At 52.0% G+C, this 60948-nt stretch overlaps 1 protein-coding gene across 1 annotated transcript; it reads right to left on the bottom strand.

The window, feature by feature from the left end:
- Positions 1-12316: 12316 nt before the first annotated feature.
- On the bottom strand, positions 12317-42064 carry COPS6 (COP9 signalosome subunit 6). Its single transcript, XM_073551649.1, has 10 exons — positions 41923-42064; positions 18872-18997; positions 18671-18802; positions 18439-18527; positions 13844-13906; positions 13726-13773; positions 13532-13646; positions 13347-13439; positions 13164-13264; positions 12317-12529 (listed from the first exon to the last, which is right to left on the bottom strand). Exons 1-10 carry the CDS (start codon positions 41972-41974, stop codon positions 12389-12391), a joined length of 960 nt encoding a protein of 319 aa, XP_073407750.1. The 5' UTR covers positions 41975-42064; the 3' UTR covers positions 12317-12388.
- Positions 42065-60948: the final 18884 nt, after the last annotated feature.

Here is a 60948-nt window from a genome sequence, read left to right as displayed (position 1 = left end):
AACTTTGGCCTGGTCATTATGCGGTTACATAAAGATAAAACACCACAAAATGCAGTTTTTAAATTAAGGTCTTTATTATTAAGGGAAAAAGAAATCCAAACCGACAGGGCCCTGTGTGAAGAAGTGATTGCCCCCTAAACCTAATAACTGGTTGGGTCACCCTTAGCAGCAACAACTGCAATCAAGCGCTTGCGATTACTGACAATGAGTGTTTGTTTTGCAACGCACTGGAGGAATTTTGGCCACTCACCTTGAACTGCCTTTTTAAGGTCATGCCACAGTATCTCAAAACGGATTAAAGGTCAGGACTTTAACTAGGCCACGCCAAAGTCTAAATTTTGTTTTTCTTAAGCCTTTCAGAGGTGGATTTGCTGGTGATTTTTGGATCATTCTCCTGTTGCATAACCCAAGTGCGCTTCAGCTTGAGGTCACAAACAGTTGGCCGGACATTATCCTTCAGGATTTTTTGATAGCAGAATTCATGGTTCCGTTTACCGCAGCAAATCAGCCCTGGGCCATCACACTACTACCACCATATTTTACTGTTGATATGATGTTCCATTTTCTAAAATGCTGTGGTACTTTTACACCAGATGTAATGGGATATACACCTTGCAAAAAAGTTCAGCTTTTGTCTCATCAGTCCACATAGTATTCTTCCAAATGTCTTGGGAATCATCAAATGTTTTCTGGCAAAACTGAGACAAGACTTTGTTTTTATTGCTCAGCAGTGACTTTCGTCTTGGAACTTTTTTGCAGTCTCTTTCTTATGCTGGAGTCATGAACACTGACCTTTGCTGAGGCAATTGAGGCCTGTAATTCTTTCCATGTTGTTGTAGTGTCTTTTGTGACCTTTTGGATGAGTAATCGCTGTGCTCTTGGTAATTTTGGTCAGCTTGGGAGGTTCACCACTGTTCCATGTCTTTGCCATTTGTGAATAATGGCTCTGTGATTTGCTGGAGTCCCAAAGCTCTAGAAATGGCTTTATAACCTTTTCCAGACTGATCTCATTCACTGTTTCGCATTTGATCCAGAATTTCTTTGGATCGTGACATGATGTCTAGCTTTTGAGGATCCTTTGGTCTACTTCACTTTGTCAGGCAGATTCTATTTAAGTGATTTCTTGATTGAGAACAGATGTGCCAGTAATCAGGCATGCATGTGGCTAAGGAATTTTAACTTTCCCAACAATGTGATACACTTTCACAGTTTTTCACACAGAGCATGTAGGTTTGGATTTCTTTTTCCCTTACTAATAAAGATCTTCATTTTTAAACTGCATTTTGTGATTACTTGTGTTATCTTTGTCTAATATTTAAATCTGATTGGAAACATTTTAGCCATGCAAAAGAACAGGAGATCAGGAAAGGGGCAAACACTTTCACACAACTGTAGATAGCTTACTATAACTTTATTAACCTAATAAATTAAAAAAAAAAAAAAAAAAAATGGGATCCTCCCACTTTTGATAGCCATCAAAGGTAAAGCAGACAGCTAATATTTTCCTAACACTCATGACAGCACCCAACGAGAGGGGATCTGTCCCACAAGGACAGGGAGCCTTTGACATAAAAAGGGCGGCTCCTTTCTCCGCATCAGTGGTTTCCTGTCCTTGTAGGGCAGAGCCTTTTACCAGGATGGTGGCAGCAACTGCACGCTGCAGAAGATAATTTCACCCAGGCCTGGGCCAGTCAGCAGTGGCAGGGCACTGCTACGGCCGGTGCCCTGGAAGCGCCGTGGAGGGGCCCAATTGGGTTCCGGACGCGAGCGGCGGCTGACTGCAGTCCCAGCACCACCTGGAGTCCAGCGTCCCAGCACGTGGTAAACCACAGCCGGAAACTGGAAATCTCTGTAGTGACGTGCCCGGACATCGGAAGTCACGCATGATGCCGGGGCGCCCCTCTGCACCCGGAAGTGAAATGGGTGTGGTACTGGAAGTGCAGGGGACGCCGGCCGGTGGACCCCTGTGTATAGCACATATTTAAACGGGAATTGCCAGATCGAGCAGGGGCAATAAGCATGGAAGCGCAGGAGCCCACAATGAAGTCTGCATCAGCACCATGGAGGTTCTTCAAGGGTGTAAGCACAGCGTCTCGGAGAAATCCAGCAGTACGCAGAAGTCCAAAGACTCCAAGCGGAGCAGCTCCTTAAACAAAAAGTTCCAGACCTAATGGAGAGCTTTTGGACAGCATCCAGACTCCTGTTCCGATACCATTGAATGGGGGAGAGTTGTGAGCGAGCTTTATTAATGCAGGCCTCTCTCTTTCTCCCCCTCTTCCTCTGTTTTTGTATGGCCTTAGTATAGCGGTCTCCTAGAAAACACAGGGAAGACAGCATAGGGAGTGTGCTTTATGTGGGCAAAGTCTAGACAATACATTGTCTAAAGGCCCTGTCACACTAAACGATGTCCCAACGATCCGACATGATGGGATCGCTGGGACATCGTTAGGCTGATCGCTGGTGAGCTGTCATGTAAACAGCCCCAGCGATCAGGAGCAGTGACGCTGGTTTCTAATGTAAACGTCGGGTATCCAGGAGCCGCGCGACTCCTGGATACCCGATGTTTATCTTGGAAACCGGCGTATACGCTGGATTCCAAGGTAAACATAGGGTATATAGGAGCCGCGCGACTCCCGGATACCCGACGTTTACCTTGGAAACCAGCGTGTATGCTGGTTTCCAAGGTAAACAGCGGGTATCCAGGAGCCGCAGCTCCTGGATACCCGATGTTTACATTAGCAACCAGCGTCGCTGATCACTGGTCTCGCCACACGCAGTGATGCGTGCTGGCCAGCGATAAAAAAACGGCCGAGACCGCTCGAGCACGATCAGCGATAACCGGCAGGGGGGCCGGTCGCTGATCCCCGTCACACAGCGATCTCGCTGGCGAGATCGCTGATGTCACAAAATCAGCGATCTCACTAGTGAGATCGCTTAGTGTGACGGGGTCTTAAGAGGTTGTGTCAGTCATGCATCAATGACACAATAGCTAATGAAACCCCGGAGTTCTCCAACTCCCTGAGGACCCTTATCAGAACCGATGTGCATTCCCTTAGTTCCTGGTCCCGTATGGGGGGCCATTGAGGAGGGATAGGGTCAAAACGTCGCCTTCACTACTTGAATCCTCAGAGGAGGGAATGCTACAGGACACGGTGAGTTCTTCCTTGGAGAGTGAATCGGGTTCAGGGTACTGCTTTCCACTGGAAGAGGTGGATAGGCTAGTAAAAGCTGTAGGGTCCACGATGGGGTTGGTGGACCAGAAGCCTAAAAAAATATTTTCATTACATTATGTTCGGTACTTTAGAAAGGAATAAAACACAGAACCTTTCTCTTAAATTAACAGCTCCAAAGCCTGATTACCAAGGAGTGGGAAAAACCGTACAAAAGATGACCCCTGCCATCCTCCTTTAAGAGGAAATATCCTTTGGAGGAAGAGGCTTCCTCTTTCTGGAGCAAAGCACCAAGATTAGACATCGCCATATCAAAGGCCTCAAAGGATTCTTCTCTTTGAGGACTCGGGCTTATTGAAAGAGCCGCTGGATAGAAAGGTAGACACCTTAAATCCACGTGGGAGTCATCATCAGGAACGTTAAGGCCGGCCATTGCGGCATCTTGCACGGCCAGGACCCTTATGATGTGGCTAAGCACATTGGAGGACCAGCTGGAGGAAGATCCGTATGTGGAGGCTGTTAAAACTGCACTGCCAATGATTAAAGGAGCAGCAGCTTTTTTGGCAGCTGCATTTGCCGATTCAGCTAGGCTGGCTGCAAGATCGGCAGCATTGTCCAACGCGGGCCGCAGAACAGTCTGGTAAAGACCTGCCCTGGGGATGCTCAGGCCAGAGGGAAATTATGTTCTCTTCCCTGTGAGGGACAGTATTTGTTTGGGCCAGCCCTAGACGACTTGTTAGAGAAAGCAGCCGATAAAAAGAAAGGATTCCCTAAACCACCCTGCTCTTCCTTTAATCGGTCCTTTTGGAGGAGAAATTATAACAAGAAAAGGGGATTCATGGAGCAGAGGAAGAAGCAGGATAGTCGGAGGATCCAAAGGGTTCCTGTTTGGCGCTTCCTCCCGAAAAGATTGGAATTCCTCCAAACAACTCAATCTCCCAGGTGGGGGGGCGGGTGGTCTCCTGCTTCCTTCCAGCCTGAGAAAGAATATCATCAAGCCCCTGGATTCTCAATCCAGCTAGGGGCAGGGCTGAAGCTAGATTTCAGAATGTATCCCCTGGACAAGTTCATCGTCACGGCTCCATCCACGAGCATCCAGCGCAGAGCAGAGAGCCCTAGAAATGGAGGTTCTAGGCCTCCTGGAGAAGAAGGTCCTTCAGTATGTACCAGCAGAAGAGCAGGGGAAATGCTTCTATTCTCCTCTGGTTCTTGTACGAGCCATCCGGCTTTTTTTTATATTTTCAACTTGAGAGGCCTGACCAGGTACTTAAAGATCCCAAAATTCAAGATGGAATCAGGAAGGTTGGCCATTCAGTTACTTTTCCCTGGCTGCTATATGGCCGTCCTGGACCTGAAGTACGCGTATTATCACGTGCCAATTCATTCACACTTCATAAAATTCTTCAGGGTGATGGTGCCGGTGAACGGCACAGTCAAACATCTTCAATACAAGGCGCTTCCCTTCGGGTTGGCAGTGGCCCCTTGGGTGTTTACAAAGTTAGTAGCGGAAGTCACTGCTTACTTGAGAGAAAGGGACAGGCTAGTGATTCCGTACCTGGACAATTTTTTAATAGTCGGTCAGTCCTTTACTCACTGCCAACATCAAGTAGAGGCCATCGCAGCCATCTTAAGAGAATTAGGATGGTGTTTAAACCTAGAAAAATCAAGGTTTCTACCGCAGATGACACAGATCTTTCTGGGCCTCGTGCTAGACTCCCGCAAGCAGGAATGTCGTCTCTCGGAGAAGAAAAATTGTTCGCTCTCATCTTCAGGACAATACAAAATCCAGTCTTGACTCTCAGAAGCACAATGCTTCTCCTGGGATCCCTGACCTCATGTATTCCGGTGGTAAAATGGGCCCAGATCCATTCATGGGACATGCAGCAGTTCATCCTGGAGAGTCAGCATCACTTGCAGGGGCAATTAGGCTATACACTAATTCTGCCACAAGTCGTGTATTCTCTCCGTTGGTGGTTGAGGATAAAAACAATTCAGGAAGGAGTACTTTGGTTTCCTCACATCTCCAGAGTAGTCACCACAGATGCCAGCCCCAGGAGATGGGGGGCCTCATCTGGGGAGTCACCTGGTTCAGGGTACATGGTCACGGTTAGAAGAGGGAGCCTCTTTGAATATGTTGGAGCTGCTAGCAGTACAGAATGCGCTAGAGATTCTTACCGTTCCTGCAGGGCCATCACATAAAGGTACTGTCGGACAATCAGGTCACTGTAGCATATCTGAACCATCAAGGCGGTATACAATCCCAAACCCTACTGCAGATAGCCAAATTTTCCAGTTGGCAGAGGCAAACATTCTATCACTATCAGCCCTCCATATCAAAGGGAAGGACAATGTGACAGCAGATTTTTTAAGTTGCAGGCCGCTTCTGCAGGGGGAATGGTCCCTCAAGCTGACAATCTTCAAACAGTTGGTACAGATGTGGGGGGGGAACCAGAGATCAACCTGTTAGCCACCTGACAAAACACCAAGGTGAAAAAATTCTGCTCCCTGAACCCGAGAGAGCCCCTACGTAGTAGACGCCTTTCGGATCAGGTGGAACTTTGCCCTAGCATATACCTTTCCCCCAATGTGCTTGATACCAGTGGTCCTCAGGAAGATAAGGAAAGACGGGGCAAGAGTGATTCTCATAGCCCTCTTCTGGCCAAAGAGGGTTTGGTTTTTATGGCTTGGGAGTATGTCAATTACAGATCTCTGGGTCCCTCCGGAGATCCCAGACCTTCTAGCTCAAGGGCCGGTACTTCATCCTCCGGTGTCTGGGCTGCACTTGACAGCCTGGAACTTGAGAGGTCGGAGCTAGAAGGTAAGGGATTCTCAGATAGTCTAATTTCCACCTTACTGGCCTGTAGGAAACCAGTCACGACGAGGATTTACGGTAGAACGTGGAAGAGATTTCTGTCTTCTCCATGACGTTCTCCAGAAGGGAAGGTGCCCCTGAAGGAGATTCTAGAATTCCTTCAGAGAGGGTGAGATCAGGGCCTAGCATTAAGTACATTAAAAGTTCAAGTGTCAGCACTGGGGGCGCTCTATAACTACAACTTAGCGGGTAACCATTGGGTAGTTAGATTCATCAAGGCTTGCACTAGGGCCAGACCAACCCCGATAACCAGAGTCCCTCCATGGAACTTGAAGCTAGTACTGAATGCTCTGACTAAACCCCCGATCGAACCACTAGGGGAGGCGTCCTTAAAATTGGTAACGTTCAAAACCAAACTCCTGGTGGTCCTTACGTGAGCACGTAGGATTGGAGACAAACAAGCCCTCAGCAGATCCTCCCTTTACAGTCATAATGGATGATAGGATAGTCTTAAAACCTGACCCAGCCTATTTACCCAAAATAGTGTCAAAGTTTCATAGGTCCCAGGACATATCCCTACCCTCCTTCTGCCCTGACCCGAAAAATGATAGGGAAAAGGAATTTCATACACTAGATGTCAAGAGGTGCCTTCATTACTTACAGGCAACAGAATCTGGTAGGAAGGATAGGGATTCATCTCCTTCCAGGGTTCTAGAAAGGGGATGGGAGCCTCGAAAGGTACCCTATCCAGGTGGATAAGGGAGGCGATCAAGTTGGCCTATGTGTATGCGGGAAGACCGATCACGGGTGATTTGACGGTCCACTCTACAAGAGCGATGGCAGCCTCCTGGGCAGAGGTGTCTATCGAACAAATCTGTAAGGCGGCTACATGGTCATCACCTTCCACCTTCTATAGTCACTATAGACAAGATCTGTCTGCCTCTTCTGAATTGACATTTGGGCGAAGGGTTCTACAGGCTGTGGTAATTCTCTCATTGGATGCTGTCATGGGTGCTAGGAAAACACAGGTATTACTTACCAGTAATGTGTTTTTACGAAGCCCATGACAGCACCCGTATATTCCCTCCCGTTGCTAATCTTTTCACCCCTTTGGTTGGTGGGTCATTGTAGATAGTTTCACTTGAGTTAATACCGGCTGATGATTAAGTTGAAATAATTAGTAGAATGTATGTGTGTGTGTGTATGTATATATATATATATATATATATATATGCACTAACCGGAGATGCTCTTAGCTCTGTAAACCACTGATGCGGAGAGGAGCTGCCCTTTTCATCTTAAAGGTTCCCTGTCCTTGTGGGGCGGATCCCCTCTCTCATTGGTCCCTGGTTATTGGGTCCATTGCAGACTAAAAATATCAAACAGCGGCTGCCTCAGAAGTGGTGCACATAAGACACCTGGCGACTGTGAGGAGCGGTGATGTCAGTAACATCACAGTTGCCGGATCTCACTGAGCACAGCATGATTCAGGGAATGTCGCGAGAAGCGCTGGACTACGCCGGAGCTGCGTGGGAACCTTTTTTTAAAATCAGTGAATGAAGGACAGTGCCTTGCATTTCTTTTGTTTATTCAGTTTTTTTTTTGTAAATACCAGGTTAATAATAGGGATGTCTGATAGACCCCTATCCTTTACCAACATCAGGACTTGCTGCCAGCTGTCTTTTTTGACAATTCACAGCTGACATCAACCCCAATACCATTACCCCAATTTCCACCACACCAAGAAGTGCAAAAGCGAAGTGCCAGAATTGGTGCATCTCACATGATGCCTGCTGGCTGGAATTTTTAGGCTGGGAAGGGGGCTAGTATCCATGGACTTTCCCCACCTTATAATATCAGTTCTCAGCTGTCGGCTTTACCTTTGCTGGTTATCAAAAAAATGGGGGGCCCCAGTTTTTTTTTTCATTTGTTATTTCATTTACAGTAAGCTACACCTGCACAGTATAATTATATATCTCATTGGTATCTATCTTTGTATATCTTTAACACCTAAACAGCTGTCAGTTCTATTCTGGTATGTGGCACATCAATGTCACACTATGTCATGCATGTGCAGTACGTATGGTCATCCGTGCTGTCAAAAAAAAAAAAAAGCAATGTCTACATGTAGGACACACGGTCCTTGTGGAAAAATGGACATGTGCACAGCCACATAGATTATAATGGCTGTATGTATGAAGAATGACACCACACATACCGGAAACACAGACGGGTGAAGGAGGCCTAAGACTGTTGAGGGTGTGCGGAAACAAGTCAGGTTACATGCTCAAGTGTCTCTATATCATGTGTAGATTGCCTCTTCAAAGAGGAAGATGACTAAAACTCTATAGCGGCACCTGCTGGAAGCATCGATCCTACAACTCACTATCGTCCCTTTACCGAGCCTTGCAATATGACTTAGGATAAAAGTCAAACCACAATCTCAATTTGCAGACATTGTGTTTCAGGGTATTGCCTCTCATCAGTGCAAAGTTCGAGAACTGATTTGCCTAGGTGAGAGGCTCTGGTCTGGGGTCTAAAGGGCAACATTAGTGTGACATACCGGCTCTGGCATGCCAAGGTAAGAAGGCTTATTTGCTGTGCAGTGCTCCTCTGGGAAATACAGCTCTGGCAAAATTTTCGGTTGGTCTGATTTTTCTCTTTATAGGTATAATTTGAGTAAAATGTAAAATTGCTTTTTTATTTTATAAACTACTGACAACATGTCTTCGAATTTTCAAGCACTAAATTTTGTATTTATTTTCAGAACATGAGAAACGGTCAAAATAAAAAAAATGCAGTGCTTGCAGACCTCAAATAATGCTATGAAAACAAGTTCATAATCATATAGAAACAACAATACTAATGTTTTAACTCGGGAAGAGTTCAGAAATCAATATTTTGTGGAATAACCATGATTGTTAATCACAGCTTTCATGCGTCTTGGCTGCTTTCCACCAGTCTGTCACACTGCTTTTGGGTGACCTTATGCCGTTCCTGGTACAAAAATGTAAGCAGTTCTTCTTTGTTTGATGGCTTGTGACTATCCATCTTCCTCTTGATTACATTCCAGAGGTTTTCAATGGGGTTCAGGTCTGGAGATTGGGCTGGCCATGACAGGGATTGGATGTGGTGCTCCTTCATCCACACATTGACCTAGCTGTGTGGCATGGTGCATTGTCCAGCTGGAAAAACCAGTCCTCAGAGTTGGGGAACATTGCCTGAGCAGAAGGAATCACCTGTTTTTCCAGGATAACCTTGTATGCGGCTTGATTCATACGTCCTTTGCAAAGATTAACTTGCCCAATTCCAGCCTTGCTGAAGCATCATCAGATCATTCTTCCACTAAATTTCACAGTGGGTGCAAGACACTGTGGCTTGTACGCCTCTCCAGGTCTCTGTCTAACCATTAGACGACCAGGTGTTGGGCAAAGCTGAAATTAGACTCATCAGAGATGATTACCTTACTCCAGTCCTCTATGGTCCAATCCTTATGGTCTTTGGCAAACCAGCCTGGCTCCCCTTTGCTTCTCATTGATGAAAGGCTTTTTTCTAGCTTTCCAAGACATGAGCCCTGCCTGTAGGGGCCTGTTACGAACTGTTCTTGCCATGCACTTCACCCCAGCTGCCATTTGCCATTCCTTTTGTAGGTCACTTGATGTCATCCTGCGGTTGCTGAGTGACATTCGAATAAGATGACGGTCATCCCAGTCAGTGAAGAGTCGTTTTTGCCCTGTGCCGGTCTGTATCTTTGTTGTCCCCAATCTCTGCTGCTTGACCTTGTTAGAAATTTTAAGGATTGATGCAACATGATGCTCACTGTATCTCTCTGCTAGTAAAGCCAGCATTGAGCCCTTCTTTTCCTCACTCAAGACTTTTGTTTTCAACTCCTTTGACTTGGTTAAAAGTTCTTTTTTCATTCCTATTACTTTTGGGATATTACTAGCACTTGTTTTGCCATCCAGCTTGTCCTATTGCAAGAGGATTGTGAACACCACAGAAGAGTTTTCTATACTTTCCTTCATTAAATAAGATTTGGTTCAGGTGATCACTTAATCAGAATCACATTAAGTAGAATGAGGTGTACTCTGGTTGGAATTCACCGGACACTGGAATGGAATGGCTGTCAGACATGTAGAGAAGATGATCTTTATAAAACTGTGGTCTCTTAAATTTTTGCCACAGCTGTATATGCAAATTTCCTCTTCAGAGAAGAGGGCTAGAACTCTATAGCGCCACATGTTGGATTTAGCGATCCTACAAAGTTGCTATCAACCCTTTAACGAGTTTTGCAATATGACTTGGGATAAAAGAAAAAATCTCACTTTGCAGACAGTGTTCCAGGGTATTCCCCCCTCATCAGTGCAAGGTATCAACATGAGATACTTCCAATCTACATCCATGACGAAGTGGTTCTTAGGGTCACAGAGACCAAATTCCTTGGTGTTATCTCTCATGATCTTAAATGGGGGAAAAACGTGGATGCTGTTATAAGAAAAGCACAACAGAGGATGTTCTTCCTGCGTCAGCTGAAAAGATATGGTTTGTCTAAGAATCTGCTGATCTTATTCTTTAATGCTGTCATCAGATCTGTGATTTGTTCCTCTCTGATAGTCTGGTATGGGGGAGCCACTGCGCATGACAAACTCCGCTTACAAAGGACTTTCAGAACAGCAGAGAGAATTATAGGCTCCCCCCTGCCTAAAATCCAGGATCTTTATGATAAGAGTATTCGATCCCACGCATTGAAAATTTCATCCGATCCCTCTCACCCGGGACACTCCTCATTCCAACTACTCCCTTCAGGACGTCGCTTCAGAGTCCCCAAATGCAGCACCAGCCGCCATATGAACAGCTTCTATCCACTCTCTGTTCAACAATTAAATCGTCATGTGTAGACTATATACTGTATCTGTCTTGTTAGATGTTACTTGTTGTATCTGTTGTTATATATTATGTTGCCTCTTTGCCACAAAGAATTCCTTGTATATATGTAATATGTACTTGGCGATAATAAATTTGATTGATTGATTGATTGATTGAGGTAAGAGAAAGGATTCCAAGCCCACATTCATGTTTCCACCACGTTCTTCACACCCGACACCTTCATTTACAGAGACCAATTTCTATCTCCTCGTTCTCACATCCGGTCACCGACCCTTGGAGAACATCAGCACCCTTTTAGGCACCGCTTATCCACTAGCAATGGCTGCTCCTTAATAGAATCTAGCTCCACCAAAAAACAAAAGCCCCTGATCATCAGCTTGCATAAACCAGAAGTAAAACTTGGAAATATTTTTTGGGAGAGGTACATCACGATAACTCTGCACTGCTCCATCTCTGGCCCCAAATCATCATCATCTGCTTTTTTTTTTTTAATCTTTTGACTTTTGAGCAAAAAAGTTGCATGATCCACTGTAACCATAATTAATTATATAAAAACAGCACAATCGATGAATCGGGGCCCATGTATTCACTACATGGCCGATGAGAGATTTACTGCCTCACTTTAATGGGTTTACTACACTCAAACTAAAAATACATCACACAAACCCGAATTAAACATTGTTGCTTTTCCTATACCAGGATCTGTATTAACAAAAAAAAAAAAATTCAATCTCGCAAATTTTACATTTTCCTGGGATTTTTTTCTTTCTCAGACTCTTACATTCCATTTTTTTTTTTTTTTTTTTCGGGAAACAACTAAATACCCCAACCCTATCTTTTGTACTGAAATACCTAATGAGTGTGTGCAAAGGAGACTGTGAAGGGAGGGGGAGCAGGTCAGCTGTGACACCTAATACGATTGGTGGATCCCCATCGGATGTTACCAGTCAGTATAATCCTGTCTCTGATGATAATGAGACTCTTGAAAGAATATGAAGTATTTCTCAAGCTTGGATTGGATCGCACTGCTCGGACTGGCCATTGGCTCTCCTGACCTGAGCGTGAAAGCCACTCGCACCATACGTATACTCCTTACCTGTCCATACGATGAGGTCAGTGCAGACTCTGCATGGTGTGGTGCTACTACTGTAGTCCATAACAATCAGCTGTCTGCCCCTGCAGCTACATGTCCCCTGTCACAGCATACAGTCTCACAGACAACTGCAGCTGCATCCCCCTCCCTCCCCACCATCTTTTTACTGCATCACCCCAGCTCTGTCCCAGTGATCAGGACATTACCCCTAGTCCATAAGATAACTGAGGCCAGTAAGGAGGGAATTCTTCCAGATTTACTCTTCTGTATGGTGGGCGGGTGAGAGACCAACATGCAGCCGCTCAGCTGTCATTACTAGGGGTATGACGCGGGACAGCGGCAGCAGGTCACATGACCGTTAGAGAATCTTTATTTCCAATGACGTAACACACAGGGCTCCGCTCAACAGTCCTCATCCCCACAGTCTCAGAAGAAGAGGCCCCTCATCCTCCGGCCGATTCCCTGCCGGTCGTACAGGATGTTGAATTTATTGACGAACTGGTTCATGGTGTTGCAGGTCTTGGTGATGGTGCCCAGGTAAGACATCAAGCCCACGTCGTTACATTGCTGCCAGGAGGAAATAACACCGGGTGAGAACACACCGCAAAGAAGAAAAAAAAAAAAAAGACTTGGGTGCGTCACAATTTTTTAAGACCTCTGATGTCTGTCAATGGCTGGAAACACTCACAGTCTGAACCAGGACTTCGGTCACCTACATAGGATCGCTGCGTGTCCCATTAGTGTGAATGGTAGCTGAGCTGCAGTACCTGCTAATGGCCACTATACGGTGCATGGTGCTGATAACAGCGGGCAGAAGTGGGTGTCACCTGCCTCCGGATCCAATATCCATCGCCTATCCTAAAGGATACTTCATCAGAACCTTAGCCCTGGACAACCTCTTTGGATACATCTTACAGCTGAAGTGTCGTTACAATAGAATCCAGTGCTGATGAACTCCTAACTGGTACACTGCACCAAACGATCAGGACCGGAGAAGAGGATCATGGCGCTGATGGATCTGGATACAACTGTAACAGAACCTCAGCTGTGAGAGGCGAGTGTATATGTACTGTATGTGGGTCTGTACACGTTTTCTGGCTGGATCAGGGCAGGATGGAAAGTGTTAGGCGTTGTAGTTCCATACCACATGACCTCAGCAGTTCACCAGCAGGGGGCGCACGAGCGTTGCTGCCGTACTTACATCATAGAAATCTGTCTTGAACTTGTCGGTGCTGAGGACGGGGAGGCAGTGGCAGAGCGCGGAGGCTTCCCGCAGGATCTCATGGTTAAAGGGGACCTCCCCTACAGAATAAGACGAGCGCAGAGATCAGGGGTGGATATGTCAGGATGGGGAGGACGAGCGGCGCCGGGTCGGCGTATCTACCTGCCTCCGCCGCTTTCACATACTCCAGGATGAGCCGCACTCTGCTGTGCAGCATCTTGATGGCGCTGTGCTGGGCGATGAGATGTTCGGCCACTGCAACGACAGATTCAGAAGGGATGTAGCAGAGCCAGGTTTGTCTTAATGACTATATGGCAAACCCAGCTCTGCAACCGCCGGTTATGTACCTGTGGAGTTTTCTCCACTGCCGGTAGCCGTCATACGTGCGACATGATCCACGCCGATTCTTTCCGCTTCTTCGGTGGCGAGTGTGTACGGGAGCTCCGCCAACAACATGGTGGCCTGGGGAGGACAGAAGTACCAGGTGAACGGCGGCCAAACAGCGACATCACGAGGGCCGGCCCGATCGGCGTCTGCTCACCTCTCCATTCACGATGTCAATCACCGACTCGTACACGCTGACCGGGAGCTGCGGAGGACACGAGAGCATCAGCGGACAGGACAGGACCGCGGAGAGGGGGAGGGGAAGCCATACTCACATCTGTATGCTTCGTCATAGGGTTCAGCTTCAGGAAGAGCGGAGACTCGATGATCTCACACACCTGGAGGAAGAATCATAAGGGAGGGGCTTAGAGGCTGCGAATATTAATGAGGGAGATGAGCGAGCAGCTGATCAAGAGATCGACAGCACCACATCACTCCTAACTGCGCCGGCTCCTCTTCAGGACATGCACTCACAATTCTGAGGATAAACCTCAGTCGTCGGCCCCTGCTGCTTCACGGTCTGCACAAGGCAAATGCTACATTATGGGAGACGCGATTCTATCAAGCAGTGCACAAACATCAGGAGGAAAAAAAAAGCTCCGCGCTGTAAGTGACTGAAGAATTGTAAATGCAGCTCAGAATTACAGTAGCAGTGTGAATGCAGCTCTGGATGTGACCGAATTTTAAGATATTATGTAATAGCAGGATTGTGCTTACAGCTCTGGATGTGGCTGGAATATAAAAGGTGATAATAATAATAATCTTTATTTATATAGCGCCAACATATTCCGCAGCGCTTTACAGTTTAACAGTTTCAAAACACAAGTCATAAGTAACAACGTTTACAATACAATTGAAGCAAAATAAGACGAAATGAGACGACCCTGCTACAATGAGGTGGGGGAGATACAGAGTACAGGTGTGTATTTACAATTGTATATTTACAATAAAGGTCCAGCCATCTTGAGGGAGTGAAGGATGGATGGAGATAGCGAATGGGCTACACAAGCACACTTACACATAGAATGACTGATTAGTGAACGTGATAGGCCGCTCTGAACAGATGTGTTTTGAGGGAGCGCCTAAAACTATGCAAATTGTGGATAGTCCTGATTTCTTGGGGTAGAGCATTCCAGAGGATAGGAGCAGCACGGGAGAAGTCTTGGAGTCGGAGGTACGGATTAGTGCAGAGGTTAGTCGAAAGTTGTTTGCAGAGCGCAGCGATCGGCTAGGCCGATAGACAGAAATGAGGGAAGAAATGTAAGGGGGTGCCGCACTTTGGAGAGCTTTGTGGGTGAGAACAAGTACTTTGAATTGGATCCTATAATGAATGGGCAGCCAGTGTAAGGACTGGCGAAGAGCGGACGCGTCCGAGTACCGATTAGCCAGATGGACGATCCTGGCCGCTGCATTAAGTATGGACTGGAGGGGGGATAGTCGAGTGACGGGGAGGCCAATTAATAGAGCGTTGCAGTAATCCAGGCTGTAGTGGATCAATGCGACAGTGAGGGTTGTTGTTGTTTCCATGGTGAGAAAAGGGCGGATTCTAGAGATGTACTTTAGGTGTAAGCGGCAGGAGCGGGCAAGAGATTGTATATGAGATGTGAAGGAGAGATTGGTGTCAAACATAACACCCAGACAGTGCGCCTGCTGCTGGGGTGTTATTAGGGTGCCACCCACGGAGAGGGAAATTTCAGATTTAGGGAGGTTAGTAGACGGCGGGAGCAGAAGAAATTCAGTTTTAGAGAGGTTGAGTTTCAGATAGAGAGTGGACATGATATTGGAGACTGCGGACAGACAGTCACTAGCGTTCTGTAGTACAGCGGGGGTGAGGTCGGGGGAAGATATGTATAGTTGTGTGTCATCAGCATAAAGATGGTACTGAAAGCCAAATCTGCTGATGGTCTGTCCAATTGGGGCCGTGTAGAGAGAGAAAAGAAGGGGGCCAAGGACTGAGCCCTGAGGTACCCCAACAGCGAGAGGAAGAGGAGATGACGTGGAGCCAGAGAACAAAACACTGAAGGAGCAGTCAGAGAGATCGGAAGAGAACCCGCAGAGAGCAGTGTCCTTAATGCCTAGAGATTGGAGCCTAGAGAGTAGGAGATGGTGGTCAACAGTATCGAAAGCTGCAGATAGGTCAAGAAGAATGAGCAGAGAGTGGTCACTGTTACATTTTGCTGTCAGAAGGTCATTGGTCACTTTCATGAGTGCAGTTTCAGTCGAATGTAAGGGGCGGAAGCCAGACTGTGAAGGGTCTAGAAGGGAGTGAGTGGAGAGGTAACGGGTAAGGCGGGAGTAAACTAGGCGTTCCAAAAGTTTAGAGATGAAGGGGAGATTGGAGACTGGTCTGTAGTTGTTTGTGTAGGATGGGTCGAGAGCAGGTTTCTTTACTAATGGAGTAACAATGGCGTGTTTGAAGGAGGATGGGAAAATGCCCAAGGAGAGGGGGAGATTAAAGATTGTAGTTAGGTGGGTTGTGACAACTGGAGAGACTGGAGGAGATGTGAGGGCATGGGGTCGGTAGTGCATGTAGTCGGACGAGAAGAAGAAAGGAGTCTGGAGACTTCTTCTTCTGTGATGGGATCAAATGTGGAAAGTGAGCCAGGGGAGATGCAGGAAGGGATGGGAGTCACAGCACTTGGTGGTTGGGAGCAGATTTCTTGACAGATATTATCTATTTTTTCTGTAAAGTGGGAGGCCAGGTCATCAGCACAAATGTCTGTGATAGGGGCTTGTGCTTTTGGCCTGAGGAGGGAGTGAAAAGTGTCAAAAAGTTTCTTGGGGTTGTTGGCTAGTGAGGAGATCAGGGTGGTGAAGTAGGTCTGTTTGGCGAGGTGAAGGGCAGCGTTATAGGTTCTTAACATAAATTTGTAGTGGATGAAGTCTTCTGGTGTGCGGGTTTTTCTCCATAGGCGTTCAGCACTCCTACAGCATCGCTGGAGGTCGAGTTTGCGATGTGAGCCAGGGCTGTTTTACTCTGTGTTTGGAGGTTCTGAGGGTGAGGGGAGCTACTTGGTCAAGGGTGCTTCTAAGAGTGTCATTGTAGTGATGAACAGCCAGATTAGGACAAGAAAGAGAGGAGATTGGGGACAGTGATGAGTGTAGGGAATCTGAAAGTGTCTGAGGGTTAATGGCTTGTAGATTTCTGAATGTGTGATAGGTAGGAGTGTGCTGGGGTGGGCAAGGATTTGTGAGTGTGAAGGAGAGAATGTTGTGGTCAGAGAGTGGAAGCGGTGAGGTATTTAGGTGGGAGATTGAACAGAGACGGCAGAAGCCCAGATCAAGGGTGTTACCGTCCTTATGTGTCTCAGAGATTGAAAGCTGTGAGAGGCCTAGAGAGGTGGTTAGTGATAGAAGCTGGGATGCAGATGTGGAAGTAGGGCTGTTAATGGGGATGTTGAAGTCTCCCAGGATGAGGGTTGGTAGTTCTGAGGACATGAAGTGCGGCAGCCAGGCTGAAAAGTGGTCAAGGAAGTGGGTGGGTGAGCCTGGGGGCCAGTATATGACCGCTACTCTGAGGGAGAGGGGATGGAAGAGCCTGATGGTGTGGACCTCAAAAGAAGGGAATAAGAGTGATGGAACTGGGGGGATGACATGGAAGGTGCATTGTGGGGACAGGAGTATGATGCCAACAGCAGAACTATGAATGCAGCTCTGCCTAGGGTAACAGACGTGTGAGTGTAAATCTGGATATGACAGGGTGTAGTAATAAAATTAGAAACACAGCTGTGAGCATGGCCATCCTAATAAGGTATAAAGCAACAGCAGAATTGTAAGTGTGGCTCCAAGTTTAGCCACAATACATGATGTAACAGGAGAAGTACAAATGCAGCTCTGGATGGGACTGGATTTTAGGACACAATGTAATAACAGAATTCTAACTGCGACTGTGGCAGTATATAGAGCTCTGGATGTGACTGGATTAGGAGACATGATGCGACAGAAGAACTTTGACTGCAGCTCTGGATGTGACTGGATTAGGAGACATGATGCGACAGCAGAACTGTGACTGCAGCTCTGGATGTGACTGGATTAGGAGACATGATGTGACAGCAGAACTGTGAATGCAGCTCTGGATGTGACTGGATTAGGAGACATGATGCGACAGCAGAACTGTGAATGCAGCGCTAGATGTGACTGGATTAGGAGACATGATGCGACAGCAGAACTGTGAATTCAGTTCTGGATGTGACAGTATATAAAGCTCTGGATGTGACTGGATTAAAAGACATGATGCGACAGCAGAAGTGTGAATGCAGCTCTGGATGTGCCTGAAATATAACAAAAGGCATAACTGCAGAAATCTGACTTGAGGAGAAGACAATGTAAGAGCAGAACGGCCACATTCCATCCAAACTGAACTTCACCACTATATTTTCAAATTACTAATTTTATAAAATTTTAACCCCACTGAAGAAGAGGTAAACGTACAGATGTTTGAGACGGACTGCTGCTGTTTCGCACACAATGCTGTGTCAATGGGTTCAAACACCGGTTGAAGCTCCACTGTGTGCGAAACAGCAGCAGACCGTCTCTGGCATCTGCATTCATTTTTTAACGATTCTGCAATAAAATACGTTTTTTTTTGTGGGACAGAGAGGCCGCCTTTCCGCTTTTTGGAGAGAATGACGTGAAAGTGATGTTTTTAAAATCTGGAGGAAAAAAAAAAAAAAAGCAAAAGACTGCTGGTGAACTGGATGAAAACGATGTCTTGTTTTGTGAAGTTTGAACAACTACTTTCCACGGTCGTTACTCCGATGTTACAACAGCAACGAGGACGGATTTATTATAGAAGGTCGAGGCTGAAGAAAAAAAAAAAAAAGGGAGTGCAGCTCTGAGTGTGATTGGAGCTATAGACGTTTCTGGGTACCTGCTTGTGTACGTGAATATCGGAGGGGTCGGGGGGACCTCCCGTCGTGTACCACCCCAGGAACTCCATGTCCTTAAACACCTGTTTAACTGCAGAAATAAAAAAACAAACGGTATAAAGGGTTAACAGATACTGCACCAATGCCCCAGAATGTGAAGTCTGGCACCCCCTAGAGTCTCTAATAGGGGTGTACACCGGCCCCCTGGCAGGCCCCCTACTGCTCACTACGCACACTGCTCCTCCTTGGTGTAGTAGTACTCCTTGTTGATGGTGATCTTCTCGTCGTTGATCTGGGACAGAAGCTCGAACGAGTTCATCACCTCGATGTTCCGTCCTTCCTGCTTCCCGATGAGCGCCCCGATCACTGCAGGGAGAGGAGCGAAAGCTGAGCGGGAGCGGCAGGAGACACCAGCGTGGGGGGAGCGACACTTACCCTGCACGGGGCGGCCCTCCTGGGACCTCATCCGGATCCAGTGGTCAGAGATATTCAGGATCACCAAGGGGTGAAGAGCCACAGCCACACTGCCGGTGACCCCCTGAGCCATCACCGCGGGTGCCACTACAGGGGGACAGGAGAGAAGCACGGCAAGTGTCAGCGTCATCACAGGGAGTACAGGTACACAGGAAAGCACCAGCAGAATAGTGAGCGCAGCTCTGGGGTACAACAAACGTGTATGTACATTACTTATCATCAGCAGAACAGTGAGTGCAGCTCTGGAGTATAATACAGGATGTAACTCAGGATCAGTAATGTATGTACACAGTGACTGCACCAGCAGAATAGTGAGTGCAGCTCTGGAGTATAATACAGGAGGTAACTCAGGATCAGTAATGTAATGTATGTACACAGTGACTGCACCAGCAGAATAGTGAGTGCAGCTCTGGGATATAATACAGGATGTAACTCAGGACCAGTAATGTAATGTATGTACACAGTGACTGCACCAGCAGAATAGTGAGTGCAGCTCTGGACACGCCCAGGAAGAGGAGGAGCGTCGCAGCTGAGCGTCTGCAGGCTGGAGTTTTGCTAAGCTCCTGGGAAAGGAGGTTTTTTTTCCTGCAAGGACTTTCCATCTGCCCCCTTCCCAGGAAAGAGGACTCTACCTGGGACTGAGCGCCGGGGCTTTGCCCCTGGCTCCCACCCTCCGGCAAGCCAGCTGGGGGTGGGGGGCCTCATCCAACACCAGGAGGCCCAAGGCACAGCCAGCCAGTCCCAGGGATGGGGAAAAAGCGGACCCCAGGGGGCCGCAAGGCTCCAGGGTCCAGGACCCCCGAAGTGAAGGCTGTGGCGGGCCCTTCCCCCGGAGGTGCAGCAGCCGGCAGAGGTGAGGCGGGGCCCCCCCTTGACATCTGGGGCTCCAAGGTTGCGGGAGAGCCAGCTACCACCTACGCCTCCCGCATTCATGCCCACCTCTCCGAGTACGAGGAGGCCGGCAAGCAGCTCAGGAGACTCCGGGGGGAGTTGGAGGGAGCCCGGGTCATCAGTAAAAACAGGCTCCCTGCCTCAAAGAGCGGAGGTCACCGCCACGGTCAAGCGGCTGAAAGGGGAGATTCGGGCCCTGGAGGACCGGCGAAGTACCATCATGGCCGGCAGCGGCCCCTTCCAGGAGAAGCTGCAGAACGAGGACCGGTTCAGGGCCATGGCCGGTGGGTCAGGAGTCCCCATCCAGGTGGAGGAAAGCGAGGAGGAGGAAGAGCAAGATGGCGCCCACACCACACCCGGGCCACCTCCACCTGAAGACCTGGCGGACACCAGCGTGAGCCAGGTAACATGCAGCGGGATAGCCCCCCGAGCAGGTGGCCCTCCCGCTGGACTCCAGTAACGCGGAGGAAAGCGGGAGCGAGGGGGAGGATGGAGGGAGCGGGAGTAGTTCTGAGGGGGGCTGCCTCATCCTTAAACAAGTACGGCAGACGGAATCCCCAGCACGGTTTGGCACGCTGTTGTTTGGGTATGAGGTCTGCCCGGAGGATGAGGCAACCGGGAAGAGGAGAAACAGGAGGCGCAGGCGTAAGGCCTCTGAAGGCATGGAGGAACAACTGGTTTTTGCTCCTCTTCCCGGGGCCCCTCTGTCCCGCTGTGTGGAACCCGCTACCCACCCCGGCTCAGGCCCTGTGGTGGGTCCGCAGCGAGGGAGCGGTGAGAGAGATGACTGTTGTGACCTGACTGTCGCATCTGGTGACAGTTCAGACCAGGGCAGTGACATGGAGGTCGGTGCTGGTTGTGGTGTTGGTGTCCAGGCTCAGCCCTCAGTGGCAGGGGGGGCTGGCCTGGCACCAGGTAAAGTTGGTACAGCCAGGGCCGCACCTCCGGCGGCGAGTGCTGGGGCTTCTGGACCCCCCACGTACGGATCCGCTAAGTCTGGATCACTAGTGGGGGTCCAGAAGCCTAGGAAGGGCGAACAGAACATCAAGCAGCAGCTGAGGCGGTGCAAAGTGCTGGTCGCTCCCATGTCGGCGCCTGTGGTGAGAGCGGGGTCTCCGGCACGTCGACCCAAAAAGGGGTCCGTGCAGGGGGCTCCGCCGCCGCTGGGCGACGAGGGGGAGTGGCCGGCCTTGCCTGTCTCAAGTGGTGGGCATAGGGTGGCGGCGGTGGTCCGTGAGGGGGGCGTGGCCTCCCCGAGTGTTGCCCGGCCTGCAAAGGCTGTGGCGTGCGGGGGGGGCATGTCCTCCTCGGCCGTCGTCCCACCCGCTGCGTCTGCGTCGTCCGGGGGGGCGTGGCCTCGCAAGGGGTCACTGCTCTGCCCGTGGTGGCTGTGATTGGCGGGGGGGCGTGGCCTCAGCGGTCGCGGCTCCGCCCGCTGTGCTCGCGTCACCCGGGGGGGGCCGTGGCCTCGCAGGGGGCCGCGGCTCTGCCTGGGGTGGCTGCGACCGGCAGGGGGGCGTGGCTACTGCGGGCCCGCTGCCCTCTGTCCCACCCACCCTTCCAAGTAATGCTGTGCTGCCCCCAAAAGCTGGCGGGGAGTTGTCGGGGTCCCCGGCCCACCTACCTTCATCTGAGGGTACGGGGACTCTGGCGCTCCCTGGCAAGCCGGCGGCGGGGGTGAAGAAAAGTGCAGGGCAGGGAGCGGTGCCAGTGGCCGTCCCTGCCCAGAGCAAGGAAAACTCAGAAAAAGAAAAAAAAATGGAGCTGAAACCAGGAGCTGCTGTTGCTCCTAGGCCCAGCCAGGGCAGAGTGCATGATGTCATCTGCACTGAGGCATTTAAAGGGGCAGCAGCGCTCCTGGACAGGAGCTGGAGTAGCTCCCAGCAAGAGAGCTCAGGGCCCCCAGCAGGCAAAGAGAGGAACTACACTGGTTCGGGAAATGTAAAAAATGTAAATAATGTTGCTATGTTCACCAATTGTGCGAGTGAGAGTGAGTACGAAAGTGGAGTGGACATATTTGAGGAGATGTTTGCTGAAGTGAATGGTGATATGAGTGACATGGATGAGGGAGTGAGTGCTACTGTGAATGTGGGTGAGTGTGCTGGAGTGAATGCAAATAATAAAAGAGTGAATGGGAGAGTGAGTGGGAGGATGAATGAGGGTGCTGGCACAAGTGGTGGTAGTGGTGGGAGGGCTGGCCCGTCTGCCCCCCTGGCTGCAAGACCCCAACATAGTTATGCGGGGGCCGCGGCTGGGGGTCGGGGTGGTCCTGGGGGGGGTCTCCTCGCCTCCGGGCTCCAGGGACGGCGCTTTGCACCACCGTTTCCTGGAGGCCCTCAAAAAAGGAGAAAGGTCGATAGTGGTAGAGGGGAGGACAGTGGACTTGTCTTTCTGGATAGAGAGACACGGCCTTGCTGCCTTCCAAAACCAAAGGGAGGGAGGGACTGTTTGGTCTCTCCCCACAGCCGGGCAGGGGCCGCAAAGGAGGAATGTGGTCCGTCTTAGGTGGGGGGGCAGTGAAGCTTGTCCACCTAGGAGCAAGGTGGTGGAGCTCCTTCTTAAGATGGGCTTCGGGGCGAATGACGTCTTTGCCCTGATACATCCTTCGGCGTCCCGCTTCTTCGACGTCAGCTTTGTGCGGCCAGAGGGGCTTGAGCTCTTCTGGTCTAACTATGAGCTGGTGCGGGAAGAGCCCGGATGGCGAGACTTCGTTGCGCAAGCGGTGTCTCGCCAAAATTCCGTCAAGCGAGTGACCGTGGTCACTTGTAACGAGTCACTTGCCGGCGTGGACATTATGACGTGGCTTTCCCGTTACGGGGAAGTCACCGAGGTCCCCAAAAAGAACAGGGACGAATTCGGCATCTGGTCGGGGGGCTGGACCTTCATGGTTAAACTGAAGGTTTCCGGCGGCACGGTCACCCACATCCCTTCCTCGGCGTTCCTGGGAAGGGACAGGATCATGGTCTTCTACCAGGGGCAACCGAAGGTCTGCCACAAGTGCGGCGACCCACTCACTTCAGCGCTAGCTGCAAGGTACAGAAATGTGCCTTGTGTGGTGGGGTAGGTCATCTGGCCGCCTCGTGTAAAGACATTCGGTGTCACTTGTGTGGTGACCTAGGTCACCCTCTCAGCCGCTGCCCTCGCTCCTTTTCTAATGCCGCTGCAGGCCCGGCGGGAGGAGTCCGTGAGGGAGAAACCTCTGGCGGCGCTCCTGCAGCTGTGGCAGGTGGTGGCGGAGGGGAAGGGGCTGAGGGACCGGTGAGGAAGGGCAATGCCAAGGTGAGGGGCCCCGCGTATGTGCAGAGGCAAGAAAAACGCCATGGGGGTGGGGGGCAGGTGAAGTCTCGGGCAACGGGTCGATGCCTGCTCCTCCCTCCAGGCCCGTGGCAAAAGCCTCTGAGGTCCTGAGGGAGAGTGTGGTGAGAGAGGAGATCAGGAGGATGGAGAGGGAGGATAAAGCGGCTGACTCGGACGGGTCCTCACAGTATGAAAGTGTTGATGAGGAGGTCCAGGAGCAGCCTACAGCAGTGGGTGGCAAAAGTAAACGTGCCAATCGTAACAAATCGGGGGGGGGGGGGGGGGGAAGAAGGCTGGCAAGCCTTCAAAATCTCCCCCGCCCCCGACCACCAGGGTGCGCACGGAAGGGCCCGCTGACCCCCCTCTGATTGATCTCTCCAACCGGTTCAGCGTCCTCGGAGGCTCGGATGATGGGCCGCAAGACGAGGATGCTGGGCCGGGGGTACCACCGGAGGGTCCTTCGGGGGATGGTGGGGTCCGTCCCTCAGGGGGCAGTGCTCCTCCTGGGGGGGGGGGATGGACACAACGGGAGCTTCCCTGAAAAGGAAGGTGTCCGACCCCTCCCCAGGTGGAGGTGATAGCAGTGGTAAGAAGTTGGCCATCCAACTTGATCACCCATGATGGCGGAACTCGCCCCGTTGACGCTGGCATCTATTAATGTTGCCAGCATAAAGTCAGATGCGGCTCGCTTCACGGCCTTTGATTTTTTCTCCCGGATTGAGGCAGAAATTTTATTCTTGCAAGAGACCAGACTAACAGACATGGGGGCCATCTATAAAGCACGGAGGGAGTGGAGGTGCGGGCCCTCATACTGGTCTCTTGCGGCCGAGCCTTATAGCGGGGTGGCAGTCCTTTTTAAGACTGCAGCTGTTGAATGCCGACGGGTTACTGAGTTGGAAATGGGGAGGTGCCTGATCCTAGATGTCTTCATGAGGGGACAAGAGCTCCGGCTCATCAACATCTACGGCCCGCAGTCCAAGTGGGACTGCAAATGTCTCTTCCTGAGGATCAAGCTCTTTCTTTTTACGAGCCGGCAGGTGGTCTTCAGTGGGGACTTCAACACCATTACGAGGTCCCGTGACCGGGGGGTCCCGGAGATCGCCTGGCTTATGATAGCGTCGCGTTGAATAGCATAGCCAGTGAAGCTCGCCTGGTGGATGTCCACATCCGGCACACCCCAGGTCACGGAGGTTTCACCTACCATAGGGGTAGCTGTAGGTCTAGAATAGACAGGTTTTTTTTGAAGGAGGACGCCATCTTTTCTGCTGTGTCCGCCGTTGAGGTGGAGTTCTCCGATCACTGTCTAATTTTCTTTTCTCTGAATGTTGCAGAGACTCATCGGATGGGAAGAGGGCTGTGGAAGCTCAATTCGTCCCTGCTGGAATAAGCGGAGGTGAGACAATCCTTCGAGGATTTTCTTCAGAGCCAGGTACCGCTGTTGGATCTCTGTAGTAGTAAGTCAGAGTGGTGGGAGATCTTCAAAAAGCGGGTGGCGGGGTTCTTCCGTCAGCTCTCGAGCCTCAGGAGTCTGAACAGGCACCGCTTGTACCAGGCCCTGGGGAGGAAACTCGAGCAGCTTGTCTCGACTGGAGGTGACCGTGAGGAAATCTCCAGAGTGAAATCTTTGCTCAAGAGGTGTCAGTATGATAGACACACATCTTTAGTTTTTGAGAGGGACTTCGGGAAGTACCGCTCGCCCGACCCTTACAGAAACTGTAAGATGTCAGTGAATTGTAAGATGGTGACAGGACTGATCGACAGTACGGGGTCCCTGAACAGATCCAAATCAGGGATCCTGGAGGTGGTCAGATCCTTCTACTCACACCTCTTGGAAAAGAAGGATCTGGATCGGGACAGGATGTCGGCTTTCCTGGCTGAAACCGTCCCTGAGCCAGGGGGTGATCCCTCTCTTGGTGTTTTGGCAGAGGAAATCAGGGAAGAGGAAGTGAGACTGGCCATTGATGGGCTTCGGCCCAAGAAATCGCCAGGTCCGGATGGCTTAACATCCCAGTTCTATAAGACTTTTAGGGACTCCTTGGTCCCCCTCTTGACAGGGGTATTTAATGAGTGTCTCTCCTCGGGCACTCTTCCCGACTCAATGAGGAAGTCAGCCCTCATTATTCTGTCAAAGGGTAAGGATCCGTCCCGTATCGAGAATTGGCGTCCCATAGCGCTTCTCGATACGGACCGGAAGGTTCTGGCCAAGGTGCTGTTTAATCGGCTGGTGAAGTTTGCACCCCGGCTCCTTTCAGGGGCCCAGCATTGCTCTGTTCCAGGCCGCAGTACTTTTAGTGCTGTGCTCGGTGTCCGAGAGGCAGTGGAGCAGGGTAGGGCAGGTCACTGGAAGGGGTACCTGCTGTCATTAGATCAAGCGAAAGCCTTTGACCGGGTCAACCACGAGTACCTCTGGTCCGTCCTTTTGAGGTATGGTCTGCCTGGGAGGTTTGTAAAATGGTTAGAGGTCTTGTACCAAGGGGCTGAGACTTTTCCGCTGGTGAACGGTTGGTCAGGTCGCCCTTTTGAGGTGGGTTCTGGGGTCCGTCAGGGCTGTCCGCTGAGCCCGCTTTTATACGTGTTTGCGATCGATCCCTTCCTAAGGAGGGTAGATCGTGGACCGTTGGCTGGAGTCGGGATGGACCAGGCGGGCTCTGGGTCCTCTCTCAGGGTGGTGGCGTATGCCGATGATGTTTCCCTTTTCGTGTCCTCGAGAGGGGAGGCGGATTGGGTCATGTCGGAGGTAGTGCGCTACTCGGAGGCATCCGGGTCCATGATCAACCGGGATAAGTGTGAAAGTCTCTGGCTGGGAGGGGGAGATCCCAGGTTTGGTCTCCCGGGCACCCTTCCAGGGCCCCAGGCCACCGCCAAAATTCTAGGCATCGAATTTGGCCCCGGGGATTACCCCCAGCAAAATTGGGAGGGCAGACTTAAAGGGAAGGTGCCGCAATTTTATATAATTTGCAAAAAAATAGTAAGTTACAAAACATGTTGTTTCAGCAAATGTTGTACTAACTAGGATTTATGGTTTGTTTGTAATAATGTTTTCATGTAGCCACTGGGCGCTGCCATCTTGATTTGCAGATCTGTGGAGGACTCATACAGTCTGCAAATATGGCCGTCCCTGCACATAGGAAACTGCGGTCGGATTCCGACCGCACATTGCAGCCTCAGTAGCAGAGAACTGGGCACGCCCCTGTGGGCTGCACCATTCACTGCTGTAGGTGTGGCTGGGCGCCATTTTACTGTAGCCCAGTGCTATCTGCTGAGCTCCACTTACCCTCTATCACAGGACCACTTGTGGCATAACAGGTCCTGTGTTGTGAGGAGAGGCTGAAGAAAAGGAGAAGGTGGTCAGCAGAGGAGAGAAGCGCTCACTGGAGCCGGAGGATGGAGAGTGGTGAGTGCGGGTGACTTTCCTCTATGCTCCTCTGTCCTGCTTACTCCAGGCTCAGCCCTGTGCTTCCTGCTCCAGCGTCCTCCTGCTCTGTCTCCGCCTCCTCACTCACAGCCCCAGCGATCTCCGGTAATCTGACACCTTTGATTTTATGGCTGTCTGAGGAGGACAGTGACTTATACAGCCCATAGTCTTGTGTATAATTGGGGGGCTGGAAGTTTCACCAGTGTGGGCATATCTGTAATACTGTCTGCTGAGCCGTGTATCTAATCCTCTTCTGTGTGATACTGCCTGCTGAGCCGTGCATCTAATCCTCTCCTGTGTGATACTGCCTGCTGAGCCGTGTATCTAACCCTATCCTGTGTGATACTGCCTGCTGAGCCGTGTATCTAATCCTCTCCTGTGTGATACTGACTGCTGAGCCGTGTATCTAATCCTCTCCTGTGTGATACTGTATTCTGAGCCGTGTATCTAATCCTCTCCTGTGTGTTACTGTCTGCTGAGCCGTGTATCTAATCCTCTCCTGTGTGATACTGTCTGCTGAGCCGTGTATCTAATCCTCTCCTGTGTGATACTGTCTGCTGAGCCGTGTATCTAATCCTCTCCTGTGTGATACTGTCTGCTGAGCCGTGTATCTAATCCTCTCCTGTGTGATACTGTCTGCTGAGCCGTGTATCTAATCCTCTCCTGTGTGATACTGTCTGCTGAGCCATGTATCTAATCCTCTCCTGTGTGATACTGTCTGCTGAGCCGTGTATCTAATCCTCTCCTGTGTGATACTGTCTGCTGAGCCGTGTATCTAATCCTCTCCTGTGTGTTACTGTCTGCTGAGCCGTGTATCTAATCCTCTCCTGTGTGTTACTGTCTGCTGAGCCGTGTATCTAATCCTCTCCTGTGTGATACTGTCTGCTGAGCTGTGTATCTAATCCTATCCTGTGTGATACTGTATTCTGAGCCGGGTATCTAATCCTCTCCTGTGTGATACTTTCTGCTGAGCCGTGTATCTAATCCTCTCCTGTGTGATACTGACTGCTGAGCCGTGTATCTAATCCTCTCCTGTGTGATACTGCCTGCTGAGCCGTGCATCTAATCCTATCCTGTGTGATACTGACTGCTGACCATGTGTCTAATCCTCTCCTGTGTGATACTGACTTCTGAGCTGTGTATCTAATCCTATCCTGTGTGATACTGCCTGCTGAGCCGTGTATCTAATCCTCTCCTGTGTGATGCTGCCTGCTGAGCCGTGTATCTAATCCTATCCCGTGTGATACTGCTCTCCTGAAATACTCTGTGCTGCTGTCACTCTGCTCCCAGAATCCTTGCTGCCTGCCATCCTCGGTGACCGAAGACCCCATTCCTCTCCTCAGATCCTGTCCTGGCGATGTGTGAAACCGAGGGGACAGGGGCCTGATATATGGGGGAGGGAGCAGGGTGACAGCAGCACAGAGTATTTCAGGAGAGCAGTGTGCTGGTCTGTGGGGGGCGCCCTGTTCGGTGCCAGGGATTGTACAAAGAGCGCTGTGTTTTATTCACATGGATGGACCGTCTGCTTGTCTGCTCCACAGAAATCCAGGAAACATGCCTGCTGATTGATGGCCTGTTCTGATCCAGACTTTACATGCAAAGACAGTCAGTAACTTTGCAAGCCCCATCAAAATGGCTGCTCACTGTGTCTATAGATGTCATAGGTTTTTGTGCCAGATTTCAGTAGCTGCTCCCCCTAGTGTTAACAAGTGGAAATGCCAAACTTTTTAAAATTATTTTTCATATTTTGCAAAATTAAAAACAAACGATAATATTTTTTAAGAAAATGTAAACATTAATTCTTTACATTTTTTCAATTGCTGAAAAAAATTTTTTTGGATGGCACCTTCCATTTAAAATCGCCGCCCAAAAGGTGGACCAATGGAAGGGTTGGTCTTTAACCCTGAGGGAAAGGGTTGCCCTGGCTAAAGGCTTTCTGCTACCTTTATTAATATACCTGGGCAGTGTGTGCATCTTGCCGGAACCTCTCTGGACACGGGTCTATAGCCTGTTCTTCCAATTGTTATGGGGGAATAGGCTTAACCTAATCAAGAGGGAGGTTACATACCGTACGAGGAGACTAGGCGGGTTGGGTATGGTCAACCCGGTGGTGTTTCTAGTAAACACCTTTCTTAAGACTAACATCTCCAACCTCTGGCTAGAGAGGGCTCCTCCATGGGTAGTCTCCTGCAAGGGTTGGCTTTGGCCTTTCTTCCAGGAATGGGAGACAGGAGGGCAGGTGAAGGACCTACGCACACCTCATGGGCATCTCCCGGCTTACGCTACCCCGGTTCTGAAGGTGATCCGCTGGTGGGGTCTGGGAATGTGGGAAATCAGGACCATGTCGAGGCAATGCCTTGACAGGAGGGTCCTGTTGACCCATTTCCAGAAGCCCCTGGCCCTTAAGGACTGCCCAGGCCGGGATCTGGAGGTCGGGCTGGGGCTTTTAAATTCTAAGCGGATCCCCATGAAGTTTTGGGACTTGACCTGGCGTTGCTTCCACGGGAGGCTGTATGTAAAGGATAACTTGAAGTGCAGGAAATCCGATGATCGGGGTTGTCCCCGTGAGGAGTGTGGCGACGTGCTGGAAAGCATGGAGCACTTCCTGCTTCAGTGTCCCTTTAATGCAGAGGTGTACAACAGGGTGGGTGCTTCCATACGCTGGCCGCGGCTGGCGTCCCATGGAGCGTTCAGATCCCTGGGTGGCCGGGACCCGTGCACTTTATTCCTAGTCAGTGTAGTGGTTAGGTTCTACACTTGGAATGCACGGTGCCTAGTTTCGATGTGGAAAAAAACCCTCCCAAGGGATGAGGTGGTAGGAAACATCTTGGGTGACCTGGTGAAGGTCCGTTCTTTGGAGTTCGAAAGGTGGGTGTGAGGAAGGCCTCTTGGCTTTGGAGAGGCCTCTCCTTTTAAAAACGCACTCAAGGGAGAGCTAGCTCCGTGTGAATGAGGGTAGGGATAGCATAAGTTTCACTGGGTGTGTTAGGGACAGAAGTAGGGGCAGATAGGGACAGGGAGGGACAGGCACTGAGGGACAGATAGAGAGTTAGTTATGATAAGTTAGGTAGAGTAGGGACAGAAGCAGGGACAGTCTTAGTTGTTGAGGGACAGGGTGAATGAGTTAGTGAGGGACGGGGCCTCGAGAACTCCTTTTCCTGGTGGTGGGCTAAAGCATGCCACTCTAGTCTTTTGTTTTGGAAACATAGAGCATTGATGGATATTGGGCTTGCAGGCACTGAACTTGGGCCTGTAAGGAAAGTTTTGAAGGGTATGGTGTATTTAGTAATGATGAATAAGGATGTTATGACATTATATTTAATTGGTGTATTATGTGTTATATTGTATTGTATGTTATTATGTGTATGTGTTATTATTTTCTTTTAGTTAGAGGGCATGGGAGGGTATAGTGAGGTTGGGAGGGGGGTGAATGGGGAAGGTGAGAGTGGAAAAAAATCAAAGGACCCCAAGTCAAAGGGAAGTGGCAAGTGGAGATGGACCATGGAGGAAAAAGGCATACTGGAGCACATCGGAGGCAAATGGTGGAGGGTTTTTTTTCTTGAGGGGCATACAACTTTCGTGCTCCTCAAGTAGATGTGATAAGGCCACGATCTTTTATGGACCTTGTGGAGTGATAGGCCATGGATGTATATGGACCTGTGGTGGGGGAAAAAAAATAAATGGAAAAAATATAAAAAATATATATATAAAAAAAAAAATTTGTGGAAAAAAAAAAAAGATATGGGTGTTAAGCTCGGTGGGGGTTTTTCTTGCCAAGTTAATGGCTAAAGTTATTTTTGAGGCAGTATGGGCCGGAAGTATTTCTTTAGTTATTTGTATATAGGTATGGGTGGGAAACGTGAATGGGGTGTGAACGGGTATGCATGAGGATGAATGGATTATATCTGGGGTTTTTTATTTTTAAATTGTATAGTGTTGGTGGAGAGTTCCTGCTGGGGGCCTTCCAAGCTGGAAAGCTTGAGGACCACAAAGGACATTGCAAGTTTTGCACAGGCGTTGTATGTTTCTGTATGGTTTTGTCTTGTTTTTTAGTTCTGGAATGTTGTTTTTGTCTGTCTTATGTATTATGTATTGTGTTTTTGATATTTTTATAATAAAAGAGATACAGGATGTAACTCAGGATCAGTAATGTAATGTATGTACACAGTGACTGCACCAGCAGAATAGTGAGTGCAGCTCTGGAGTATAATACAGGATGTAACTCAGGATCAGTAATGTAATGTATGTACACAGTGACTGCACCAGCAGAATAGTGAGTGCAGCTCTGGAGTATAATACAGGATGTAACTCAGGATCAGTAATGTAATGTATGTACACAGTGACTACACCAGCAGAATAGTGAGTGCAGCTCTGGGCACGCCCAGGAAGAGGAGGAGTGTCTGGGCTGAGCTCTGCAGGCTGGGGTTTTGCTAAGCTCCTGGGAAGGGAGGTTTTTTTTCCTGCAAGGACTTTCCATCTGCCCCCTTCCCAGGAAAGAGGACTCTACCTGGGACTGAGCGCCGGGGCTGTGCCCCTGGCTCCCACCCTCCGGCAAGCCAGCTGGGGGTGGGGGGCCTCATCCACCACCAGGAGGCCCAAAGCACAGTCAGCCAGTCCCAGGGATGGGGAAAAAGCGGACCCCAGGGGGCCGCAAGGCTCCAGGGTCCGGGACCCCCAAAGTGAAGGCTGTGGCGGGCCCTTCCCCCGGAGGTGAAGCAGCCGGCAGAGGTGAGGCAGGGCCCCCCCTTAACATCTGGGGCTCCAAGGTTGCGGGAGAGCCAGCTACCACCTACGCCTCCCGCATTCATGCCCACCTCTCCGAGTACGAGGAGGCCGGCAAGCAGCTCAGGAGACTCCGGGGGGAGTTGGAGGGAGCCCGGGTCATCAGTAAAAACAGGCTCCCTGCCTCAAAGAGAGCGGAGGTCACCGCCACGGTCAAGCGGCTGAAAGGGGAGATTTGGGCCCTGGAGGACCGGCGAAGTACCATCATGGCCGGCAGCGGCCCCTTCCAGGAAAAGCTTCAAAACGAGGACCGGTTCAGGGCCATGGCCGGTGGGTCTCCTGGGGGGTCAGGAGTCCCCATCCAGGTGGAGGAAAGCGAGGAGGAGGAAGAACAAGATGGCGCCCACACCACATCCGGGCCACCTCCACCTGAAGACCTGGCGGACACCAGCGTGAGTCAGGTAACATGCAGCGGGATAGCCCCCGAGCAGGTGGCCCTCCCGCTGGACTCCAGTAACGCGGAGGAAAGCGGGAGCGAGGGGGAGGATGGAGGGAGCGGGAGTAGTTCTGAGGGGGGCTGCCTCATCCTTAAACAAGTACGGCAGACTGAATCCCCAGCACGGTTTGGCACGCTGTTGTTTGGGTATGAAGTCTGCCCGGAGGATGAGGCAACCGGGAAGAGGAGAAACAGGAGGCGCAGGCGTAAGGCCTCTGAAGGCGTGGAGGAACAACTGGTTTTTGCTCCTCTTCTCGGGGCCCCTCTGTCCCGCTGTGTGGAACCCGCTACCCACCCCGGCTCGGGCCCTGTGGTGGGTCCGCAGCGAGAGAGATGACTGTTGTGACCTGACTGTCGCATCTGGTGACAGTTCAGACCAGGGCAGCGACATGGAGGTCGGTGCTGGTTGTGGTGTTGGTGGTGGTGTCCAGGCTCAGCCCTCGGTGGCAGGGGAAGCTGGCCTGGCACCAGGTAAAGTTGGTACAGCCAGGGCCGCACCTCCGGCGGCGAGTGCTGGGGCTTCTGGACCCCCCCACGTACGGATCCGCTAAGTCTGGATCGCTAGTGGGGGTCCAGAAGCCTAGGAAGGGCGAACAGAACATCAAGCAGCAGCTGAGGCGGTGCAAAGTGCTGGTCGCTCCCATGTCGGCGCCTGTGGTGAGAGCGGGGTCTCCGGCACGTCGACCCAAAAAGGGGTCCGTGCAGGGGGCTCCGCCGCCGCTGGGCGACGAGGGGGAGTGGCCGGCCTTGCCTGTCTCAAGTGGTGGGCATGGGGTGGCAGCGGTGGTCCGTGAGGGGGGCGTGGTCTCCCCGAGTGTTGCCCGGCCTGCAAAGGCTGTGGCGTGCGGGGGGGGCATGTCCTCCTCGGCCGTCATCCCACCCGCTGCGTCTGCGTCGCCCGGGGGGGGCATGGCCTCGCAAGGGGTCGCCGCTCTGCCCGTGGTGGCTGTGACTGGCGGGGGGGCGTGGCCTCAGCGGTCGCGACTCCGCCCGCTGTGCTCGCGTCACCCGGGGGGGCCGTGGCCTCGCAGGGGGCCGCGGCTCTGCCTGGGGTGGCTGCGACCGGCGGGGGGGCGTGGCCGCTGCGGGCCCGCTGCCCTCTGTCCCACCCACCCTTCCAAGTAATGCTGTGCTGCCCCCAAAAGCTGGCGGGGAGTTGTCGGGGTCCCCGGCCCACCTACCTTCATCTGAGGGTGCGGGGACTCTGGCGCTCCCTGGCAAGCCGGCGGCGGGGGTGAAGAAAAGTGCAGGGCAGGGAGCGGTGCCAGTGGCCGTCCCTGCCCAGAGTAAACAAAACTCAGCAAAAGAAAAAAAAATGGAGCTGAAACCAGGAGCTGCTGTTGCTCCTAGGCCCAGCCAGGGCAGAGTGCATGATGTCATCTGCACTGAGGCATTTAAAGGGGCAGCGGCGCTCCTGGACAGGAGCTGGAGTAGCTCCCAGCAAGAGAGCTCAGGGCCCCCAGCAGGCAAAGAGAGGAACTACACTGGTTTTGGAAATGTTAAAAATGTAAAAAATGTAAATAATGTTGCTATGTTCACCAATTGTGCGAGTGAGAGTGAGTATGAAAGCAGAGTGGACATATTTGAGGAGATGTTTGCTGAAGTGAATGGTGATATGAGTGACATGGATGAGGGAGTGAGTGCTACTGTGAATGTGGGTGAGTGTGCTGGAGTGAATGCAAATAATAAAAGAGTGAATGGGAGAGTGAGTGGGAGGACGAATGAGGGTGCTGGCACAAGTGGTGGTAGTGGTGGGAGGGCTGGCCCGTCTGCCCCCCTGGCCGCAAGACCCCAACATAGTTATGCGGGGGCCGCGGCTGGGGGTCGGGGTGGTCCTCGGGGTGGTCCTGGGGGGGTCTCCTCGCCTCCGGGCTCCAGGGACGGCGCTTTGCACCACCGTTTCCTGGAGGCCCTCAAAAAAGGAGAAAGGTCGATAGTGGTAGAGGGGAGGACAGTGGACTTGTCTTTCTGGATAGAGAGACATGGCCTTGCTGCCTTCCAAAACCAAAGGGAGGGAGGGACTGTTTGGTCTCTCCCCACAGCCGGGCAGGGGCCGCAAAGGAGGAATGTGGTCCGTCTTAGGTGGGGGGGCAGTGAAGCTTGTCCACCTAGGAGCAAGGTGGTGGAGCTCCTCCTTAAGATGGGCTTCGGGGCGAATGACATCTTTGCCCTGATACATCCTTCGGCGTCCCGCTTCTTCGACGTCAGCTTTGTGCGGCCAGAGGGGCTTGAGCTCTTCTGGTCTAACTATGAGCTGGTGCGGGAAGAGCCCGGATGGCGAGACTTCGTTGCGCAAGCGGTGTCTCGCCAAAATTCCGTCAAGCGAGTGACCGTGGTCACTTGTAACGAGTCACTTGCCGGCGTGGACATTATGACGTGGCTTTCCCGTTACGGGGAAGTCACCGAGGTCCCCAAAAAGAACAGGGACGAATTCGGCATCTGGTCGGGGGGCTGGACCTTCATGGTTAAACTGAAGGTTTCCGGCGGCACGGTCACCCACATCCCTTCCTCGGCGTTCCTGGGAAGGGACAGGATCCTGGTCTTCTACCAGGGGCAACCGAAGGTCTGCCACAAGTGCGGCGACCCCACTCACTTCAGCGCTAGCTGCAAGGTACAGAAATGTGCCTTGTGTGGTGGGGTAGGTCATCTGGCCGCCTCGTGTAAAGACATTCGGTGTCACTTGTGTGGTGACCTAGGTCACCCTCTCAGCCGCTGCCCTCGCTCCTTTTCTAATGCCGCTGCAGGCCCGGCGGGAGGAGTCCGTGAGGGAGAAACCTCTGGCGGCGCTCCTGCAGCTGTGGCAGGTGGTGGCAGAGGGGAAGGGGCTGAGGGACCAGTGAGGAAGGGCAATGCCAAGGTGAGGGGCCCCGCGTATGTGCGGAGGCAAGAAAAACGCCATGGGGGTGGGGGGCAGGTGAAGTCTCGGGCAACCGGGTCGATGCCTGCTCCTCCCTCCAGGCCCGTGGCAAAAGCCTCTGAGGTCCTGAGGGAGAGTGTGGTGAGAGAGGAGATCAGGAGGATGGAGAGGGAGGATAAAGCGGCTGACTCGGACGGGTCCTCACAGTATGAAAGTGTTGATGAGGAGGTCCAGGAGCAGCCTACAGCAGCGGGTGGCAAAAGTAAACGTGCCAATCGTAACAAATCGGGGGGGAAGAAGGCTGGCAAGCCTTCAAAATCTCCCCCGCCCCCGACCACCAGGGTGCGCACGGAAGGGCCCGCTGACCCCCCTCTGATTGATCTCTCCAACCGGTTCAGCGTCCTCAGAGGCTCGGATGATGGGCCGCAAGACGAGGATGCTGGGCCGGGGGTACCACCGGAGGGTCCTTCGGGGGATGGTGGGGTCCGTCCCTCAGGGGGCAGTGTTCCTCCTGGGGGGGAGGGACAGACCTGGAACCCGGGGGCGAGGACACCGGGGGGGGTGGGATGGACACAACGGGAGCTTCCCTGAAAAGGAAGGTGTCCGACCCCTCCCCAGGTGGAGGTGATAGCAGTGGTAAGAAGTTGGCCATCCAACTTGATCACCCATGATGGCGGAACTCGCCCCGTTGACGCTGGCATCTATTAATGTTGCCAGCATAAAGTCAGATGCGGCTCGCTTCACGGCCTTTGATTTTTTCTCCCGGATTGAGGCAGAAATTTTATTCTTGCAAGAGACCAGACTAACAGACATGGGGGCCATCTATAAAGCACAGAGGGAGTGGAGGTGCGGGCCCTCATACTGGTCTCTTGCGGCCGAGCCGTATAGCGGGGTGGCAGTCCTTTTTAAGACTGCAGCTGTTGAATGCCGACGGGTTACTGAGTTGGAAATGGGGAGGTGCCTGATCCTAGATGTCTTCATGAGGGGACAAGAGCTCCGGCTCATCAACATCTACGGCCCGCAGTCCAAGTGGGACCGCAAATGTCTCTTCCTGAGGATCAAGCCCTTTCTTTTTACGAGCCGGCAGGTGGTCTTCGGTGGGGACTTCAACACCATTACGAGGTCCCGTGACCGGGGGGGTCCCGGAGATCGCCTGGCTTATGATAGCGTCGCGTTGAATAGCATAGCCAGCGAAGCTCGCCTGGTGGATGTCCACATCCAGCACACCCCAGGTCACGGAGGTTTCACCTACCATAGGGGTAGCTGTAGGTCTAGAATAGACAGGTTTTTTTTGAAGGAGGACGCCATCTTTTCTGCTGTGTCCGCCGTTGAGGTGGAGTTCTCCGATCACTGTCTAATTTTCTTTTCTCTGAATGTTGCAGAGACTCATCGGATGGGAAGAGGGCTGTGGAAGCTCAATTCGTCCCTGCTGGAAGAAGCGGAGGTGAGACAATCCTTCGAGGACTTTCTTCAGAGCCAGGTACCGCTGTTGGATCTCTGTAGTAGTAAGTCAGAGTGGTGGGAGATCTTCAAAAAGCGGGTGGCGGGGTTCTTCTGTCAGCTCTCGAGCCTCAGGAGTCTGAACAGGCACCGCTTGTACCAGGCCCTGGGGAGGAAACTCGAGCAGCTTGTCTCGACTGGAGGTGACCGTGAGGAAATCTCCAGAGTGAAATCTTTGCTCAAGAGGTGTCAGTATGATAGACACACATCTTTAGTTTTTGAGAGGGACTTCGGGAAGTACCGCTCACCCGACCCTTACCGAAACTGTAAGATGTCAGTGAATTGTAAGATGGTGACAGGACTGATCGACAGTACGGGGTCCCTGAACAGATCCAAATCAGGGATCCTGGAGGTGGTCAGATCCTTCTACTCACACCTCTTGGAAAAGAAGGATCTGGATCGGGACAGGATGTCGGCTTTCCTGGCTGAAACCGTCCCTGAGCCAGGGGGTGATCCCTCTCTTGGTGTTTTGGCAGAGGAAATCAGGGAAGAGGAAGTGAGACTGGCCATTGATGGGCTTCGGCCCAAGAAATCGCCAGGTCCGGATGGCTTAACATCCGAGTTCTATAAGACTTTTAGGGACTCCTTGGTCCCCCTCTTGACAGGGGTATTTAATGAGTGTCTCTCCTCGGGCACTCTTCCCGACTCAATGAGGAAGTCAGCCCTCATTATTCTGTCAAAGGGTAAGGATCCGTCCCGTATCGAGAATTGGCGTCCCATAGCGCTTCTCGATACGGACCGGAAGGTTCTGGCCAAGGTGCTGTTTAATCGGCTGGTGAAGTTTGCACCCCGGCTCCTTTCAGGGGCCCAGCATTGCTCTGTTCCGGGCCGCAGTACTTTTAGTGCTGTGCTCTGTGTCCGAGAGGCAGTGGAGCAGGGTAGGGCAGGTCACTGGAGGGGGTACTTGCTGTCATTAGATCAAGCGAAAGCCTTTGACCGGGTCAACCACGAGTACCTCTGGTCCGTCCTTTTGAGGTATGGTCTGCCTGGGAGGTTTGTAAAATGGTTAGAGATCTTGTACCAAGGGGCTGAGACTTTTCCGCTGGTGAACGGTTGGTCAGGTCGCCCTTTTGAGGTGGGTTCTGGGGTCCGTCAGGGCTGTCCGCTGAGCCCGCTTTTATACGTGTTCGCGATCGATCCCTTCCTAAGGAGGGTAGATCGTGGACCGTTGGCGGGAGTCGGGATGGACCAGGCGGGCTCTGGGTCCTCTCTGAGGGTGGTGGCGTATGCCGATGATGTTTCCCTTTTCGTGTCCTCGAGAAGGGAGGCGGATTGGGTCATGTCGGAGGTAGTGCGCTACTCGGAGGCATCCGGGTCCATGATCAACCGGGATAAGTGTGAAAGTCTCTGGCTGGGAGGGGGAGATCCCAGGTTTGATCTCCCGGACACCCTTCCAGGGCCCCAGGCCACCGCCAAAATTCTAGGCATCGAATTTGGCCCCGGGGATTACCCCCAGCAAAATTGGGAGGGCAGACTTAAGATCGCCGCCCAAAAGGTGGACCAATGGAAGGGTTGGTCTTTAACCCTGAGGGAAAGGGTTGCCCTGGCTAAAGGCTTTCTGCTACCTTTATTAATATACCTGGGCAGTGTGTGCATCTTGCCGGAACCTCTCTGGACACGGGTCTATAGCCTGTTCTTCCAATTGTTATGGGGGAATAGGCTTAACCTAATCAAGAGGGAGGTTACATACCGTACGAGGAGACTAGGCGGGTTGGGTATGGTCAACCCGGTGGTGTTTCTAGTAAACACCTTTCTTAAGACTAACATCTCCAACCTCTGGCTAGAGAGGGCTCCTCCGTGGGTAGTCTCCTGCAAGGGTTGGCTTTGGCCTTTCTTCCAGGAATGGGAGACAGGAGGGCAGGTGAAGGACCTACGCACACCTCATGGGCATCTCCCGGCTTACGCTACCCCGGTTCTGAAGGTGATCCGCCGGTGGGGTCTGGGAATGTGGGAAATCAGGACCATGTCGAGGCAATGCCTTGACAGGAGGGTCCTGTTGACCCATTTCCAGAAGCCCCTGGCCCTTAAGGATTGCCCAGGCCGGGATCTGGAGGTCAGGCTGGGGCTTTTAAATTCTAAGCGGATCCCCATGAAGTTTTGGGACTTGACCTGGCGTTGCTTCCACGGGAGGCTGTATGTAAAGGATAACTTGAAGTGCAGGAAATCCGATGATCGGGGTTGTCCCCGTGAGGAGTGTGGCGACGTGCTGGAAAGCATGGAGCACTTCCTGCTTCAGTATCCCTTTAATGCAGAGGTGTACAACAGGGTGGGTGCTTCCATACGCTGGCCGCGGCTGGCATCCCTCTCCTACGCTGAGTGGGCCTATGGAGCGTTCAGATCCCTGGGTGGCCGGGACCCGTGCACTTTATTCCTAGTCAGTGTAGTGGTTAGGTTCTACACTTGGAATGCACGGTGCCTAGTTTCGACGCGGAAAAAAACCCTCCCGAGGGATGAGGTGGTAGGAAACATCTTGAGTGACCTGGTGAAGGTCCGTTCTTTGGAGTTTGAAAGGTTGGGTGTGAGGAAGGCCTCTTGGCTTTGGAGAGGCCTCTCCTTTTAAAAACGCACTCAAGGGAGAGCTAGCTCCGTGTGAATGAGGGTAGGGATAGCATAAGTTTCACTGGGTGTGTTAGGGACAGAAGAAGAGGCAGATAGGGACAGGGAGGGACAGGCACTGAGGGACAGATAGAGAGTTAGTTATGATAAGTTAGGTAGAGTAGGGGCAGGTAGGGACAGATAGGGACAGTTTCTTTAGGGACAGAAGTAGGGACAGTCTTAGTTGTTGAGGGACAGGGTGAATGTGTTAGTGAGGGATGGGGCCTCCAGAACTCCTTTCCTGGTGTTGGGCTGGTGCATGTCACTTTAGCTTTTTGTTTTGGAAGCATGAAATTTACTGGATATTGGGCTTGCAGGCACCAAACTTGGGCCTGTGGCAAGGTTTTTGGAAATGTGGTTAATACTTATTGTTTGGGTAATATTATCACTGGTTATAGCAGGTCGTATCTTAGGTGTATAACAAGTGTAGTATGTGCTTTTTGTGTATCTGTACATGTATGCAGTATTGTATGTATGTCGTTAGGATGGTGCTTTTAAAAAAATGTATATATTATAGTTAGGAAAGGGGGGAAGGGGTACAGTCAGGTTGGGTGGGGGTTTCTTGCGGGAGGGAGGGGGAAGTTTGGACCCTGGAATGGACCCTGAGAAATCAAGGGCCGAAGATCAGAAGGAAGATGGCCTGGGAACTACACCAAGGACCATGTGAAATATATAAGGAAATGTAGATACGGGCCATAAACTTTCCTGGACCCTGAGGTGCTGTTTTTTTTTTTTTGAGGCCATAAACTTTCATGGACCTAGGTGTGGAAAAGGCTACAAACTTGTGGACCTGTGGTGTGGGTGGTGGGAAAAATAAATAAATTAAAAAAATAAATAAATAAAAAAATAAAATAAAATAAAAAAAATAAATATATATAAAAAAAAAAAAAAAAAAAAAAGGGAAAAAGGGGGGTGGTTTCTTGCTGTGTTGAGGGGAAGTAGTTGAGGGTCTGCCAAGATGGCTGTTTTTTCTGTTTAAGGCAGTGGGCCAGAAAAAGTGTTTACTTTCCTGTTTTAAATCCAGTATATAGGAATGAATGGGAGCATGAGTGAAGGTGTGAATGGGGTTGAATGTGAAGGAATGGATTTTTGTTTGTTTTCTTTGTTTTTTTTTTTTTGGTTCCTGCTGGGGGTCCCTCAGGCTGCAAAGCCTGGAGACACTGCACTATGTCCTTCAGAGATGGACTGTCGTAAGCTAGCATATTTGCACAAGGTTTTTTTTTGTATGTCGGTGTGGTTTATTTTAGTTCATGTATCGTGGTTTTTGATTTCTGGAATGTTGTTTTTGTCTGTCTTATGTATTATGTATTGTGTTTTTGATATTTTTATAATAAAAGAGATACAGGATGTAACTCAGGATCAGTAATGTATGTACACAGTGACTGCACCAGCAGAATAGTGAGTGCAGCTCTGGGGTATAATACAGGGTGTAACTCAGGATCAGTAATGTAATGTATGTACACAGTGACTGCACCAGCAGAATAGTGAGTGCAGCTCTGGAGTATAATACAGGATGTAACTCAGGATCAGTAATGTAATGTATGTACACAGTGACTGCACCAGCAGAATAGTGAGTGCAGCTCTGGAGTATAATACAGGATGTAACTCAGGATCAGTAATGTAATGTATGTACACAGTGACTGCACCATCAGAATAGTGAGTGCAGCTCTGGAGTATAATACAGGATATAACTCAGGATCAGTAATGTAATGTATGTACACAGTGACTGCACCAGCAGAATAGTGAGTGCAGCTCTGGGGTATAATACAGGATGTAACTCAGGATCAGTAATGTAATGTATGTACACAGTGACTGCACCAGCAGAATAGTGAGTGCAGCTCTGGAGTATAATACAGGATGTAACTCAGGATCAGTAATGTAATGTATGTACACAGTGACTGCACCAGCAGAATAGTGAGTGCAGCTCTGGGGTATAATACAGGATGTAACTCAGGATCAGTAATGTAATGTATGTACACAGTGACTGCACCAGCAGAATAGTGAGTGCAGCTCTGGGGTATAATACAGGATGTAACTCAGGATCAGTAATGTATGTACACAGTGACTGCACCAGCAGAATAGAGTGCAGCTCTGGGGTATAATACATGATGTAACTCAGGATCAGTAATGTAATGTATGTACACAGTGACTGCACCAGCAGAATAGTGAGTGCAGCTCTGGGGTATAATACAGGATGTAACTCAGGATCAGTAATGTAATGTATGTACACAGTGACTGCACCAGCAGAATAGTGAGTGCAGCTCTGGGGTATAATACAGGATGTAACTCAGGATCAGTAATGTAATGTATGTACATAGTGACTGCACCAGCAGAATAGTGAGTGCAGCTCTGGGGTATAATACAGGATGTAACTCAGGATCAGTAATGTAATGTATGTACACAGTGACTGCACCAGCAGAATAGTGAGTGCAGCTCTGGGGTATAATACAGGATGTAACTCAGGATCAGTAATGTAATGTATGTACACAGTGACTGCACCAGCAGAATAGTGAGTGCAGCTCTGGGGTATAATACAGGATGTAACTCAGGATCAGTAATGTAATGTATGTACACAGTGACTGCACCAGCAGAATAGTGAGTGCAGCTCTGGAGTATAATACAGGATGTAACTCAGGATCAGTAATGTAATGTATGTACACAGTGACTGCACCAGCAGAATAGTGAGTGCAGCTCTGGGGTATAATACAGGATGTAACTCAGGATCAGTAATGTAATGTATGTACACAGTGACTGCACCAGCAGAATAGTGAGTGCAGCTCTGGGGTATAATACAGGATGTAACTCAGGATCAGTAATGTAATGTATGTACACAGTGACTGCACCAGCAGAATAGTGAGTGCAGCTCTGGAGTATAATACAGGATGTAACTCAGGATCAGTAATGTATACAGTGACTGCACCAGGACACGGGGGAGGCGCACACCGGCGGTATACAGGGGGAGATGACTCGGCTCCTCAGCTCTGATAGAATAGCCGCCATACAAGCGCTTTACAGGCGCAAACATAACACAGTGACGTCACATCCTCTCCACACCTGACTGACAGGTCAATGAACCAATCACAGATCCCAGTTTAGTTCCCGCCCACCGCCTCCGGCGCATAGCAGGAGGCTCTGTGACGCTCATCTTCCTACTGACCATTGACCAGCTCCGATCTTCTCCCTCACCTAACCGACATACCTTGGGGTCATCCCGCTCTTCTGACCAGGGGATTACTCACCAGCTCCGTCCACTTCCATTCCGTTGCCGTTCGCAGCCGCAGCAGCCGCCATCTTGCTGCACCCCACTAGCTCTGCGTCCCTCACCGCGGTTGTGAGGGAAGAGATCGGCTATATGCGCTTGCGCGTGAGGAAAACATACTGCGCATGCGTGCTGATTTTATGTATTCTACATGCTACCTCTAGGGGCGCTGCAGTACACGTTGTTACAATAGATGAGCCAGAAGTGAAGTGAAACTGCACAGAGCGGCGACCGCCTTGTGGCCACTCTCGGTACTGCAGCTCAGATCACAATTCGTAAGAGCTGTGCTGCTGCAGTACTGAAAATGACCACAATACCATGAGCGGCGCAGCACATGGATCCCCAGCAGCCTGATATTGATGACCTATAGCTCGGTTGACAACCCCTTTAATTGAGATTCCTTTTTTTTAGTAGCCAATCCCATAGATCCGTACTTCAATATTGGCTTTGTGGTTCATATTAGTGCAATAAGGTTCAAAAACTCCTGATTACTAATCCACGGCTTGGTGGAGGGCCAGGTCGGCACGATTCCAGCAGAGATGGCGCCAAGGCTCACGTGCCATTATAATGCCACGTAAGCCCTGCAGGTAGTGAGCCCCTGCGCTCTCGGAGCAGTGTGCACTTCTGCCTGTTAGCAGTCACTGATTGGCTGCGGGCATCACATGGCAAAACAATGTCGCCCGAGCCCGGGGGAGACCTGGCACCGACTGCTGGAATAGCGTCAGCACAGGAGGTGGGTATATTCTTCACGATCCACTTCTTTCCTTACCTCTTCAGTGAACTCCTGCTTGTAAATCATCTGTCTGCTTTTACCCCCAGCTCAGACCTGCTGTTAACCATTCGTCTGCTGTAAGCATAGTGAGCTCTTCTGTGCTAATAATGGAGTTCACATTATTATACTGCTGCTACGTTTTTTTTCCCGCAAGTATCCAGTTTGCCTGTTCATCAGTACTGCCTGCAGTTAGCCATTCGTTTGCTGAGTGCATACACTTCTGCCATAGACCATATGCTGATGGCATGCAACTCTACATTTTTTAATAATTTGATTGCCGCTAGTCCTGGACAACCATACATCTACAGTTTACGTGCTTATCCACACTCATGGCTGTTTGCCTTCAGGTGTTCCTGCTCTTCTTGTTTCCCTGCTGTCCTGGTCCTCTCTGATCAACGTGCTGTTCAGCAAATCCTACCCACTGTGTCTTCACCTTTGTTCAGATTGGCTCACCCTGATATATGGCATGGCGAAATCCACCTCACCAGGTGAGCCCATAACAGTCTCCTTCTTCAATGTTGGCTGAACATGCTGGAGCTTCCTGCTTTGTTCTGAGATGGGGAGTGCTGCTCACCCCTACTTGCTTGCTAGCTTTGATTCGGACACTTCTACTGCTCTTTAATTTTTGTAAGTGGGTTTTGGATTAATTTTACACCTTTTTACATAAATCTGCCTCTTAGTGGCTGTATTGTTAAGTATCATATATACTGCTCAAAAATAAAGGGAACACTTACACAACACAATGTAACTCCAAGTTAATCTGTGAAATCAACCTGTCCAGTCATGAAGCAACACTGATTGTGAATCAGTTTCTCCTGCTGTTGTGCAAATGGAACAGACAACAGAAATGATAGACAATTAGCAAGACAAGCCCTATAAAGAAGTGGCTCTACAGGGGGTGACCACAGACCATTTCTCTGGTCTCATCCTTTTTGTCTGTTGTTTTGATCACTTTTGCATTTTGCCATTGTTCTCACTCCTAGAAGTACTGCACAGTAGCATGACACGGTGTCAACAACCCACAGAAGTTGCTCAGGTAGTGCAGCTCATCCAGGATGGCGCATCAATGTGAGCTGTGGCAAGAAGAGTAGCTGTGTCTGTCAGCACAGTGTCCAGGGCATGGAGCAGATACCAGAAGACAGGCCAGTACACCAGGAGACGTGGATTGGGAATGTATGAGGGCAACAACCCAGCAGCAAGGAGCAACAGGAGGAGCAGTGCCAGAGACCTGCAAAATTACCTCAAGAAGGATACTAACATCCATGTGTCTGCTCAAACTGTCAGAAACAGACTCCATGTGGGTGGTGTGAGGGCCCAATATCCACAAGTGGGTGTTCTGCTTACAGCCCAGCCAACATTGTGCAGGGCGATTGGCATTGGCCAGACATCACCAAGATTGGCAGATTTGACATAGGCACCCTGAGCTCTTCACCGATGAGAGCAGGTTTACACTGAGCACATGTGACAAATGTGACAGAGTCTTGAAACACCGTGGAAAACGTTCTGTTGCCTGCAACACCCTTCGGTTTGGCGGTGGGTCAGTAATAGTGTGCTGAGTCATTTTTTTGGAGGGACCGCACAGCTCTCCATGTGATAGCCAGAGGTACCCTGACTGCCATTAGGTAACGGGATGAGATCCTCAGACCTATTGAGAGACCATATTCAGGTGCTCCTGTCTGTAGGTGCTCCTCTCAGTCTGTGCTCCTCTCAGTCTGTGTGCCTGTCTGTAGGCGCTCCTCTCAGTCTGTGCTCCTGTCTGTAGGCGCTCCTCTCAGTCTGTGTGCCTGTCTGAAGGCACACCTCAGTCTGTGCTCCTGTCTGTAGGCGCTCCTCTCAGTCTGTGCTCCTGTCTGTAGGCGCTCCTCTCAGTCTGTGCGCCTGTCTGTAGGCGCTCCTCTCAGTCTGTGCGCCTGTCTGTAGGCGCTCCTCTCAGTCTGTGCGCCTGTCTGTAGGCGCTCCTCTCAGTCTGTGCGCCTGTCTGTAGGCGCTCCTCTCAGTCTGTGCGCCTGTCTGTAGGCGCTCCTCTCAGTCTGTGCGCCTGTCTGTAGGCGCTCCTCTCAGTCTGTGCGCCTGTCTGTAGGCGCTCCTCTCAGTCTGTGCGCCTGTCTGTAGGCGCTCCTCTCAGTCTGTGCGCCTGTCTGTAGGTGCTCCTCTCAGTCTGTGCGCCTGTCTGTAGGTGCTCCTCTCAGTCTGTGCTCCTGTCTGTAGATGCTCCTCTCAGTCTGTGCGCCTGTCTGTAGGTTCTCTCAGTCTTTGCTCCTGTCTGTAGATGCTCCTCTCAGTCTGTGCTCCTGTCTGTAGGTTCTCTCAGTCTTTGCTCCTGTCTGTAGATGCTCCTCTCAGTCTGTGCGCCTGTCTGTAGGTTCTCTCAGTCTTTGCTCCTGTCTGTAGGTGCTCCTCTCAGTCTGTGCTCCTGTCTGTAGGGGCTGCTCTCAGTCTGTGCTCCTGTCTGTAGGTTCTCTCAGTCTTTGCTCCTGTCTGTAGATGCTCCTCTCAGTCTGTGCTCCTTTCTGTAGGCGCTCCTCTCAGTCTGTGCGCCTGTCTGTAGGCGCTCCTCTCAGTCTGTGCGCCTGTCTGTAGGCGCTCCTCTCAGTCTGTGCGCCTGTCTGTAGGAGCTCCTCTCAGTCTGTGCGCCTGTCTGTAGGCGCTCCTCTCAGTCTGCTCCTGTCTGTAGGTTCTCCTCTCAGTCTGTGCGCCTGTCTGTAGGTGCTTCTCTCACTCTGTGCTCCTGTCTGTAGGTTCTCTCAGTCTTTACTCCTGTCTGTAGATGCTCCTCTCAGTCTGTGCTCCTGTCTGTAGGCGCTCCTCTCAGTCTGTGCTCCTGTCTGTAGGCGCTCCTCTCAGTCTGTGCGCCTGTCTGTAGGCGTTCCTCTCAGTCCTTGCTCCTGTCTGTAGGCGCTCCTCTCAGTCTGTGCTCCTTTCTGTAGGCGCTCCTCTCAGTCTGTGCGCCTGTCTGTAGGCGTTCCTCTCAGTCTGTGCTCCTGTCTGTAGGCGCTCCTCTCAGTCTGTGCTCCTGTCTGTAGGCGCTCCTCTCAGTCTGTGCTCCTGTCTGTAGGCGCTCCTCTCAGTCTGTGCGCCTGTCTGTAGGCGTTCCTCTCAGTCCTTGCTCCTGTCTGTAGGCGCTCCTCTCAGTCTGTGCTCCTTTCTGTAGGCGCTCCTCTCAGTCTGTGCGCCTGTCTGTAGGCGTTCCTCTCAGTCTGTGCTCCTGTCTGTAGGCGCTCCTCTCAGTCTGTGCTCCTGTCTGTAGGCGCTCCTCTCAGTCTGTGCTCCTGTCTGTAGGCGCTCCTCTCAGTCTGTGCTCCTGTCTGTAGGCGCTCCTCTCAGTCTGTGCTCCTGTCTGTAGGCGCTCCTCTCAGTCTGTGCTCCTGTCTGTAGGTTCTCCTCTCAGTCTGTGCTCCTGTCTGTAGGCGCTCCTCTCAGTCTGTGCTCCTGTCTGTAGGCGCTCCTCTCAGTCTGTGCTCCTGTCTGTAGGCGCTCCTCTCAGTCTGTGCTCCTGTCTGTAGGCGCTCCTCTCAGTCTGTGCTCCTGTCTGTAGGCGCTCCTCTCAGTCTGTGCTCCTGTCTGTAGGTTCTCCTCTCAGTCTGTGCTCCTGTCTGTAGGTTCTCCTCTCAGTCTGTGCTCCTGTCTGTAGGTTCTCCTCTCAGTCTGTGCTCCTGTCTGTAGGTTCTCCTTTCAGTCTGTGCTCCTGTCTGTAGGTTCTCCTCTCAGTCTGTGCTTCTGTCTGTAGGTTCTCCTCTCAGTCTGTGCTTCTGTCTGTAGGTTCTCCTCTCAGTCTGTGCTCCTGTCTGTAGGCGCTCCTCTCAGTCTGTGCTCCTGTCTGTAGGTTCTTCTCTCAGTCTGTGATCCTGTCTGTAGGCGCTCCTCTCAGTCTGTGCTCCTGTCTGTAGGCGCTCCTCTCAGTCTGTGCTCCTGTCTGTAGGCGCTCCTCTCAGTCTGTGCTTCTGTCTGTAGGCGCTCCTCTCAGTCTGTGCTCCTGTCTGTAGGCGCTCCTCTCAGTCTGTGCTCCTGTCTGTAGGAACTTCTTTCAGTCTGTGCTCCTGTCTGTAGGTTCTCTCAGTCTTTGCTCCTGTCTGTAGGTTCTCTCAGTCTGTGCTCCTTTCTGTAGGTGCTCCTCTCAGTCTGTGCTTCTCTGCCTGTGCTCCTTTCTGTAGGCGCTTCTCTCAGTCTGTGCTTCTGTCTGTAGCGCTTCTCTGAGTCTGTGCTCCTGTCTGTACGCGCTTCTCTCAGTCTGTGCTCCTGTCTGTAGGAACTTCTTTCAGTCTGTGCTCCTGTCTGTAGGTTCTCTCAGTCTTTGCTCCTTTCTGTAGGCGCTCCTCTCAGTCTGTGCTCCTGTCTGTAGCGCTTCTCTGAGTCTGTGCTCCTGTCTGTACGCGCTTCTCTCAGTCTGTGCTCCTGTCTGTAGGCGCTCCTCTCAGTCTGTGCTCCTGTCTGTAGGTTCTCTCAGTCTGTGCTCCTTTCTGTAGGCGCTCCTCTCAGTCTTTGCTCCTTTCTGTAGGCGCTTCTCTCAGTCTGTGCTCCTGTCTGTAGCGCTTCTCTCAGTCTGTGCTCCTGTCTGTACGCGCTTCTCTCAGTCTGTGCTCCTGTCTGTAGCGCTTCTCTCAGTCTGTGCTCCTGTCTGTACGCGCTTCTCTCAGTCTGTGCTTCTGTCTGTAGGCGCTTCTCTCAGTCTGTGCTCCTGTCTGTAGGCGCTTCTCTCAGTCTGTGCTCCTGTCTGTACGCGCTTCTCTCAGTCTGTGCTCCTTTCTGTAGGCGCTTCTCTCAGTCTGTGCTCCTGTCTGTAGCGCTTCTCTCAGTCTGTGCTCCTGTCTGTACGCGCTTCTCTCAGTCTGTGCTTCTGTCTGTAGGCGCTTCTCTCAGTCTGTGCTCCTGTCTGTAGGCGCTCCTCTCAGTCTGTGCTCCTGTCTGTAGGTTCTCTCAGTCTGTGCTCCTTTCTGTAGGCGCTCCTCTCAGTCTGTGCTCCTGTCTGTAGGCGCTTCTCTCAGTCTGTGCTCCTGTCTGTAGGCGCTCCTCTCAGTCTGTGCTCCTGTCTGTAGGTTCTCTCAGTCTGTGCTTCTGTCTGTAGGCGCTCCTCTCAGTCTGTGCTCCTGTCTGTAGGTTCTCTCAGTCTGTGCTCCTGTCTGTACGCGCTTCTCTCAGTCTGTGCTCCTGTCTGTAGGCGCTTCTCTCAGTCTGTGCTCCTGTCTGTAGGTTCTCCTCTCAGTCTTTGCTCCTTTCTGTACGCGCTTCTCTCAGTCTGTGCTCCTGTCTGTACGCGCTTCTCTCAGTCTGTGCTCCTGTCTGTACGCGCTTCTCTCAGTCTGTGCTCCTGTCTGTAGCGCTTCTCTCAGTCTGTGCTCCTGTCTGTAGGCGCTCCTCTCAGTCTGTGCTCCTGTCTGTAGGTTCTCCTCTCAGTCTTTGCTCCTTTCTGTACGCGCTTCTCTCAGTCTGTGCTCCTGTCTGTACGCGCTTCTCTCAGTCTGTGCTCCTGTCTGTACGCGCTTCTCTCAGTCTGTGCTCCTGTCTGTAGCGCTTCTCTCAGTCTGTGCTCCTTTCTGTAGGCGCTCCTCTCAGTCTGTGCTTCTGTCTGTAGGCGCTTCTCTCAGTCTGTGCTCCTGTCTGTAGGCGCTCCTCTCAGTCTGTGCTCCTGTCTGTAGGTTCTCTCAGTCTGTGCTTCTGTCTGTAGGCGCTCCTCTCAGTCTGTGCTCCTGTCTGTAGGTTCTCTCAGTCTGTGCTCCTGTCTGTACGCGCTTCTCTCAGTCTGTGCTCCTGTCTGTAGGCGCTTCTCTCAGTCTGTGCTCCTGTCTGTAGGTTCTCCTCTCAGTCTTTGCTCCTTTCTGTACGCGCTTCTCTCAGTCTGTGCTCCTGTCTGTACGCGCTTCTCTCAGTCTGTGCTCCTGTCTGTACGCGCTTCTCTCAGTCTGTGCTCCTGTCTGTAGCGCTTCTCTCAGTCTGTGCTCCTGTCTGTAGGCGCTCCTCTCAGTCTGTGCTCCTGTCTGTAGGTTCTCTCAGTCTGTGCTCCTTTCTGTAGGCGCTCCTCTCAGTCTGTGCTCCTGTCTGTAGGTTCTCTCAGTCTGTGCTCCTGTCTGTACGCGCTTCTCTCAGTCTGTGCTCCTGTCTGTAGGCGCTTCTCTCAGTCTGTGCTCCTGTCTGTAGGTTCTCCTCTCAGTCTTTGCTCCTTTCTGTACGCGCTTCTCTCAGTCTGTGCTCCTGTCTGTACGCGCTTCTCTCAGTCTGTGCTCCTGTCTGTACGCGCTTCTCTCAGTCTGTGCTCCTGTCTGTAGCGCTTCTCTCAGTCTGTGCTCCTGTCTGTAGGCGCTCCTCTCAGTCTGTGCTCCTGTCTGTAGGTTCTCTCAGTCTGTGCTCCTTTCTGTAGGCGCTCCTCTCAGTCTGTGCTCCTGTCTGTAGGAACTTCTCTCAGTCTGTGCTCCTGTCTCTAGGCGCTCCTCTCAGTCTTTGCTCCTTTCTGTAGGCGCTTCTCTCAGTCTGTGCTCCTGTCTGTAGCGCTTCTCTCAGTCTGTGCTCCTGTCTGTAGCGCTTCTCTCAGTCTGTGCTCCTGTCTGTACGCGCTTCTCTCAGTCTGTGCTTCTGTCTGTAGGCGCTCCTCTCAGTCTGTGCTCCTGTCTGTACGCGCTTCTCTCAGTCTGTACTCCTGTCTGTAGGCGCTTCTCTCAGTCTGTGCTCCTGTCTGTACGCGCTTCTCTCAGTCTGTGCTCCTGTCTGTACGCGCTTCTCTCAGTCTGTGCTTCTGTCTGTAGGCGCTTCTCTCAGTCTGTGCTCCTGTCTGTAGGCGCTTCTCTCAGTCTGTGCTCCTGTCTGTAGGTTCTCCTCTCAGTCTTTGCTCCTTTCTGTACGCGCTTCTCTCAGTCTGTGCTCCTGTCTGTACGCGCTTCTCTCAGTCTGTGCTCCTGTCTGTACGCGCTTCTCTCAGTCTGTGCTCCTGTCTGTAGCGCTTCTCTCAGTCTGTGCTCCTGTCTGTAGCGCTTCTCTCAGTCTGTGCTCCTGTCTGTAGGCGCTCCTCTCAGTCTGTGCTCCTGTCTGTAGGAACTTCTCTCAGTCTGTGCTCCTGTCTCTAGGCGCTCCTCTCAGTCTTTGCTCCTTTCTGTAGGCGCTTCTCTCAGTCTGTGCTCCTGTCTGTAGCGCTTCTCTCAGTCTGTGCTCCTGTCTGTACGCGCTTCTCTCAGTCTGTGCTCCTGTCTGTAGGTTCTCTCAGTCTGTGCTCCTTTCTGTAGGCGCTCCTCTCAGTCTGTGCTCCTGTCTGTAGGAACTTCTCTCAGTCTGTGCTCCTGTCTCTAGGCGCTCCTCTCAGTCTTTGCTCCTTTCTGTAGGCGCTTCTCTCAGTCTGTGCTCCTGTCTGTAGCGCTTCTCTCAGTCTGTGCTCCTGTCTGTAGCGCTTCTCTCAGTCTGTGCTCCTGTCTGTACGCGCTTCTCTCAGTCTGTGCTTCTGTCTGTAGGCGCTTCTCTCAGTCTGTGCTCCTGTCTGTACGCGCTTCTCTCAGTCTGTGCTCCTGTCTGTACGCGCTTCTCTCAGTCTGTGCTTCTGTCTGTAGGCACTTCTCTCAGTCTGTGCTCCTGTCTGTAGGCGCTTCTCTCAGTCTGTGCTCCTGTCTGTACGCGCTTCTCTCAGTCTGTGCTCCTGTCTGTACGCGCTTCTCTCAGTCTGTGCTTCTGTCTGTAGGCGCTCCTCTCAGTCTGTGCTCCTGTCTGTAGGCGCTCCTCTCAGTCTGTGCTCCTGTCTGTAGGCGCTTCTCTCAGTCTGTGCTCCTGTCTGTAGGCGCTTCTCTCAGTCTGTGCTCCTGTCTGTACGCGCTTCTCTCAGTCTGTGCTCCTGTCTGTAGGCGCTTCTCTCAGTCTGTGCTCCTGTCTGTACGCGCTTCTCTCAGTCTGTGCTTCTGTCTGTAGGCGCTTCTCTCAGTCTGTGCTCCTGTCTGTAGGCGCTTCTCTCAGTCTGTGCTCCTGTCTGTAGGCGCTCCTCTCAGTCTGTGCTCCTGTCTGTAGGCGCTTCTCTCAGTCTGTGCTCCTGTCTGTAGGCGCTTCTCTCAGTCTGTGCTCCTGTCTGTACGCGCTTCTCTCAGTCTTTGCTCCTTTCTGTAGGCGCTCCTCTCAGTCTGTGCTCCTGTCTGTAGGAACTTCTCTCAGTCTGTGATCCTGTCTGTAGGCGCTCCTCTCAGTCTGTGCTCCTGTCTGTAGGCGCTTCTCTCAGTCTGTGCTCCTGTCTGTACGCGCTTCTCTCAGTCTGTGCTCCTGTCTGTAGCGCTTCTCTCAGTCTGTGCTCCTGTCTGTACGCGCTTCTCTCAGTCTGTGCTCCTGTCTGTACGCGCTTCTCTCAGTCTGTGCTCCTGTCTGTATGCGCTTCTCTCAGTCTGTGCTTCTGTCTGTACGCGCTTCTCTCAGTCTGTGTTAGGAACGGCGGAACACACTAAATAAATAATAAAGTGCATTTGCCGCTCGGGGTCCACTGTGCAGAAGATGTTAACTCCGCTGTTAGACAATGGCGGGTGGACAATATGGCGGTATAACGCACGCGGGTTAAACGTCACCTGGGTGCACTGAGCGATCTCTGTTTAGTCACGGAGACGCTTAAGTGTAATAAACACAAAAGGGCTGAGCCTGTTAGCGTCACAGGTCTCAGATAAGTGAAAGCCCGGTATATGGTCACAGGAGCTGGGCCCAAGGCAGAGGGTCAGCGTCCGTCTAGACCTACCGTGTGTGCGGCGTCGCTACTGTGGACGCCAAACAGAGCTGCAGACTGCAGCGCGGCAACAGACACTGCCGCTGATTGACAGTGCCCGGTAGCAGGCGCACTGTCGGACGCTAGGACTGAGGAGATGAGCAATGTGGCCTGAAGCGTGCCACTGGCTGGCGCAGACTCTAAATCTAAGTCCCTAAACACACTCGTAATATCAGAGGGAGGGGATCTTAATGAGTTATTTGCAGGTACATGCATCCATCATCATTCACACAGTAGCAAGTATAATCTATAATCTATACTAGCGCATGGCCGAGCGGCCATGCGGACCTTTTATAGTCGTGAGGGACCTTCCAGATCTTAGAGATGGACCAATGAGATCAGGAGAAGGACCTCTCTCCAATGGGAGATCGTCTCGTGAGCATGCTCAGTAACGCGAGGAGAGGACTAAGGCTATGTGCACACATTGCGGATTCTGCTGCGATTCCGCAGCATTTTTGGCCCTGCGGAAACGCAGCAGTTCCACAGACATGGTACAGTACCATGTAACCCTATGGGTTTTAAAAACCGCTGTGCTCACGCTGTGGTTTTTTCCACGCGGTTTTGCTTTGGTTTATAAACCGCAGCATGTCAATTGTTTGTGCGGATTCCGCTGCGGTTTCACACCTTTAACATAGTAGAGGTGTGAAACCGCAGGGAAAAACCGCAGGCCAAACTGCAGGAAAACCGCAGGTCACTTTACCTGCGGTTTTACCTGCGGTTCTGCGCGGAAAAACCTGCAGGTGAATCCGCAGCGTGTGCACATAGCCTTAGCCTCTGGAGCGTTTTGCTGCAAAGCAGCCTGCATTGCTATTGCTGACCCAAAGGGGGCAGCAACAGCCAGACAACGTGAGGCTCTGGATTCCTGCTGAGCTGCTGCAGGAACCTGACGCCTAACAGTGTGCTCCTGTCTGCAGGTGCTCCTCAGTCTGTGCTCCTGTCTGTAGGCGCTCCTCTCAGTCTGTGCGCCTGTCTGTAGGCGCTCCTCTCAGTCTGCTCCTGTCTGTAGGCGCTCCTCTCAGTCTGTGCGCCTGTCTGTAGGTGCTCCTCTCAGTCTGTGCGCCTGTCTGTAGGTGCTTCTCTCAGTCTTTGCTCCTGTCTGTAGATGCTCCTCTCAGTCTGTGCTCCTGTCTGTAGGTTCTCTCAGTCTTTGCTCCTGTCTGTAGGCGCTCCTCTCAGTCTGTGCTCCTGTCTGTAGGCGCTTCCCTCAGTCTGTGCTCCTGTCTGTAGGCGCTCCTCTCAGTCTGTGCGCCTGTCTGTAGGCGCTCCTCTCAGTCTGTGCTCCTGTCTGTAGGCGCTCCTCTCAGTCTGTGCTCCTGTCTGTAGGCGCTTCCCTCAGTCTGTGCTCCTGTCTGTAGGCGCTCCTCTCAGTCTTTGCTCCTGTCTGTAGGCGCTCCTCTCAGTCTGTGCTCCTGTCTGTAGGCGCTCCTCTCAGTCTGTGCGCCTGTCTGTAGGCGCTCCTCTCAGTCTGTGCTCCTGTCTGTAGGCGCTCCTCTCAGTCTGTGCTTCTGTCTGTAGGCGCTTCCCTCAGTCTGTGCTCCTGTCTGTAGGCGCTTCCCTCAGTCTGTGCTCCTGTCTGTAGGCGCTCCTCTCAGTCTGTGCTCCTGTCTGTAGGCGCTCCTCTCAGTCTGTGCGCCTGTCTGTAGGCGTTCCTCTCAGTCCTTGCTCCTGTCTGTAGGCGCTCCTCTCAGTCTGTGCTCCTTTCTGTAGGCGCTCCTCTCAGTCTGTGCGCCTGTCTGTAGGCGTTCCTCTCAGTCTGTGCTCCTGTCTGTAGGCGCTCCTCTCAGTCTGTGCTCCTGTCTGTAGGCGCTCCTCTCAGTCTGTGCTCCTGTCTGTAGGCGCTTCCCTCAGTCTGTGCTCCTGTCTGTAGGCGCTCCTCTCAGTCTTTGCTCCTGTCTGTAGGCGCTCCTCTCAGTCTTTGCTCCTGTCTGTAGGCGCTCCTCTCAGTCTTTGCTCCTGTCTGTAGGCGCTTCCCTCAGTCTGTGCTCCTGTCTGTAGGCGCTCCTCTCAGTCTTTGCTCCTGTCTGTAGGCGCTCCTCTCAGTCTGTGCTCCTGTCTGTAGGCGCTTCCCTCAGTCTGTGCTCCTGTCTGTAGGCGCTCCTCTCAGTCTGTGCTCCTGTCTGTAGGCGCTCCTCTCAGTCTGTGCTCCTGTCTGTAGGCGCTCCTCTCAGTCTGTGCGCCTGTCTGTAGGCGTTCCTCTCAGTCCTTGCTCCTGTCTGTAGGCGCTCCTCTCAGTCTGTGCTCCTTTCTGTAGGCGCTCCTCTCAGTCTGTGCGCCTGTCTGTAGGCGTTCCTCTCAGTCTGTGCTCCTGTCTGTAGGCGCTCCTCTCAGTCTGTGCTCCTTTCTGTAGGCGCTCCTCTCAGTCTGTGCGCCTGTCTGTAGGCGCTCCTCTCAGTCTGTGCTCCTGTCTGTAGGCGCTCCTCTCAGTCTGTGCTCCTGTCTGTAGGCGCTCCTCTCAGTCTGTGCGCCTGTCTGTAGGCGTTCCTCTCAGTCCTTGCTCCTGTCTGTAGGCGCTCCTCTCAGTCTGTGCTCCTTTCTGTAGGCGCTCCTCTCAGTCTGTGCGCCTGTCTGTAGGCGCTCCTCTCAGTCTGTGCTCCTGTCTGTAGGCGCTCCTCTCAGTCTGTGCGCCTGTCTGTAGGCGCTCCTCTCAGTCTGTGCTCCTGTCTGTAGGCGCTCCTCTCAGTCTGTGCTCCTGTCTGTAGGCGCTCCTCTCAGTCTGTGCTTCTGTCTGTAGGTTCTCCTCTCAGTCTGTGCTCCTGTCTGTAGGCTCTCCTCTCAGTCTGTGCTCCTGTCTGTAGGCGCTCCTCTCAGTCTGTGCTCCTGTCTGTAGGCGCTCCTCTCAGTCTGTGCTTCTGTCTGTAGGTTCTCCTCTCAGTCTGTGCTCCTGTCTGTAGGTTCTCCTCTCAGTCTGTGCTCCTGTCTGTAGGCGCTCCTCTCAGTCTGTGCTTCTGTCTGTAGGCGCTCCTCTCAGTCTGTGCTCCTGTCTGTAGGCGCTCCTCTCAGTCTGTGCGCCTGTCTGTAGGCGCTCCTCTCAGTCTGTGCTCCTGTCTGTAGGCGCTCCTCTCAGTCTGTGCTCCTGTCTGTAGGCGCTCCTCTCAGTCTGTGATTCTGTCTGTAGGTTCTCCTCTCAGTCTGTGCTCCTGTCTGTAGGCTCTCCTCTCAGTCTGTGCTCCTGTCTGTAGGCGCTCCTCTCAGTCTGTGCTCCTGTCTGTAGGCGCTCCTCTCAGTCTGTGCTTCTGTCTGTAGGTTCTCCTCTCAGTCTGTGCTCCTGTCTGTAGGTTCTCCTCTCAGTCTGTGCTCCTGTCTGTAGGCGCTCCTCTCAGTCTGTGCTCCTGTCTGTAGGCGCTCCTCTCAGTCTGTGCTTCTGTCTGTAGGCGCTCCTCTCAGTCTGTGCTCCTGTCTGTAGGCTCTCCTCTCAGTCTGTGCTCCTGTCTGTAGGCGCTCCTCTCAGTCTGTGCTCCTGTCTGTAGGCGCTCCTCTCAGTCTGTGCTCCTGTCTGTAGGCGCTCCTCTCAGTCTGTGCTCCTGTCTGTAGGTTCTCCTCTCAGTCTGTGCTCCTGTCTGTAGGTTCTCCTCTCAGTCTGTGCTCCTGTCTGTAGCCGCTCCTCTCAGTCTGTGCTCCTGTCTGTAGGTTCTCCTCTCAGTCTGTGCTCCTGTCTGTAGGTTCTCCTCTCAGTCTGTGCTCCTGTCTGTAGGTTCTCCTCTCAGTCTGTGCTTCTGTCTGTAGGTTCTCCTCTCAGTCTGTGCTTCTGTCTGTAGGTTCTCCTCTCAGTCTGTGCTCCTGTCTGTAGGCGCTCCTCTCAGTCTGTGCTCCTGTCTGTAGGTTCTTCTCTCAGTCTGTGATCCTGTCTGTAGGCGCTCCTCTCAGTCTGTGCTCCTGTCTGTAGGCGCTCCTCTCAGTCTGTGCTCCTGTCTGTAGGCGCTCCTCTCAGTCTGTGCTCCTGTCTGTAGGCGCTCCTCTCAGTCTGTGCTCCTGTCTGTAGGAACTTCTTTCAGTCTGTGCTCCTGTCTGTAGGTTCTCTCAGTCTTTGCTCCTGTCTGTAGGTTCTCTCAGTCTGTGCTCCTTTCTGTAGGTGCTCCTCTCAGTCTGTGCTTCTCTGCCTGTGCTCCTTTCTGTAGGCGCTTCTCTCAGTCTGTGCTCCTGTCTGTACGCGCTTCTCTCCGTCTGTGCTCCTGTCTGTAGGAACTTCTTTCAGTCTGTGCTCCTGTCTGTAGGTTCTCTCAGTCTTTGCTCCTTTCTGTAGGCGCTCCTCTCAGTCTGTGCTCCTGTCTGTAGCGCTTCTCTGAGTCTGTGCTCCTGTCTGTACGCGCTTCTCTCAGTCTGTGCTCCTGTCTGTAGGCGCTCCTCTCAGTCTGTGCTCCTGTCTGTAGGAACTTCTCTCAGTCTGTGCTCCTGTCTGTAGGCGCTCCTCTCAGTCTGTGCTCCTGTCTGTAGGTTCTCCTCTCAGTCTGTGCTTCTGTCTGTAGGTTCTCCTCTCAGTCTGTGCTCCTGTCTGTAGGAACTTCTCTCAGTCTGTGCTCCTGTCTGTAGGTTCTCTCAGTCTTTGCTCCTGTCTGTAGGCGCTCCTCTCAGTCTGTGCTCCTGTCTGTAGCGCTTCTCTGAGTCTGTGCTCCTGTCTGTAGGCGCTCCTCTCAGTCTGTGCTCCTGTCTGTAGGTTCTCTCAGTCTGTGCTCCTTTCTGTAGGCGCTCCTCTCAGTCTGTGCTCCTGTCTGTAGGAACTTCTCTCAGTCTGTGCTCCTTTCTGTAGGCGCTCCTCTCAGTCTGTGCTCCTGTCTGTAGGTTCTCCTCTCAGTCTGTGCTTCTGTCTGTAGGTTCTCCTCTCAGTCTGTGCTCCTGTCTGTAGGAACTTCTCTCAGTCTGTGCTCCTATCTGTAGGCGCTCCTCTCAGTCTTTGCTCCTTTCTGTAGGCGCTTCTCTCAGTCTGTGCTTCTGTCTGTAGGCGCTTCTCTCAGTCTGTGCTCCTGTCTGTATGCGCTTCTCTCAGTCTGTGCTCCTGTCTGTACGCGCTTCTCTCAGTCTGTGTTAGGAACGGCGGAACACACTAAATAAATAATAAAGTGCGTTTGCCGCTCGGGGTCCACCGTGCAGAAGATGTTAACTCCGCTGTTAGACAATGGCGGGTGGACAATATGGCGGTATAACGCACGCGGGTTAAACGTCACCTGGGTGCACTGAGCGATCTCTGTTTAGTCACGGAGACGCTTAAGTGTAATAAACACAAAAGGGCTGAGCCTGTTAGCGTCACAGGTCTCAGATAAGTGAAAGCCCGGTATATGGTCACAGGAGCTGGGCCCAAGGCAGAGGGTCAGCGTCCGTCTAGACCTACCGTGTGTGCGGCGTCGCTACTGTGGACGCCAAACAGAGCTGCAGACTGCAGCGCGGCAACAGACACTGCCGCTGATTGACAGTGCCCGGTAGCAGGCGCACTGTCGGACGCTAGGACTGAGGAGATGAGCAATGTGGCCTGAAGTGTGCCACTGGCTGGCGCAGACTCTAATTCTAAGTCCCTAAACACACTCGTAATATCAGAGGGAGGGGATCTTAATGAGTTATTTGCAGGTACATGCATCCATCATCATTCACACAGTAGCAAGTATAATCTATAATCTATACTAGCGCATGGCCGAGCGGCCATGCGGACCTTTTATAGTCGTGAGGGACCTTCCAGATCTTAGAGATGGACCAATGAGATCAGGAGAAGGACCTCTCTCCAATGGGAGATCGTCTCGTGAGCATGCTCAGTAACGCGAGGAGAGGACTAAGGCTATGTGCACACATTGCGGATTCTGCTGCGATTCCGCAGCATTTTTGGCCCTGCGGAAACGCAGCAGTAACACAGACATGGTACAGTACCATGTAACCCTATGGGTTTTACAAACCGCTGTGCTCACGCTGTGGTTTTTTCCACGCGGTTTTGCTTTGGTTTATAAGCCGCAGCATGTCAATTGTTTGTGCGGATTCCGCTGCGGTTTCACACCTTTAACATAGTAGAGGTGTGAAACCGCAGGGAAAAACCGCAGGCCAAACTGCAGGAAAACCGCAGGTCACTTTACCTGCGGTTTTACCTGCGGTTCTGCGCGGAAAAACCTGCAGGTGAATCCGCAGCGTGTGCACATAGCCTTAGCCTCTGGAGCGTTTTGCTGCAAAGCAGCCTGCATTGCTATTGCTGACCCAAAGGGGGCAGCAACAGCCAGACAACGTGAGGCTCTGGATTCCTGCTGAGCCGCTGCAGGAACCTGACGCCTAACAGTGTGCTCCTGTCTGCAGGTGCTCCTCAGTCTGTGCTCCTGTCTGTAGGCGCTCCTCTCAGTCTGTGCTCCTGTCTGTAGGCGCTCCTCTCAGTCTGTGCTCCTGTCTGTAGGCGCTCCTCTCAGTCTGTGCTCCTGTTTGTAGGCGCTTCCCTCAGTCTGTGCTCCTGTCTGTAGGCGCTCCTCTCAGTCTGTGCTCCTGTCTGTAGGCGCTCCTCTCAGTCTGTGCTCCTGTCTGTAGGCGCTCCTCTCAGTCTGTGCTCCTGTCTGTAGGCGCTCCTCTCAGTCTGTGCTCCTGTCTGTAGGCGCTCCTCTCAGTCTGTGCTCCTGTCTGTAGGCGCTCCTCTCAGTCTGTGCTCCTGTCTGTAGGCGCTCCTCTCAGTCTGTGCTCCTGTCTGTAGGCGCTCCTCTCAGTCTGTGCTCCTGTCTGTAGATGCTCCTCTCAGTCTGTGCTCCTTTCTGTAGGTGCTCCTCTCAGTCTGTGCTTCTCTCAGTCTGTGCTCCTTTCTGTAGGCGTTCCTCTCAGCCCTTGCTCCTGTCTGTAGGCGCTCCTCTCAGTCTGTGCTCCTGTCTGTAGGGGCTCCTCTGAGTCTGTGCTCCTGTCTGTAGGTTCTCCTCTCAGTCTGTGCTTCTGTCTGTAGTTTCTCCTCTCAGTCTGTGCTTCTGTCTGTAGGTTCTCTCAGTCTGTGCTTCTGTCTGTAGGTTCTCCTCTCAGTCTGTGCTTCTGTCTGTAGGTGCTCCTCTCAGTCTGTGCTCCTGTCAGTAGGTTCTCTCAGTCTGTGCTCCTGTCTGTAGGTTCTCCTCTCAGTCTGTGCTCCTGTCTGTAGGTTCTCCTCTCAGTCTGTGATCCTGTCTGTAGGCGCTCCTCTCAGTCTGTGATCCTGTCTGTAGGCGCTCCTCTCAGTCTGTGCTTCTGTCTGTAGGTTCTCCTCTCAGTCTGTGATCCTGTCTGTAGATGCTCCTCTCAGTCTGTGCTCATTCTGTAGGTGCTCCTCTCAGTCTGTGCTCCTTTCTGTAGGTGCTCCTCTCAGTCTGTGCTCTCAGTCTGTGCTCCTGTCTGTAGGCGTTCCTCTCAGTCCTTGCTCCTGTCTGTAGGCGCTCCTCTCAGTCTGTGCTCCTGTCTGTAGGGGCTCCTCTGAGTCTGTGCTCCTGTCTGTAGGTTCTCCTCTCAGTCTGTGCTTCTGTCTGTAGGTGCTCCTCTCAGTCTGTGCTCCTGTCAGTAGGTTCTCCTCTCAGTCTGTGATCCTGTCTGTAGGCGCTCCTCTCAGTCTGTGCTCCTGTCTGTAGGGGCTCCTCTCAGTCTGTGATCCTGTCTGTAGGCGCTCCTCTCAGTCTGTGATCCTGTCTGTAGGCGCTCCTCTCAGTCTGTGCTTCTGTCTGTAGGTTCTCCTCTCAGTCTGTGCACCTGTCTGTAGGCGCTCCTCTCAGTCTGTGCTTCTGTCTGTAGGTTCTCCTCTCAGTCTGTGCTTCTGTCTGTAGGCGCTCCTCTCAGTCTGTGATCCTGTCTGTAGGCGCTCCTCTCAGTCTGTGATCCTGTCTGTAGGCGCTCCTCTCAGTCTGTGCTTCTGTCTGTAGGTTCTCCTCTCAGTCTGTGCACCTGTCTGTAGGCGCTCCTCTCAGTCTGTGCTCCTGTCTGTAGGCGCTACTCTCAGTCTGTGTTCCTGTCTGTAGGCGCTCCTCTCAGTCTGTGCTCCTGTCTGTAGGCGCTCCTCTCAGTCTGTGCTCCTGTCTGTAGGCGCTTCCCTCAGTCTGTGCTCCTGTCTGTAGGCGCTCCTCTCAGTCTGTGCTCCTGTCTGTAGGCGCTCCTCTCAGTCTGTGCTCCTGTCTGTAGGCGCTCCTCTCAGTCTGTGCTCCTGTCTGTAGGCGCTCCTCTCAGTCTGTGCTCCTGTCTGTAGGCGCTCCTCTCAGTCTGTGCTCCTGTCTGTAGGCGCTCCTCTCAGTCTGTGCTCCTGTCTGTAGATGCTCCTCTCAGTCTGTGCTCATTCTGTAGGTGCTCCTCTCAGTCTGTGCTCCTTTCTGTAGGTGCTCCTCTCAGTCTGTGCTTCTCTCAGTCTGTGCTCCTTTCTGTAGGCGTTCCTCTCAGTCCTTGCTCCTGTCTGTAGGCGCTCCTCTCAGTCTGTGCTCCTGTCTGTAGGGGCTCCTCTGAGTCTGTGCTCCTGTCTGTAGGTTCTCCTCTCAGTCTGTGCTTCTGTCTGTAGTTTCTCCTCTCAGTCTGTGCTTCTGTCTGTAGGTGCTCCTCTCAGTCTGTGCTCCTGTCAGTAGGTTCTCTCAGTCTGTGCTTCTGTCTGTAGGTTCTCCTCTCAGTCTGTGCTTCTGTCTGTAGGTGCTCCTCTCAGTCTGTGCTCCTGTCAGTAGGTTCTCTCAGTCTGTGCTCCTGTCTGTAGGCGCTCCTCTCAGTCTGTGATCCTGTCTGTAGGCACTCCTCTCAGTCTGTGATCCTGTCTGTAGGCGCTCCTCTCAGTCTGTGCTTCTGTCTGTAGGTTCTCCTCTCAGTCTGTGATCCTGTCTGTAGATGCTCCTCTCAGTCTGTGCTCATTCTGTAGGTGCTCCTCTCAGTCTGTGCTCCTTTCTGTAGGTGCTCCTCTCAGTCTGTGCTCTCAGTCTGTGCTCCTTTCTGTAGGCGTTCCTCTCAGTCCTTGCTCCTGTCTGTAGGCGCTCCTCTCAGTCTGTGCTCCTGTCTGTAGGGGCTCCTCTGAGTCTGTGCTCCTGTCTGTAGGTTCTCCTCTCAGTCTGTGCTTCTGTCTGTAGGTGCTCCTCTCAGTCTGTGCTCCTGTCAGTAGGTTCTCCTCTCAGTCTGTGATCCTGTCTGTAGGCGCTCCTCTCAGTCTGTGCTCCTGTCTGTAGGGGCTCCTCTCAGTCTGTGATCCTGTCTGTAGGCGCTCCTCTCAGTCTGTGATCCTGTCTGTAGGCGCTCCTCTCAGTCTGTGCTTCTGTCTGTAGGTTCTCCTCTCAGTCTGTGCACCTGTCTGTAGGCGCTCCTCTCAGTCTGTGCTTCTGTCTGTAGGTTCTCCTCTCAGTCTGTGCTTCTGTCTGTAGGTGCTCCTCTCAGTCTGTGCTCCTGTCAGTAGGTTCTCCTCTCAGTCTGTGCTTCTGTCTGTAGGCGCTCCTCTCAGTCTGTGATCCTGTCTGTAGGCGCTCCTCTCAGTCTGTGATCCTGTCTGTAGGCGCTCCTCTCAGTCTGTGCTTCTGTCTGTAGGTTCTCCTCTCAGTCTGTGCACCTGTCTGTAGGCTCTCCTCTCAGTCTGTGTTCCTGTCTGTAGGCACTCCTCTCAGTCTGTGATC

This window comes from Dendrobates tinctorius, unplaced genomic scaffold (genome assembly GCF_039654945.1).
Source record: "Dendrobates tinctorius isolate UK_male_01 unplaced genomic scaffold, ASM3965494v1 ptg000178l, whole genome shotgun sequence".
Lineage (NCBI taxonomy): Eukaryota > Metazoa > Chordata > Amphibia > Anura > Dendrobatidae > Dendrobates > Dendrobates tinctorius.
Note: the sequence above shows the minus strand (reverse complement) of the source record. Positions and strands in the feature narration are given on the sequence as shown.

Bases quoted from the DNA above. Each gene is read 5' to 3' on its own strand.
- COPS6 (XM_073551649.1), bottom strand. From the start codon at position 41,974: ATGGCGGCTGCTGCGGCTGCGAACGGCAACGGAATGGAAGTGGACGGA. The intron at 13,774-13,843 runs GTGAGTATGGCT...TGTCCTCCGCAG, and splicing joins CTATGACGAAGCATACAGAT to CTCCCGGTCAGCGTGTACGA. The intron at 12,530-13,163 runs GTAAGTACGGCA...TCCTCCTGGCAG, and splicing joins TCAAGACAGATTTCTATGAT to CAATGTAACGACGTGGGCTT.